The sequence below is a fragment of the Bufo bufo genome, chromosome 1 (assembly GCF_905171765.1).
Source record: "Bufo bufo chromosome 1, aBufBuf1.1, whole genome shotgun sequence".
Lineage (NCBI taxonomy): Eukaryota > Metazoa > Chordata > Amphibia > Anura > Bufonidae > Bufo > Bufo bufo.
Window position 1 is genome coordinate 214696169 of NC_053389.1, and position 72089 is coordinate 214768257.

Genomic DNA, 72089 nt, shown 5'->3' on the forward strand with positions numbered 1-72089 from the left:
TCAGGATTTTTGGCCGGAGCAAAAAGCGCAGCATGCTGCGGTATTTTCTCCGGCCAAAAAACATTCTGGTCCGGAACTGAAGACATCCTGATGCATCCTGAACGGATTTCTCTCCATTCAGAATGCATTAGGATAAAACTGATCAGGATTCTTCCGACATAGAGCCCCGACGACGGAACTCTATGCCGGAAGAAAAGAACGCAAGTGTGAAAGGGCCCCTATGGGGCGAATGCTGCCATTTTTACATCGCTAACGCTGATACATCGCCGGCTGCGATGCTGCACAGCGCAGCGATGTATCAGCGGGGAGGGGCTGGAGGCCGGCAACTCGCGGCAGGGCCCGTTGCAGTCACTGTACAGTCGTGGCCAAAAGTTTTGAGAATGACACAAATATTCGTTTTCACAAAGTTTTCTGCTAAACTGCTTTTAGATCTTTGTTTCAGTTGTTTCTGTGATGTAGTGAAATATAATTACACGCACTTCATACGTTTCAAAGGCTTTTATCGACAATTGCATGACATGTATGCAAAGAGTCAGTATTTGCAGTGTTGGCCCTTCTTTTTCAGGACCTCTGCAATTCGACTGGGCATGCTCTCAATCAACTTCTGGGCCAATTCCTGACTGATAGCAACCCATTTTTTCATAATCACTTCTTGGAGTTTGTCAGAATTAGTGGATTTTTGTTTGTCCACCCGCCTCTTGAGGATTGACCACAAGTTCTCAATGGGATTAAGATCTGGGGAGTTTCCAGGCCATGGACCCAAAATGTCAACGTTTTGGTCCCCGAGCCACTTAGTTATCACTTTTGCCTTATGGCATGGTGCTCCATCGTGCTGGAAAATGCATTGTTCTTCACCAAACTGTTGTTGGATTGTTGGAAGAAGTTTCTGTTGGAGGGTGTTTTGGTACCATTCTTTATTCATGGCTGTGTTTTTAGGCAAAATTGTGAGTGAGCCCACTCCCTTGGATGAGAAGCAACCCCACACATGAATGGTCTCAGGATGCTTTACTCTTGGCATGACACAGGACTGATGGTAGCGCTCACCTTTTCTTCTCCAGACAAGCCTTTTTCCAGATGCCCCAAACAATCGGAAAGAGGCTTCATCGGAGAATATGACTTTGCCCCAGTCCTCAGCAGTCCATTCACCAAACTTTCTGCAGAAGATCAATCTGTCCCTGATGTTTTTTTTGGAGAGAAGTGGCTTCTTTGCTGCCCTTCTTGACACCAGGCCATCTTCCAAAAGTCTTCGCCTCACTGTGCGTTCAGATGCGCTCACACCTGCCTGCTGCCATTCCTGAGCAAGCTCTGCACTGGTGGCACTCCGATCCCGCAGCTGAATCCTCTTTAGGAGACGATCCTGGCGCTTGCTGGACTTTCTTGGACGCCCTGAAGCCTTCTTAACAAGAATTGAACCTCTTTCCTTAAAGTTCTTGATGATCCTATAAATTGTTGATTGAGGTGCAATCTTAGTAGCCAAAATATCCTTGCCTGTGAAGCCATTTTTATGCAACGCAATGATGGCTGCACGCGTTTCTTTGCAGGTCACCATGGTTAACAATGGAAAAACAATGATTTCAAGCATCACCCTCCTTTTAACATGTCAAGTCTGCCATTTTACCCCAATCAGCCTGACATAATGATCTCCAGCCTTGTGCTCGTCAACATTCTCACCTGAGTTAACAAGATTACTGAAATGATCTCAGCAGGTCCTTTAATGACAGCAATGAAATGCAGTGGAAAGATTTTTTTGTGATTAAGTTAATTTTCATGGCAAAGAAGGACTATGCAATTCATCTGATCACTCTTCATAACATTCTGGAGTATATGCAAATTGCTATTATAAAAACTTAAGCAGCAACTTTTCCAATTTCCAATATTTATGTAATTCTCAAAACTTTTGGCCACGACTGTACTCTTACCACGGGCCCCGCCACTCACAGCAGTATACATATCTAAACAGTAATCCTTAACCTTGAGTAACTTTAACTTTAAAGCAGCGCTATCCTGTTTACTACCTTACAATCAAGCTCCGGTAACAGGCAGAGCGGGTGGCGGCGTAACGTCACTCACTTACGCCACGCGCCTGCTCCTCCCACTTTATTAATGAAGCAGGCGGAGCAGGCGTGTGACATAAATGAGTGACGTTAAGCCGCCGCCCGATCTGCCTGTTACCGGAGGCAGTGCGGATGCGGACAGCACATTCCGGCCCTATTGAAAATGAATGGGTCTGCACCTGTTCCGCAAAATTGCGGAACGGATGCGGACCCATTTTGCGGACGTGTGAATGGAGCCTTACACTGTGTTTTTTCCATACGTAACCTGTATTGTTCCGGAACCCTAAGGAACTGCTATTTAAGAAATTACATCTCAATGAACATTGAAAAGCCTTGCTTCATCCAAGCCAAACTGTATGACTCGTGCACCACCATGTGCGGAAGTGTTTTGCATCGTTCTGCTCAATTAAGGGTACATTCACACGTCAGTATTTTTTATTTCCAGATTTACATTCCGTTTTTCTGTGGATCTGTGTCTCCGCAAAAATCTTCAGTTTTTTACAAAAGTGAATCCGCATCCGTTCTGTGTTTCATCCAAAAAAAAAAAAGGAGGAATAGATGTTGCTAGGGTACCAAAAAAAAATTATGTTATAAAAGAGAGGACATGTGATAGTACAGACGCCATTTTATTGTGCTTTTGGTGTCGTTCAGAGCTGTGTGAGAAACCTTTGCATGGTTGGCATCGTTTTCTCCCTATATCTCAGCGATCATCATGGCAGACCTTATGGATAACGTACTATTTCGCTGGATTCTTTCTCTCCGATTCAGATGGCAGAAAGCGATGCTGGATGAAGAACCGCGGAGAAAGAGGAGACGGCATTATACAACGAGCTGTGACGTCAAATTCAAAAACTATTGCTGGATGTCCATGGAAGCATTTGATCACCTGCTGGTCTGTCTTCATCCTGACCTTACTTTCATGGACACCAGTATGAGGTGCAGCATCGCAGCAGAGCAAAGGTTGATAGTCACCTTGAGGGTAAGTGAATTTTATCTTTTTAATTAATAATATATATTGAATATTAACTTATGTAAATAAATATTAAAACATATATTTTCTTTTTTTCCTTGCAACTGAAAACTTATTTGCATCGCTGCAGTTTCTGCTTGGGATCTCAACTATCTCTGGGATTGTCTGTCACACCTGCAAAGTCATCTGGCAGCGACAGAGAAGCGGTGATACCCATCCCCCAAGGCAGAAGATTGGCTTCGTATCGCCGAGGGATTTCACCAATCTGCGCAGTTTCCTAACTGCATTGGGGCACTGGACGGAAAACACATCCGTGTAAAGAAGCCGCCACCCTCAGGGTCCCAGTACTTCAAATATGAGCAATATTTTTTCTGTAGTGCTGATTGCCTTGGCTGACAGTAACTACAGGTTTGTAATTGTGGATATCAGGGCCTACGGGAGCACTTCAGACGCCCGCATCTTTAGTGCTTCCAGAATGGGTCAACAGCTTCAGACAAACCAGCTTGCCCTGCCAGAGCCCAGTAGACTACCCGGATCTGCAGGTCCACCAGCTCCATTTGTGATCCTGGCAGATGAAGGATTCGCATTGTCACTCCACCTAATGCGGCCCTTCCCTAGACGCGATCTGGATGACCGGAAGCGCATCTTCAACTATTGATTGATTTGCGCCCGTCGGTATGTGGAGTGCGCTTTCGGAATACTGTCCACAAAGTGGAGAGTGTTCATGTCATCCATACAGATGAATCCGGACAATGCCACCCTGGTGATACAGGCCTATGTACTCCTACACAACTTCACCAGGATTCACAATGCCTCCACAGATGCAGAATTGGGCCTAAATATGACATCTTCTGTCATTTTAGACCTGAGCCGGCCTGGAACGGCTGGACTAGCTGTTCGGGAACTCTATGCCGACTACTTCTGCAGTCCTGAGGGGGCATTGTCGTGGCAGTTGGATGCCATCCGTGGAAGTCGTTGATTTCAGCTGGAATCTGGCTTAACATTTAAATTAAATTTTATTTTCTTAGCTTAGTTAGATCCCCTGTTGTTAGTTTAGATTAGGGACTCACAAGAGAATAGGGACCCTTGACGTGGGCTTGCGGGCTGAGGTATTTTGTAAAATCCAAATTTATTTTAAAATTTGGTGTAAATACCTTCTAATACCTAATTTCTAATTATGTCTTTAAAAAATTATATAATAATTTTTATATTTTAAATTTGTGTATGCCCTCACAGCTAAACACGAAAAATGTCCCATTTTTATTAATAAAAATGGTATATTTCTGCGTTCAGCTTTGAACAAGGACTACACCAGACATAATCAGGCCCGCAATCCACTAAGAATAAACTTCTACGCAGAAAAGGTAAGTATACAACATCATATTTTCATCCAGGCAGACCCAGTGATATGAGCATTTGGGGACATCACCAGCACAAATTGCTGTCCCCAATGCACGGAACAGATGCACAACATTCGTGTGCATCAGGCCTTTTTTATTATAATAATAATGACCTAAACAGATAATAGGTCATCAATATTAAATACAAACATACTTTTTTAAATTTCAAACTTTGTAAATATAAAATACAAACAACATATTAACAATATTAAAAAAAATATTACAAAAATTTTTCTTTTTTAAAGATTGTATAATTCCCTCATGAAAGGGCCAGAGGTATTAATGATAGGGGGATCAGGACGATTCAGACGGGAAGGAGGGGTACAAGATTAAGCATTTATAATATAATATAAAAATTACTAACGTTCTTATTTTCATTATTTGGTTAAGAAATTGCAGCTGTTGCGTGTACATATACTGTTTTTTTATTTTTTTTTATTCCACCATCACCGCTCCTCTGCTTAGCGTTAAGTTCCCTGCGGAACTGGTCCCGGCATGTGTACCAGTTTTTTTTTATTTGTTGTACTGAAAAGATAATAATAAAAAAATTTGATTAGAATTTATTATTATTAATGCAAATTTTCTAGGCAAAATTTGAATAAAAACTCTAAGGCTACTTTCACACTAGTGGCACGGACCTCCGGCAGGAACTCCGCCACCATTATAATCAATGGGAACAGAGCGGCAGTCCGGGGGCACACAGTCACTAGCGGCAGGGCAGATCCGGCAGGCTGTTCACCCGACGGAACAGCCTGCCGGAGATCCGTGCCGCTAGTGTGAAAGTAGCCTAAGTGAGATTTTGCTCACGTGCACACGATCAATGCTGTTCTGTGACATACATAAGAAATAATCCCAGCAAACGTACTTGCTCTTCAGAATGTGCTTTATTAACGGTTCACAGTGTGTGAACCGTTAATAAAGCACATTCTGAAGAGCAAGTACGTCTGCTGGGATTATTTCTTATGCATCTTATGGGGATTGCTCCTTTCCCGTGCAGACATTGAAAAGGTCGTGACAAACGGCCTGCTCACGGACCATGTGTCTCAAAGGGCATATGGTAGTGTGTATGAGGGCTGATACAAACATCCTTCTAGTTTTAGGGCTCATGCACATGGCCTTTGCACGGCTGTGGCCATATTGCGGGCCGCATACGGCACTCCCCAATGCACTGAAGGACTGCTCAACGGCCATTTCCATGAGCCCTAATAATCAATTCTGTGAAAGAGGCCTATTATCTATTCATATCTAAGAAATTTAGAAATATAGAATCAAAAATATGGTTATTAAGTTTTTTTTTTTACATGTTCATCTCTTGCTATGCAATAAGTTATGCATTGCAGAAAGGGAATTTATAATGTATGCTATGCAAGACATTTTCTGACTAGGCCTTTTGCACAAAATATATATATAAAATATATATAATTGACAATATTTACACAAAAGTGAGTTGGCATCAGTCACGAAGAAGCATAGAATATGTGCAAATGAGCATATAAAGTACTGTATCACTCAAAAGTACACTATCTATGCCGTTCCAGGACATACAGCCCACTCATGGACCATAAGGTGTCACGCACACATCTGTGGAGCACGGTCCGTGTAAACCCGGCCTGCCGTGCTGATGAGTGCAGGAGCGCACGGCATCATAGCAACCAATGACGCCGTGCACTCCTGCACTCAGGAGCACGGCAGGCTGGGTTTACACGGACCGTGCTACATGGATGTGTGTATGAAGCTATTTAAAATACACATACTTTTTAATAAAATTATATACTCACTAATCTTTTCTTTCTTTTGCACTGATGCTGAGGTCCATGCAGTGGCAAGTAATTCCTTCCCAACGTCTTCCCACGAGCGGTCTTTTCTACTGCGATCATGGTACACCTCAGCTCTGGTGTCCTATAGGGCTAGGCGCTCATGGATGAGCACTATGAGTTTCTCCACATCAAAAGATGCCATAATCATAATTTCTTTCTATTTCCTGCAGATCCGCAATTGCGGATGACATTTAGCACCTTTCCGCATGTCCATCGAACCAGGAAACTCCTGTGTCCCAGGCGGCAGCCTTGCTCACTGAGCTACCGGCTACTCAAGACAGCTCCACTCCTGAACCTAGTGAATAGTTTCCTAGTCTTGGATAATCTCTGCTCATTTTGCCTAATCAGTCACAGCTTGGAACTTCCTATATAAACAGGGGCGGATTGGCCATAGACCTTACAGGGAAATTTCCCGGTGGGCCGATGCCCAGGGGGCCGCCTGAGCTCTCCTCACAGCCAGCCAGTGGAATTTTTTGCTGATATATTTTATGCAGTATTTTTTGTTGGACTGTGGTATTTGGCTCTGTTGGGGTGGTATAATGTGTCACAATATGGTATTGCTGGCCCTGCCTTCCATCAATTTGGACCTGACTACAAAACGGGGCCACTTAGTATTTTTTCCAGGGCCACTTTCCGTTCCCAGTCCACCCCTGTATATAAAAGAGACCTTGCCACTCCCTGCTTGCCAGATTATTGTGCTTCCTGCTTCTATCTAGCTTCTGAGCGTCATCTTAAACTGCTGTGTTTACTTGTGTACTGAACTTGGATTGTTACCTGACCACGCTTCTGCCTAATTCTAAATTGTTGTCTTTACCTGTTACCAACCCGGACTGTTACTTGACACTGCTTGCTTCTGTTACTCCACTATTCCAGATTGTCTCAGCCATTGGACTCCTCAGGCTAGTTTCACACTAGCAGCAGCACGGCAAACATGCAAAGAGGCGACCAGACCCGGATTTCCGCCAGCACGGTGCACTAGCACGGATCCGGAAGGCTGTTTCCCGCCAGAAGGATGCCATTAGTGTTAAAGTAGCCTTACCTATCTTCCAGGCCTAGACGATTCCTCATTTCAGGTGAGCATTTGTGACATCATTCTTACAGTATGTTTCATAGATAACATTTTGTCAGGATGACATTGTTTTTTATATTAAGTTTTTTTTCTTATTTAAAATACCAAGAGAATTTCGGGTATCCAATTCCTTTTTAAACAGCAGGGGTCATTATGCCAGACCCAGGATGTGGGTATCAGGGGTCTGTCATGAGAGAAATTAGATTTTGCCCTGGGCATTGAGGATAGTGGCTGATTCTGTATGGACCATTCTTATATGTAATGTTATCATTTATATACACTGCTCAAAAAAATAAAGGGAACACAAAAATAACATCCTAGATCTGAGTTAATTAAATATTCTTCTGAAATACTTTGTTCTTTACATAGTTGAATGTGCTGACAACAAAATCACACAAAAATAAAAAAAATGGAAATCAAATTTTTCAACCCATGGAGGTCTGGATTTGGAGTCACACTCAAAATTAAAGTGGAAAAACACACTACAGGCTGATCCAACTTTGATGTAATGTCCTTAAAACAAGTCAAAATGAGGCTCAGTAGTGTGTGTGGCCTCCACGTGCCTGTATGACCTCCCTACAACGCCTGTGCATGCCCCTGATGAGGTGGCGGACTGTCTCCTTAGGGATCTCCTCCCAGACCTGGACTAAAGCATCTGCCAACTCCTGGACAGTCTGTGGTGCAACATGATGTTGGTGGATAGAGCGAGACATGATGTCCCAGATGTGCTCAATTGGATTCAGGTCTGGGGAACGGGCGGGCCAGTCCATAGCATCAATGCCTTCGTCTTGCAGGAACTGCTGACACACTCAAGCCACATGAGGTCTAGCATTGTCTTGCATTAGGAGGAACCCAGGGCCAACCGCACCAGCATATGGTCTCACAAGGGGTCTGAGGATCTCATCTCGGTACCTAATGGCAGTCAGGCTACCTCTGGCGAGCACATGGAGGGCTGTGCGGCCCTCCAAAGAAATGCCACCCCACACTATTACTGACCCAATGCCAAAACAGTCATGCTGGCATTGCTGGAGGATGTTGCAGGCAGCAGAACGTTCTCCACGGCGTCTCCAGACTCTGTCACGTCTGTCACATGTGCTCAGTGTGAACCTGCTTTCATCTGTGAAGAGCACAGGGCGCCAATGGCGAATTTGCCAATCTTGGTGTTCTTTGGCAAATGCCAAACGTCCTGCACGGTGTTGGGCTGTAAGCACAACCCCCACCTGTGGACGTCGGGCCCTCATATCACCCTCATGGAGTCTGTTTCTGACCGTTTGAGCAGACACATGCACATTTGTGGCCTGCTGGAGGTCATTTTGCAGGGCTCTGGCAGTGCTCCTCCTGTTCCTCCTTGCACAAAGGCGGAGGTAGCGGTCCTGCTGCTGGGTTGTTGCCCTCCTACGGCCTCCTCCACGTCTCCTGATGTACTGGCCTGTCTCCTGGTAGCGCCTCCATGCTCTGGACACTACGCTGACAGACACAGCAAACCTTCTTGCCATAGCTCGCATTGATGTGCCATCCTGGATAAGCTGCACTACCTGAGCCACTTGTGTGGGTTGTAGACTCCGTCTCATGCTACCACTAGAGTGAAAGCACCGCCAGCATTCAAAAGTGACCAAAACATCAGCCAGGAAGCATAGGAACTGAGAAGTGGTCTGGGTTACCACCTGCATAACCACTCCTTTATTGGGGGTGTCTTGCTAATTGCCTATAATTTCCACCTGTTGTCTATCCCATTTGCACAACAGCATGTGAAATTGATTGTCACTCAGTGTTGCTTCCTAAGTTGACAGTTTGATTTCACAGAAGTGTGATTGACTTGGAGTTACATTGTGTTGTTTAAGTGTTCCCTTTATTTTTTTGAGCAGTGTATATATATATATATATATATATATATATATATATATATATATATATATAAAAGCCTTTGTCCTGGTTGTCCTGAGCCTTTGTCCTGGTGACCAGTACTTTTACTTTGTGCCGGTCATTAATAAACCTTATATCTAAACTACTAAGAGGTCAAAAACACTTATTTATACCACATTCTTATTAGTAAGATAAGAACTGAGCTATAATGAGTGCTTATTATGTCAGAGAGCATAGATAATGAGCCTGTCAGCTCCCCAACTGACGGAAAAGAGAAAATCCAGAGGCTGCTCCTAGAGCATTTCTGGTATGTACAGAGAAAAGGGTTCAATATTTTTAATAAAGACCAATTGAAAAAATGATTTTAGCTCAAAATGAGTACAATTCAATAATATAAAAATGCCTCAAAAAATGACTTTAACTTTATAATTATCCAACATTTTAAGATATTTTTGTGTATCAGCTTTTATTATAGACTTTTCACAATTAGAGGATAAATCTTGGAAATCCTCTAAAGACCTAAAAGGCTCCAATTTCTGCTTAATATCCATACCAGCATTAAAGTATGTTGTGTGAAAAAAATGCCACGGCCTCTAGAAAACCCTATCCCCTAATATGCCATCACTCTAACCCTTGGGTATGCCACCACTCTCCTGTGTGTGCCAGCACTGCCCCTTGGGTATGTCACCACTCTGTCCCTGTGTGCCATCTCTGTCCCCTGTATGCCCATTGTGCAAAAAATACAGTGGGCTCTAGAAAACTCTTGGGTCATTTCTTTCATTTTTTCATGAAACATTCAAATGCAGAAACAATTGCAGGATGAAAATTCTCCTAGGGCAGAAGATGTGGACTCCCTTCAGCATGTTGCTTCATTGTTTTTGCAAAATATATATATATATATATATATATATATATATATATATAAATTTTTATTTTTTTGCTTCCCCCGCACACCACTTGTGGCTGACCTAGAGAACAAGGCACACCCACACCAGGAGCATCCACTACTCAATACCCTTCTACTGACGTAGTGTAACCCACAGTAGACCCACACTGACAGAACCCACTACTCAATACGATGGGGTGGAGAATAGGGGTATTAAGTAAAAAAACTGTTTGTTACTCATAGCAATCAATCAGAGCTCGGCTTTCATTTCTTAAGCTGATCTGGTAAAATGAAAGCTGGGTTGGGATGTTTTGCTATGGGTAACAAACGTTTTTTCTTTTAGATAGTTTTGATAAATCAGATCCATTAAATACAGTTTACCTGTAAAACAGCACATTCATTAGAATAGTATATGCAGGGAGATGAGAGGTAGGCTGAGAAGTGGTACCTCAGCAGTTACAGTTAGCACTATGTACTGTATGTCTGCTTCAAACTGCCACTGATTAGCTGAACTACTTACACTTTGTGACCGCTGCAGCCAATCAGAAAAGAAGTGAGTCGTGGGCAACATGACGTGTCTTTTATTTATTATTATAATTCTGATTTAAAGGAGACAATTCTTTTTACAAATAATAAATCCTGTAGCATTAAAGCCACAATTATCAATATCATCCAGATTATTATCTGCATTTAAAGATCACTTCTCAGCAGGCTCAACCCTATTTAACCAGGCATACTGCCTGACATGGTTGATCATGCTGTTTAAAGATTCCAGGCAAGGCTGCTTTTGTCCAAAAATGGTTGCGGGTGACATAACAGAGAAACAGACTTTTATTCTTTTTGAAAATGAGGGCTTCAAGGGCAGGGTCTAGCCCCTCGCTGCACCTCAGCTCCTCATCTTTCCAGTACTCGCCATGACTCTTGGTGCACTGAAACCCTCATTTGCATAACAAATAAAGTATTTTTTAATGATTTGGATGCACTGCGTACTGTTGTGGCTGTCTTTTAGCTGGGGTTTCCTGAATCCCGCAAACCCCTTTTGCATTTTACTTTCCATTTGTAAGATCTGAAAAAGCAGTCTCAGTGCAGCATTCACAGCTACTACAGGGACAAAACATGGCACATCATGAATTCTGCCCAATGTAAACATACCACAGGAAGGCATAATGGCAGTGATACAGTGCTTCAAAAAAGTATTTGCCCCCTTACAGATTTCTTTTGTTTTTGCACATTTGTCACAATTAAATGTTTCAGATTATCAAACTTGAATATCAGACAAAGGTAACCTGAGTAAATACTAAAAGCAGTTTTTACAACTTGGCCCTATGTATAAATAATCCCCCCCCCCCCATGAATTAATTGTGAATAACCACAGTTTTTGGAAACCTGAGTTCAATTTCACTAGCCACGACCCGGCCTGATTACTACTGGACCTGTAGAATCAAGAATTCACTTAAATAGAACCTGTCTGACCATATGAGGTAGGCTAAAATATCTCTAAAAGCAACACATCATACCCCAATCTGAATACATTCAAGAACACATAAAACAGAAAGTAATTGACATCTCTCACTTTGGAAAAGTTTACAAATCTATTTCTAAGGCTTTGGAACTCCAGCAAACCACAGTGAGAGCTATTATCCACAAATGGAGAAAACATAGAACAGTGATGGACCTTTCCAGGAGTGGCCGGCCTACCAAAATTACTCCAAGAGCGCATCAATCCAGGATCATCCAGGAGGTCACAAAAGAACCCAGAACAACATCTAAAGCGCTGCAGACTTCACTTGCCTCAGTTAAGGTCAGTGTTCATGCTTCAACAATAAGAAAAACAAGTCGAAAACCACTGCTGAACAAAATGAACACAAAGGCCGGTCTCAAATTTACAAAAAAAAAACATCTTGATAATCCCCAAGCCTTTTGGGAAAATATTCTTTGGACTGATGAGACAAAAGTGGAATATTTTGGAAGGTATGCATCCTGTTACATCTGGAGTAAAAATAACACAGGATTTCAGAAAAAGAAAATCATACCGACAGTGAAACATGGTGGTAGTGTAGTGGTCTGGGGCTGCTTTGCTGCTTTAGAACCTGGACGACTTGCTGTAATTGATGGAACCAAGAATTCTGCCCTCTACCAGAAGATCCTGAAGGAGAATGTCTAGCCATCAGTTTCTGGCCTTAAAGAAGACCTTTCACCAGAATAAAGCCTCTAAACTGACTATACAGACGTGTAGAGCGACGCCCAGGGATCCCCCTGCACTTACTGTTATCCCCGGGCGCCGCTCCATTCTCCGGTTATAGCCTCCGGTATCTTCATAGTTAGGCTCCACCCAGGGGATACTGCCGCGGTCTTCTTCTCCTACGCAGCGCTCAGCTCATAGCCAGGCCTCAAGCGTACTGCAGCAGGACATTGATCAGCAGCACACCTGCAAGTCCACTACTGAATGGCTGAAAAAAAACTAAATGGAGGTTTTGGAGTGGCCTAGTCAATGTCTGGACCTTAAACAGGCCGTTTATGCTCGAAATCCCTCCAATGTGGCTGAATAAAAATAATTCTGCAAAGAGTGGGCAAATAGTCCTCTACAGAGATGTGAAAGACTAACCGCCAGCTATCGCAAACGCTTGATTGCAGTTGAGAGGGCAAGTACTTTTTCACATAGGGCCAGGTTGGTTTGGATAGCTTTTTTCCCTTAATAAATGAAATCATCATATGAAAACTGCATTTTTTTTATTTACTTAGGTTATCTTTGTCTGATATTCAAATTTGTTTCATAATCTGAAACATTTAAGTGTGACAAATGTGCAAAAAGAAAATAAATCTTTAAGGGCACTGTATATGGAGTGACCTTCCCATTAGATAAATCAGGGTGGAGTAGTCATTGTACATGAAAAATAACACAATTACAAATGATTACATTAAAGCTCATCACGCTTAAGGAGGGTTTAGATAGGTCAATGGAGTGGCCGAATGTTGGGAAGGAAGCGTTTCTTCCTGACAGTTGGCTGCTCGCACAGTGAAAGAGACCAGAATTCATACAGAATCATTGTTTCTGGTCAGCAGATCGCTGTTTTGCATGTTCATCGGGTGATCAGCGGCACATTTAGATGGCCAGGTTATCGGGAATAAGGTTCGCAGGAATGGTCGTTCCCGATAATCTGGACGATTATTGGATCATCTAAATCCACCTTTATTCACAAGACAAGAAAACAATCAATATTCAAAAATCTACTTTGTAGACTTTTAGCGTTAAATTGAAAGACAGCTGATTAACAAGATGGTAATCACATCACTGGATCGTCAGCATATGAGACAGTTGATTGACTTTGCACTCCACCAATATAAGTGGTAACTTTAGTGCCAGTGCATTTAATTCAACACCTCCCAGGTCAGTGACCAGAAATGACTGGATGTTTGCTGCGTTGTGTGCAGTCAGTAAACGTTTGTTCTTCTGAATTGTTACCAGTTTGGTTAATGAAGGCTCCGGGGGACGGCAAGTAAAAAATAGTACATCACAGTAACAATGATTAAAATGTAATGCAGTCCTATCAAATATTCATATCCCTGGAAAGAATGGATAGAAAAATGTGTATTAAAGTTCATTATGTCTGGATTGATCCTTGGTTACACCTACAAGTCTTTTTCTGCAGTTTATCAGAGTGAACTCTTCTATAGCATGAGATGATGGAGTGGCCTTCTCGTCTGTAGCTCTATACTGTCAATGTATCTCAAGTGTCAATGTATCACAGATGGTAACGCCAAGGTTCCTTTGAAATCCGTGGTAGATGTATTGGTATATGGCTTACAGTTTCCATGTCCTGGGAATGGGGATTTTTTTTTTCAAGAGTAGAAAAAAACAGAAAATAAATATGAAATATCACATCCAATTTCAATTATATTTATATTACCTGACGTGCTCTATATATGATAGGAGCTATTTTGGTAACAGAGAAAGCAAGTACAGGGAAATGAAATTCCCTGAAACTATCATTTGCAGGACCTGTATAGATGTGGAGAGGCTGCTGTGATAGCCGTCTGTATATATGTTTTCATCTACTCATTGAGAAGATTCTGTTGATCTATGTGGTTTCTCTGCATCTGCCTTACCCTACTAGGCCTTATGCAAATGGCAAGCCCATGTACACAGAGACTGTATAGAGGCACATGGAGTTCTTGAAGTTCTATTTTATGGAGCCTTATGTACTCCATGTAGCACCAAATGGTACTTCCATAATGCAGTACACAAATGAACTATTATTTTCTCCTGAACTCCATATAGATCAATGAGGAAAACTCCATATAACATCAGATGAACACAGAAGTGGTCACATTGCTTTCTACAAACTTTGTATAAATCACTAGTACAGGTAAATAAAAGAAAATTTATATATATATGTTATCAGTGAAAATGCCCTTTTTTTCCTCTACCAGCCCCCCTTTCCTCATCTTTACCCTCTCCATAGACTTCTATAAGTAGAATGTCTGTGTGTGTCTCTCTGCACTTCCTTCCACCTCATCCCCCTCCCCTCTCCATAGACTTTTAGTCTGTGGAGAGGGGAGCTGGTGTGTCTAAAGATGGATTTAGCAGAGAATGTCAATGTAAGACAGGGAGAAAGAGACATTTTTCTCTGATATTCTATAGGATAGAGTTTATTATATTCACCTGTACTATTGATTTGTGCAAAGATTGTTGAAATGACAGTGTCTGTATGTAAGTATGGGTCTATATATTACCATGGGTGCAATAATCTGGATCTGTACAACATGAATGTGATTGTAGGCCTACTTCCAGCTATTTTCTAATATACAGGCCGCCATGAGGCAAGATGAGCATTTTGTCTCAGGCAGTGGCTGACCTACCTCTGAGAATGGCAGTTTATGGTTCGGCACGCAAGGCCTGCGAGGCAATAGAATGGTGCAGGAGGCCACAATGACATCATTGTGACCTCCTGCATTTGTCACCATGCCATTGTGCCACCTGAGATCCGGCACAGGCGGTCGTGATGATGAATGCGGCAACTCAGGCTGCAAGCTGGAAGAGCCCTGTGGTTTGCATCGCACATGGCACCAAGGAATGGTAGTCAGGTGAGTACCTTTTTTGTATATGTCTGCACTATTGGAGGCACTACAGGGGAAAATATAGGGGCCATTACAATACAGGGGTCAATAAAGGAGCCATTATAATACAGGAGACGATAAAGAGTCCATTATAATAAAGGAGACCATAAAGGAATGATTATAATACAGGGGGCAATAAAGGGTCCATTATAATAAAGAGTGCAATAAGGGGGGCATTATAAGACAGGGGACACTATCTGGGAAATTATAATACAGGGGACACAACGGGGGGGGGGGGGGGCATTATAATGCAGGTAGCATTATAACTACAGGGGGCACTGCAGGGGAGCATTATAAATACTGGGGGCACTAGTTAGGGCATAATGGGGTTTATATATACTAAGGCTACTGCAGAAGGCATCATAATTACTGGAGTATTTTAAATACCGTATTTATCGGCGTATAACACGCACCTTCATTTTAAGAGGGAAATTTCAGGAAAAAAATTTAAATTTCAAATAAAGAACTTTGAAGCAAAATAAGGGTAGCTCAGAACTTTTTGTTATTAATATTATTACCACTTATAAGGTAAATAATGTTAGCACTTTGTATAATTATTTTATAATTACCATATATTTTATCTGTTAATACCGTAAGTTGTTAATTCGTTAAGTTGTTACGCCGTACATAAAACCCCACTCCAGTTTACTTCACTAATTTACTTGTACCTGACGGGTACAAGTTCTCCTGCCTCAGACAGCAAACTCTCGCAGTGCAGAGCGTTACCGTGGTTACGCTCCGACGGCCGCGAGAATTAGACGTGAGGAAGGCGCGGGTTGCCTGGGCTTGCCGTTGCCTACTGATTGCCGTTACTCACACTCCACACGCTGCTACTGATCCACTCGCTGCTGTGCGGTATGTACATTATATCGGCGGTGTATATGGTGTATACGGTACTTGTTAATACTGTAAAAACATGGCTTCTTAACATTATATCGGCGTATAACACGCATACATCATTTGCCCCCTATTTTCAGGGGGAAAAAGTGCGTGTTATACGCCGATAAATACGGTATATTATAAAAAGGGTTGCCTTATAGAGGGGCCTTGTTACTTCTGGGGGCACTATAAATGGGCCTTATTTCTATTGGGGACACTATAGGGGGGCCTTATTTCTACTGAAGGTACTATTGTGGCATTATTACTACTAGGGGTAATGTGGGGGCATTATTATTAGACACAATATGGAGGGCATTGCTAAAAATGGGGGCGCTTTTGGGGAGAATTATCGTAATTGGAGGCACTATTACTAATGAGGGAACTCTAGGAGAGAAATATTGCTATTGGTTGGACTTCTGGGAGCACTATGGGAACTATCCGTGTGTCTCTGTTTTTTGTAAGTATAGTGTTTAGACGCATTGGTGGGCACAGTGGGCACATTATTGGGGGTGGCAACAGGATAACACTGTTAGGGCACCAGGAGGAGGTTGATGGAGAAATGAGGGAACTAAAATGGCTGTGTGGCAAACTCTGCAGAGACTAAATGTGGCTAAAATAATTTGTCGTAGCTATCTGGGCTGAATGGATAGGATAAGGAAAGAGAACAACTATACCAGAAGAGTCTTCACTGCAAATAAAAGATATGTAGCACTGTATGTAATGTCCATCTATGTATGTCTTTAGCAGTAGGCAGAGGAAAAGCTGAAATCGGCCCTGCTAATCCATGTGAGGAAGTCTTTTACAGATTTTAATATTTTCCCGCATTGGTGGGGGATAGGAAATAATGGCAGGGGCTTTGCTTACCACATAAGGGTACATCCACACATAACCTGAATTGTGCTATGTGCTTTTACAAAATACTGTCCTTGCAGATTTGCTATAATTTTTGATATTTTAGACACTTCAAATACTAACAAACTAAAGATAAACTTTTATAGCCTCATATTTTTAGTGGAAACTTACCCTAGGTTGCAGAGGTAGAGTGGGATACAGTCCAGTAAAATTACTGTACGGAGAAACTGGTTTGTCTACAAACAAAGAAAGAAACAAAACAAAAATGACAAATGTGCAATCCTGTAATTATCAATATAAAGTAGTGTATGGCTATGCAAAGAATTATCGGAGAAATGTTTGACAGATTCTAAAGTGAGACAGAGATCAGAGTAACGGAATTGATTTCCTCAGGCGCATTATATGGAGCCAAAACTTTCATTATTTTAAAAGGATTGTCTCACTTCAGCAAATGGTATTTATGATGTAGAGAAAGTTAATACAAGGCACTTACTCATGTATTGTGATTATCCATGTTGCCTGCTTTGCTAGCTTGATTTATTTTTCCATCACGTTATACACTGCTTGTTTCCAGGGTTTACGGCAGTGCAGATACAAGTGGCCGGGATGGAAACTGCCATGCATGTGTGCCTATCCCCACTCTCACAACCCTGGTCACTAGAGAGCCTGGCACTTTTTCCTACAATATACAAGCACGGCCATCGCTGCTGGATTTCCGGGTGGTCATATCCCCTGGAAACGAGCAGTGTATAATGTGATGGAAAAATTAATTAAGCCAGCAAAGGAGGCAATATGGACAATCATATGATAAATGCCTTTTGCTGAATTGAGGCAATCCCTTTAACAAATATTAAATCTCTGATCGGAGCAATTATCACCAGGCTGCCATTTGTCCTCTAACATAATTGTGTCATTTATGACAATTAGGCCTCATGCACACAACAGTGTTTTTTCACTGTCAGTGATTTGGCTTCAGTGGTCCGTGTCCGATTTTGCTTCAGTTGTGATTCCTTGTGTCTTCCTTTTTTTTTGTCTGACAGATGAAGAAAAAGGAAGGTTAATGAAAAGTGTAATTTTATTGCACCAAGGTCTTGTAGAAAAAAACGGACACGGATGACATGCCAGTTGTGCCAGTTTTTTTGACAGACCTATTGACTTGAATGGGTTCGTCCTCAGTTTTCCACTGACAAGAATAGGACAGGTTATATTTTTTTGACGGACTGGAATCACGGATCACGAACGCGGAGAAAAAACGGAGGACTATCAGTTTTTTTTCACAGCTCCATAGAAATGAATGGGACCTCCGCTAAACTGTGAAAAATGACAGAACGGACGCGGATGCATACAACGGTCGTGTGCATGAGGCCTAATAGTAATTAGTATTTATAATAATTATAACTATTTATTATTTATTTAATATGAACATATATCAAACCATAGATTGTTTTCAAAGTAGCCCCAATAGCATCTGATTTTGTATTGTAGTTATGTGCTGCAAACAAGTGCCAAAATGTCATACTTTGTGAATTACAGGATTACAGCAAATTTGAAAAATCTGTTATTTGTGGCTAGCAGCAGTTTTTGTTCTCTAATATATGTTATAAATGCATTAAATGAGTCTTCTCACACAGGATATTGATATGATGTGTGATCGATGGGGGTCTGACTGCTGGGCCTCCAACCGATCAAGAGACGTAGATCCCTGATTCCCCTGTATGACTGTAACAGTGGTGTATATGGATGACCACTGCTCTATTCTCTTCTATGGTACTGTCAAAGATAGCGCAAAATGCTATCCTCCATCAATCCCATTAGAGTGAATTCATACCTTTATAGTAGATATACACACATGGACATAATTCACCATAGAATTCTCCTGCTCGTTTCGATCAAAGTGTGATCTTACTTGTAGATACACTCACCTAAAGAATTATTAGGAACACCATACTTATACGGTGTTGGACCCCCTTTTGCCTTCAGAACTGCCTTAATTCTACGTGGCATTGATTCAACAAGGTGCTGATAGCATTCTTTAGAAATGTTGGCCCATATTGATAGGATAGCATCTTGCAGTTGATGGAGATTTGAGGGATGCACATCCAGGGCACGAAGCTCCCGTTCCACCACATCCCAAAGATGCTCTATTGGGTTGAGATCTGGTGACTGTGGAGGCCATTTTAGTACAGTGAACTCATTGTCATGTTCAAGAAACCAATTTGAAATGATTCGAGCTTTGTGAGATGGTGCATTATCCTGCTGGAAGTAGCCATCAGAGGATGGATACATGTTCTCATTCTGTTTACGCCAAATTCGGACTCTACCATTTGAATGTCTCAACAGAAATCGAGACTCATCAGACCAAGCAACATTTTTCCAGTGTTCAACAGTCCAATTTTGGTGAGCTCGTGCAAATTGTAGCCTCTTTTTCCTATTTGTAGTGGAGATGAGTGGTACCCGGTGGGGTCTTCTGCTGTTGTAGCCCATCCGCCTCAAGGTTGTGCGTGTTGTGGCTTCACAAATGCTTTGCTGCATACCTCGGTTGTAACGAGTGGTTATTTCAGTCAACGTTGCTCTTCTATCACCTTGAATCAGTCGGCCCATTCTCCTCTGACCTCTAGCATCCACAAGGCATTTTTGCCCACAGGACTGCCGCATACTGGATGTTTTTCCCTTTTCACACCATTCTTTGTAAACCCTAGAAATGGTTGTGCGTGAAAATCCCAGTAACTGAGCAGATTGTGAAATACTCAGACCGGCCCATCTGGCACCAACAACCATGCCACGCTCAAAATTGCTTAAATCACCTTTCTTTCCCATTCTGACATTCAGTTTGGAGTTCAGGAGATTGTCTTGACCAGGACCACACCCCTAAATGCATTGAAGCAACTGCCATGTGATTGGTTGACTAGATAATTGCATTAATGAGAAATAGAACAGGTGTTCCTAATAATTCTTTAGGTGAGTGTATATGCCATGAGTAATCTGTCACTTTGATCGAAACATGTAAGCTAATTCTATGGTGGATTATGTCCTTGTGTGTATATCTACTATAAAAGTTTATTTTTATCCATCCACGTAGAGTGCTGGGGATCTTTTGTCTCTGTACATGTGAAGGTCTCACTCGTTTCTCCAGGCATTGGTCAAGATAGACACTAATGGACAGGGTGAGCTGACTTTTGTTTCTTTGTGAATGGAGCAGTGGTCACCCGATTCACACATGGGGAATCGGGAACCCCAGTTCTTGTGATCGTTAGGGGTCGGGCTGTTGGGTCCTGATTTAAGTAGTGGAAAACCCCTCTATGCTTTGCTAGCCTATAAAATGACATCCTTCTAGAATAACTACAATTAACAGCAACAATTTTGTCAGCTTTTTATTGTTTAATGTCAATAGGTATGAAAATGCTTCCCTCTTGCCATCACAGTAATAAGGAAAAACTATAATTTTACCATGTTGCTTCTTTGTCAATTATGTATAATTACATTGTAGGAATATTTTTTTCTTTTGACCTCAAATAAGTATTAGACATTTTAAACCCTATGTGAAATATTTAGTAGACTGCAAAATAATTATGATATCTGAAAATGAGCAATTTGTAAATTACTGAATACATTAGGACAGTAATATGTGTAGTTTAATTAGTAGTTAATTTATTAACAGGTAGTAAATAATAATTTACTAGAAAGGATCATGAAAACCCACAGAAAGGGCATAGTGATTTATTTTCGTCATAGGAGCCCAGGTAATCGGAAACCATATGGAGGAAATAAAGCTAGTCATATGTCGTCCATGTTTATTCAGTAGTGGAGATGGAGGCAAGCCTGCAGAATAGAGGCCATGAATGCAGCATTTTGAAATCCCCCAAATCACTAATTTGTATGGACAGCTTATGTAGTGGCCCAGAGAGGCACTACCATTCCTAGACTCTGCTACTCTAATGTCTCTAATGGCTAACCAAGTATGTCATCTGTGTATTTATTTCCAGGTCCTTTGCTACTGTGCACTAATAGTATTGCTATTAAACTGTTATGTTCATGTAATGTGCCTGGTTCACCAACAGGTGACAGTGTATCTGGGAGAGAGAGATATTTAGACAGAATGGAACTTACCATTCCATTCTCCCCCTTTTGGGCAGAAGTGGGCTATTCCTGCTTCCTATTAAGGGAGGGGTTTCAGGAAGCTATAGTCAGTTGAGTTGTAGTTGTGGTCTAGCCGAGTCTAGTATTGGAAGGAGACAAGTCAAGATGGTGCAGTGAGGGGAATGGCTGCCCCTCCTGCAGCAGGAATCTCCCAATGGAAGCAGCTCATAGAGCACCATGACTCCTTACAGATACAGACAGAGTGTCATGAGGGAGTCAACAGCCAAAATCGCCCGCTCAAAAGGTACCAGAACAGTCATAAAGTCCAGCTACCAGACTAAAGCCGAGCTTAGCACAGCAGAGAGAGAAAGCATAATATCCAAGTTTGCCTGCCAGTTTACCCCAAAACCTGCTGGAGCCAAGAGAAAGACCAAGTATTGTCTGGATGCAAGTTTATCCAAGTAAAGCTGTTGAACTTTATAAAGTCTGGACTCAACTTATTTTCCACCTCCTACAACTCTCCCCTATATTGCTTCGGAGCCTAACCCTAGGGAACGATCGTATCCAGGTAGGAGCACCGTGACACACACAAAACTAATAAGGCCGCATCACCACTCTGCATTTTTAAGAACCTGGGACACGATCGGCCCTGGGGGGGGGGGATGTTACACTTATATTATAGAAATTTACGTAAGGATCACTGTCCATTCACACGTCCGTAAGTGTTTTGCGGATCCGCAAAACTCTGACACCGGCCATGTGCGTTCCCCATTTTGCGGACCGCACATTTAATAGAAATGCCTTTTCTTGTCCATGTCTGCGGACAAGAATAGGACATGTTCTATTTTTGCAGAACAGAAGTGCGGATGCGGACAGCACACTGTGCTGTCCACATCTTTTCTGGCCCCATTGAAAATTAATGGGTCCGGATCCGTTGCTGAATGGATCCGAATCCATTTTGTGGACGTGTGAATGGACCCTAACAGTGGGTGCACTGTGCAACAAAGTTGTAATGTAACTAAAGTCAAACCATATGGATGTAAATGGGCAACCTTGGTAGCATTAAAGGCTCCTCCGATCTTTGGCTAGCCTGTCAATGAATTTATTAGTGACGATCTGATCCCTGGAAACTCTTCTAATGAGTAAAACAAAAAAAGTGGATCATTCACTGATGCAATGGTATTATTTTCTGTACATTTTCCTGTTTAACCATTTTGACGCCACATGCAGTGCGATGAGTAAGGCTTTGTTTGGTTTTTAGAGCACATCTACCTTAAATTCTTTTGGATTGCCAATTAAAGGAATTTCCACTTTTATTATATGGATGACTTATCAGATCAGCAGGGCTCTGACAATCGGCTCCTCCATCGCTCACCTATTTGCAGTAGCCTTTGGCAAGTGAGTAGTAGTATGATGGCACAGCCTCTTCACACTAGATGGAGTTATCTGCTTTCTGCACTGTCCACTGTTTAGCTTCCTCTGATGGCTTCTGTTGCAAACAGCTTATAGGTGGGGTGGGGTGACATATGTCAGACCACACCAATCTGGAGGATAGTTCATACATATCTAAAGAGTGGAAAGCTCTTTTAATATGGCCTGAGATCCAATACATGTAATAGTGACTATACTATACAGATTTTGTTTTCTGTTTTCTTTTAATTTCTGTTTTGTGAACAGATATTCACCTGTCCTGACATGCCTGTTGTAGTAACTACTTGGGAAGCTTCAGATAGGTTTACCAGTTCGGGGAGGAAGGGGGAGTGTAATAATAACGGAATGGCACATGATAGAGTTATACAAACAGGGTTATACAAACAGATGCTCCAGAAGACACAAGGAGTTACTAAAACAGAGATGTCAGGAGAGGTTACAGGTCCTCTTTAAATCCATACTAAGTAAACTTACCTTGTTCATGCCAAGAGTTGACAGGCCCAGCTGCATCTAGATTATCCATAGAGAATGCTCTGTTTTCCAGGACTATGGACTGTGTGGCATCAGAAAGTCTCTTCATTATGTTAAGGGTATCATCTTCATATTTGTATCCAGATCTTGTCATTTCCATTAACTGTGGAATAATATAAAACATGACAAAAACCCATCCATTTGATGCCAAAGCAATGGCCAGTACTGGGTCATCCCATGATGAGTGGTCTAGCTTCTCATTTCCATAAAGGTACATTACAATCCATGCTACCCAGATGAGAAGTGATAAAAATGCTGTCAATACAATGTGTCTTCCATGACGTTTCCATTGTAAGTAGTGTCCACAAAGCACCGGGCAAGGGATTACCAACGATGCTACAATGAGGAACATGACATAGACTAAAGCTGTCACGAAATCTTGGTTGGTTATGTTACATGGCTCGGTATTTTGGAGTGTTTGACGCACATCAGTAATGAGGAGCCATTCCACGTTAATCACGGCTTCTACCAAGAAAAGTCCAATTGCAAGCAGAAACACCATGCAACCACCTGGACCTCTGTTCTGAAGAGCCAGGTAGTTGAGCCTGACCGAATGTGCTACCAGACATGCAAAGCACTGGGCAAATAAAACGCCAAACAAAAACCTTCGAACTATGCAGATTGTGGGACTGGGTGCAATGATAAATGCAAAAACTAAAGAAAATAAGCCCAAGACCCCGAATATAAACAGAAAGTTAAGGGCTAGGGTACCCTTGCGTGCATCCTGAGAGACTGAAGGGGCAAGTGCCACAAAAATAAATCCTAAGACTATTGTACATAGAATGCCTAACGAGGTCACTGCTTCAAGGACAATACCCCAGGCAGCTGTAAGATCACAAAGAGCAAAGTAAATAGATTTGACATCCTGACCACAGCCAGCCGGCCATGCTGAAGAGTTTGGTAGGTTTGGTGTCAGAGTTGAATTCTGAGCAAGTCCTCCCTTTATACAAGAGACCAAGCAGAAAACGAGCAGGTAATAAGGTGTATGCGCCATCTCCAAAAGTTTCTAAAAGAAGAAGAAAAGGAACATTTTAGTTCTATTTAGGTATGTATAACAAGGACATGGGTATATGTAGTCCGCTTGCCATTCTACCATCCCCCAAAACTCACCCATCCCTGACCTCTAAGGTTAATAGTAATTTTCTTCCTACAGATTCCTTCATTACAGACCACATCGCTACATGACAATATCTGATCAGTCAGGGACATGTAGGAGTCTCCTCATGCTACTTCACTTGCCGGCTGAAACTTCTCTATTCACAGCAACAAGTTTGTTCTTTTCAGTCAGTAGACTGATTTCGTGGCGACAATAGTTCATTTCGTAATATGTTTCTGAGGTAGAATTTCAAGGTGTATATACTGTAAATGTACATACAATTTATATTTCACGTAAAACATTTCCTGATAATCTTTTAACCAAGCCCCACCTGTGAGTTGTACAGTACAGCCTGTTATGGGTATATTGATATCAGACTACTGTTTTGCTAAACAGATTGTATATTAATGTGGCTTTTTTTTTTATACATTTTTATCCTTTTCAACCCTTTTTACTTCTGTAAAATTTGTATTCATTTCAATATGTTCCTTAGCCAAAGTACTATCTCATTAGCTATAGGGTACATTCACATGACTGTATCCGTTTTTACAGACTGCAAATTTCAGATCCGCAAAACACGGATACTGGCTGTGTGCGCTCTGCATTTTGTGGATCGGAACGTCCTGCCCTATGGTAGAACAGGACATGTTTTATCTTTTTTGCGGGGCGGCGGAAGACATGCCGATGGGTTTACATCCGATCCACATAGTTCGGATTGGGCCCTGGAAAAAAAAAAAGGTCTTTTGAATGGGCCTATACAGTGAGTACAAAATTCACAAAGGGAGACCTTTATAAAGACTGGCATTTTAGAGGCCGGTCTTAATCTGTGGTCCACTGGCATCAGTTGTGGTGCAATAATTAGGAGGTGCACCCCTCCTATTAAGTGTAGTACATCTTGAGGAATCCATGTAGCAGAACTGAAACCTACTCCAGCTAGGAGGTGGCTTAGATTGACGGTATCATTTACGCAGTTTTCTAAACTGTAATGTGTTGGTTCTCCTAGGGTCCACCTCCTCCTGCCCACCTTTTTAAAAAGTGGCAAGCGTAGTATAAAAAGGCGGCTTGCAAAACAATTTGAATATTTTGTGCAACTATTTCAATGCGGGGGCTTAATAAGTCTCCCTCACAATGTCCATAAGATTTGTATATTTATGTAAAAATATTGTTTATATTGTGCAAATCTGGTAAAAAAACATTTAAACTCCATGTATATGACTATATTTACTGATTTGTCTGCACTAAAAATCTATCTAAAAAAGCGGCACAAACTAATGCAATTTGGTGCATCTAGGGTTTCTACACTTTTTTCCATCAAGCTTGGCAAGTGGGTGGAGCTTAGCTGAAAGCGGATGGTGCTGCATGTGAAAGTGGGCGTGTCTAACTTGCGCTTTTTTGCACCAAAATGTTGGATTAATTCCAAGAAAAATCTGTTTCAAGGTAAGCCAACTAGAGAAAAATGTCTATCGCTGCCCCAGATTTATCACCCAGCCTGAACCACTGTGATAAATGTGGTGCAGGTCTAGACAGCCGGTGTAAGCTTACCACATCTTTAGGATTATTGGAGCCAGCTTGTCCTATTTTTTGTGATTTTGCTGATTTTCCCCCCAAATACTGTACAAACCAGATTTGTGATTTTCCTTAGAAACAGTTCTGAACAAACATGGAAATTTCCTTTGTGGGTATTTTCAGTGTAGATTTTCAGTGCAGGTTTCAGTCTCAACACAGGATTTTACATCTCCCTACTGCTTTCTAAAAAAGCAGTCCTATCTTCTTGGCTGTTATTATTTCACTTTCTCCTTCACTTCTTATGTTTCTCACAAAGCCTCTAAGAAGTGCCTCGGTACAGAATTCCTGTGCACTCCCACTCACTAGACCCATAAACTTGTAGGCAATTTCCTTATTTTTCTGTAGAAAACAAAATTGTACCAGGATATATTTCAAGTTATGAGTGACCACGCAATTTTTTTTTGTTATCATCGCTTTCCTAAAGCTATAACATTTTAGTTTTTTCATCAATGTACTTATATGAGGGCTTATTTTTTGCAGGAAAAGTAATAGTTTTTAATGCACCATTTTGGGTACATATAATCATTGATTAACCCATAAGATACAACTGGGTCTGAAATACCAGCGCCGTACAGCTACGGTGTGTTGATCGGGCAGGCACAGGAGCTACGCCCGCCCAATCAGCTGCAGGGGTCCAGCAGTCACTGATAGCCGGACCCCTGCTGTGAAAACACTGATGCCGGTGCATTAACCCTTGCACTGCCACGGTCAGCAGCATGTGCGGTATCCTCACGGGTCCCGGGTGTCCATCAGGTCCCCAAGCTGCTGTGACGGGGACCCGATGGCTTGGACGCCAGCCAGATGCCTTCTTTAGGCCCCTTTCACACGGGCGAATATTCCGCGCGGGTGCAATGCGTGAGTTGAACGCATTGCACCCGCACTGAATCCTGACCCATTCATTTCTATGGGGCTGTGCACACGAGCGGTGATTTTCACGCATCACTTGTGCGTTGCGTGAAAATTGCAGCATGCTCTATATTCTGCGTTTTTCACGCAACGCAGGCCCCATAGAAGTAAATGGGGCCGCGTGGAAATCGCAAGTATCCGCAAGCAAGACATTTTTTTTTAACCCCTCCAGCCCTATTGTACTATGCATTCTGTATTCAGAATGCTATTATTTTCCCTTATAACCATGTTATAAGGGAAAATAATAATGATCGGGTCCCCATCCCGATCGTCTCCTAGAAACCGTGCGTGAAAATCGCACCGCATCCGCACTTGCTTGCGGATGCTTGTGATTTTCACGCAGCCCCATTCACTTCTATGGGGCCTGCGTTGCGTGAAAAAACGCACAAAATAGAGCATGCTGCGATTTTCACGCAACGCACAAGTCATGCGTGAAAATCACCGGTCATGTGCACAGCCCCATTGGAGTGAATGGGTCTGGATTCAGTGCGGGTGCAATGCATTCAACTCCCGCATTGCACCCGTGCGGAAAACTCGCCCGTGTGAAAGGGGCCTTAAGATAAGAGTGGGTTCAAGAGATGGGACCTACACCTATTGGATCTTGTGGATATTCTGGATAGGCATAGGCACTACAACTACCAGTATGATTTTAACGCTTAAAGGACACAGCTAATTAGAACTTTAGAGGGACATTTCTATTAACAAAAAGTTATCACATAAAGAGCCTTGCAAAAGCATGCACCCTCTTTGGTGTTTTTTTATGTTTTGTTGCTTTACAACTTGGAATGAAAATGGGTTTGTGAGGGGTTTGTAAACTGTACTGGTGATTTATCCATCATGCCTACCACTTTGAAGTGCAAAATATTTTGTTTTACTTTGACACAACAATAATGATTAATCTTAATTCTAAATATGAATAATAAATAAATGTTTCTATATAAATAAATATTAATAATAACAAAAAATGATAAATTTTACAAAATAATAAATAAATAGATACATTTGTAAAAAATAATTACAGTAATAAAGACAAAAAAAAACTGCATTCACCCCATTGCTGCAATTATAGATGCAATCTCTTGAGAGATGTCTCTTTTACAGTAAATGCACCACACCGGGATCTGTTCACATGTCTTAGATCATCACAAGACCTCCTTCTCTCCTCTTAATACCTCTTCCCACAATCGCCTCCCGTGCATCCCCCATACTCTGGAACTCGCTACCCCAACATATGAGACTCTCACCTACAGTGAAATCCTTCAAAAGAAACCTGAAAACCCACCTCTTCAGACAAGCCTCCAACCAGTGAGCCTGCTGCTGCTAGACCACCATGACCAGCTTTACCCACTCCTACTGTGTCATTCCTCCATACCTTGTAGATCAAGGATGCTCAACCTGCGGCCCTCCAGCTGTTGCAAAACTACAACTCCCAGCATGCCCTAATAGCTGTAGACTGTCTAGGCATGCTAGGAATTGTCGTTTTGCAACAGCTGGAGGGCCGCAGGTTGGGCATCCCTGTAGATTGTAAGCCCTCGTGGGCAGGGTCCTCTCTCCTTCTGTACCAGTTTGTAACTCGTCTGTATTATGTATGTATACGCCTTTTCATATGTGCAGCGCCATAGAATGAATGGCGCTTTAAAAATAAATAAGAATAATAATAATGTCTGCAGTGGTGACATCCCATATGCCTCACATGGCACCCACCGGCCTCAGCGGGCCCATGCCTTGTAGATCCGAGGCTAGTGATGAGCTGCAGCAGTTACACGAGGTATACGGCACGTCACCACTATCGTCATGTGAACAGAGCAAGAACTCAGAACTGTTAGAACATTGTAATATTTTCAGTAATTGCTTCACCAGATAATGAATATTTGGGGTCATTTTGAAGGCTGTGTATTACCATGAACACAAGGTGACATGCTGAATGATTCCTGCTGGGAACAACAATGGATAAATATTTAATAAACCTCAGTGAAACTGATGTATTTACCAGGAAAGCACAACAAACTAATTAAATGGCAAAGTGATTACACAAATTAGCAAGGTTTCTTTATAAAGCCACGTGTGTCAGCGTCACGCCTTTCTCTGTTTGATGCATTACCATTCTGGTATCTGTTAGTTGTAAAGATATTGTTAATCAGGGGACAACAAGACTTTCTACAATGCTGATGTAATTACTGTATTTGGCATTGTAATTCCATGATGCTACAACAAACATTGGTTCATGCAGACTGAAACCAAGCTAAATGTCTCTTTCAGAGAATTGAAGTGAAACATTTAAGGCAATGAATAGAACAACGCAGGGGGCAATCAGATTTAAAAGACGCATTGTTGGAGTCAGGTGCACTTTTCTCCAAGGAGTTCCTGGTGGTCTCTGCAGTGACAAAGCAGAGGAATGCTTACAGCAAGAAATGCAGTCAATACGTGCCTTGTGTAGTGAAACTGATGAAGATTTACACGTCTGAAGAACACTCCAGTGAAACCGCTTTCAAAATGGGTACTTTTCTATACAAAAAAACACCATTGTAAATGTAGGGAAGGCGTCATCCAAACTCACAAATTAATATATATATATATTTTTTTTTTTGCAGTTTCCCAGATGTGTTCAAGCAATTTCTTATTAACAGCCGTTACATAGAGAAGTAACATACTTGGATCTCTATGTGAGATGCGGATGAGTCATCCTGAGTACTTGTGTAAGGCCTGAGGTGCCTTATCATATGTACCACTCAGGGTATGTTCACATGCAGCAGAAATGTCAGCTGTAGATTTGCGGCAGATCAGTGGCAAAAAACCTCATCCACATGGAATTTATTGCAGTCTATGGGAGAATTGATCAGATGATCACATGTTAAAGTCCCCTTGAGGGACTAAAATAAATATTTAAAAAATGTAAAAAAAAACTTTTAAAAATCAAAAAAAAAAGTAAATATATAAAAAATTAAATCACCCCACTTTACAAATAAAAATAAATAGTAAAAAGATCATTGTTATTGACGCATCCCAAAGTGCCCATACTATTAAAATATAAAAGTTTTTATTCTGCTGGTGTAAAATGACCAGCTCGCCATTTTTGGTAATTTCACCTGCAAAAAAAAAAAACTTATACACATCCCACAATGGTATCAATGAAAAATACAGATTGACAAAAAATCTGCAAAAATGAGCCCTCACACAGCTCCATAGACTTACGGTAAATATAAAAAGTTATAGGGGTCAGAATATGGCAATGCATTATTTTCAAAGTATTAAAACACAAGAAAAACTATAGAAATATGGTATGGCTGTAATCGTACTGACCTAGAGAATCAAGATAACATGTCATTTTTACTGCCTAGGGAATTCTGCAAAAAGGAAACCCCTAAGACTGTAGTGTAATTGCATTTCTTTTCCAATTCCACCCCTTTTTCCAGCTTTTCACTACATTGTATGCAATGGTAAATGCTGCCATTAGAAAGTACAACTTGTCCTGCTACAGACAAGCCCTCATATGACTATGTGAACGAAAAAAACAAAAAAGTTCTAGATCTGGCAAGGCATGGAGTAAAAAATGAATAAGAAGGCATACCTGCTTTCTAACAACATAGGATTTCCCATAAAAAGGTAATATACTTTTATACTATTATTTTACATCAAACTTGTGAGCAAATAATATGATGTAAACATTTTTTTCATTGCTTGTCTTTTTTTCTTTTCTTTCCTCCAGAAGACATCTTAGAGGCAGTTTCGAGAGTGCTTCAATCTGCACTCAGTATTACAGGAAACCCTTTGCAGCTGTTTTCGCTCCACCCCTCATTTCAAGCATCTATAAACTAAGACAATGCGGCCAGTGAGAGAAAACCACCCAAGCACAACAGTTTCTATGTTAACGGCAAGAGTAACAAACACAAACTGGATCCCATGCTGGGCAAGACTTGTCTTCCCACTCACTGCCAGTCAATTCTGACCAGACCATCCCATATGTGTCCACTGAACCATCACTGCTGCCAAGAGACAGCTCAATAAATGACCAGAATGCTCAATGTTAGGTTTCTTAGACTTGTGCTACATAATAATCCTCGTATCAACTAGCAGTATATTAATCACAGCAACGGTAATGCCAAGGTGGAGTCCAAGACGTAAGATGAGAGGATTTTCCACTTCCTAGCTGTACATATATATCTTGTTGTAAATATATATATATATATATATATATATATAATCTTGCTTTATATATCCAGGGGCAGATTGGGAACTTAAAGTTGCCCTGGAGAAAAACCTAAAAGTAGCTCCATGTTATAGGCAGGACTAAATTGATAGAAGTCAGGGCAACAAAGTAGACAGGGCCTGCAATACCATAGCGCAGCATAACGTACCGCCGCGGCAGAATCAAATACCACAGTGTGACACAAAATACTGCCGCCCTCTCCACAGTATTCAACTGTATCATCTCCACAGTATTCATCATGGCTACCATTACAGCTCCCGGATAGGACATTACCCAGAAACTCCAGACCACTGATTGGAAAATAAGGCAATACATGCGAGCAGTTTTGTTTTACCAGATCATGGCTGAACTATGAGAAAGCTAGGTGGACTGATTTACTAATGATTTTTAAGATTTTAGGCGAATCCTTTTTAAAGGGATCGTAATTCTAAAAACCTCTGAGATGCCGCTGAATGCCACAAAATAACTAATCAGTCTATGCTCCCATGTGGATCTGTATGGTGTCTAGCTGTGCCCATTTTTTCGGACCTATGCATGTGAATGAACCAGTCTTGGAGAAAAACGGATAAGAATGGTGCATGCTGCGAGTCTTTCTGCACAGTGCATGCAGAAAAACTGTCTCATGAATTGCGGCAGTTACTTAAATAGGTCCGTGTCATATGGGAACAGTCTGGATAGAACACAAACGGAAAAAGACTGACAACTGAATCATACTTAGGTTGATTTATGAAAGCTGTCTAAAAGAAAAACTGTCTTTGTTGCCCATGGCATCCAATCACAGCGCAGCTTTCATTTTGTATTCTGAAAGCTGCAATGTGATTTGTTGCTGTGGGCATCAAAGACAAAGCATTTATCAAATCTGCTATGCCAGGTTTTTGGCGTGAAAGTGTCACAAGTGCTGTCACATGCAGGGATAAGAGCAAAAGTTTTTGACTTTTTGAGAACTGCACCTTCCTGCACCACTTTCAAAAGTGGAGTAAAAAGTTATCCGGGATTTCAGAATTGAGGATTTAGAATTAATTCACTCATCCTAACTCATGTCCCAAAACACGGTGTCGTATATCTGGCACAGATTCTGTCACACTCCATGTTGTGGCAGAATCTGCGACTTCTTGCCCGCTCACGCCAGGTATAAAAAGGGGGCGTGGGCAGAGAAAGGGACCGGCAGGCCCGTGTCATTCATCATTTTCTATGCCTGTTTTAGGTGTAGAAAATGGTCTAAAATGTAAGACAGCAAGGAAGCTGCCTTACATTTAGAATCGGCACTGGATACGAGGCACCGGCCTCTACATATCTTGGGCGCAGGGGCTTATTAAGACCGGCGTCTAAAATACTGGCCTTAATAAATGTGCCCCTAAGAGTTCTGTGGATTTTTACACAGTCTTGCAAAGTTAGGAACTGTAAAGCAAACTAGAGATTGGTTTCCCTTTGCAGCATTTTCGTGCACATTTCTCCGGTTGTACTATGCAGGTTGGAGTCTTGGAAACACTGAATCTGCCATGTGGATGGTTTCATTAATGGAAAATCTAACTGTAATTTGCCAAATAGTGAAAAATGCTAAATCAGTAGTCTAGGTGAGTCCTCTGGCTTCACAAATCATTTTGTTTTTATAGCGTGGAGCTCATGTTAGGAACAGTCAGCTATTTGACGTTGTAAGATTTATTGCTCCCTCCTGGTGCAGGATTAGCATATTTGGATAATTTATGACAAACCTACCTGATAAAACACTCCTATATACCATGGCTGTATAATAGGAAATTAAGTAGCCGTGAGAAATATAATATTGAAACACGTCAACCACTAAAGATTATCACTTTAGCTTGTCAAATATAACATTTTGTTATAAAGCCATCTGGGAAATGAGAAAGGAAGAAGCGTCATCCTCAACTAGGCTAAGTCATGCACTACCTCCGAGTTCCGTCAGACTAATGAAGAAGCTATTAATACCTTCTGGACCTAGGAGGCTTGCCGCTAATTACAATGTTTAACAGTGTAGGGCTTTCAGGCACGGGATGCATGATAGCTCAAAATACAAGAAATGTTTAACAGGAAAACAAAGACGCCTTGGTACACTGGACAGAAATACCTTGGAAGAGTTCCGGATATTTGTCTGCTTCTTTTTCTTTTTTCATTGTGTGCCTTCCAAATATTACAACATTACTATTAAATGGGTTGTACAGGATTACAAGAAAAGGTCAATTTTTCTAGAAACAACACCACACTTGTCAGTACTATGTTTCTGGTATGGTATGTCAGTCCCAGTTCATGTGCCGATGTATTGGTGCAGTACCCCAGAACAGGGTACTTGCAAATTGTTGGTACTTGATTTTATTTTATTTAATCTGTTCATGCTCTGTGTTATGTTTTGTATGTATTCCAAAAGCTGTGTGTAGGTGACACTGTTTATTTAATGTTTTCTGACTCAGCAGAGGGAGCTAGCTTTCCCATCTGAGGGAGAAGCTTTCTAGTTAGGATTGCATCAGCCACATCAGCTTAGCTCTGCCTGCTGTTAAGGGCAGATGCCTGTTCAGCCCCAGGTGAAACATCATTCTTGTTGAGAGAACAATCGCTGAGGGAAAGAGGGAGAAGACATTCATAGACTGTCCAGGATCACAAGGCTGTGTGTACTAGAAATGTATTCGGTATTTATGGCAGATATAGATTTTTCTGCTTGTAAAATGGACACAGTTAACGGCACCTTTTCACGCTTATATAAAGGGTTGGCTGACCTTTTGTAGGATTTGCACCCCACCGTGGTAACTGAAAAAACTTATTTTTGAGAGTTTTGCATCCCTGTCACCATGTTGGAAAGGTTGCAAAGAGTTTAGAAGTAGCTCAGGGATTGCTACTCCTATTATCATCATTGGTGCTATTTGCCTATATACAGCTATTGGGAAGAGAATGCACTGTGATTTATTTTTCAACTGTGACTTGATGCTGTTGGATGTACTACAATTCCCATTCTCCACTTTAGTAAAGAGGGACTCCAGCACCATTCGCTGGCCACAGCACCTACATCTCCTGCCTTGCACCTGCACAACACCAAGGGCACCCCAACTACCATCAGACAGGAGCCCCAACATCAGGCTGTGGCCAGAGGGATGAACGTGTGCACCCTCCTATCACTGCCCTGGCCCTAGGGAGCACCGGTGTGAGGATTGCCACTTTTAATTATTATTATTGCAGACAAAGCCATTACCACTCCCATCCTCCGCTCCTCTGGGGCTTGCAGCACTGGTACCTCTGTTACTAGTACTCATGGGATCTCAGAAATCAGACCCCAATAATCATAATGTTATGGTGAATCCTTACGATATGCCATAACATTATAAGATGGGAGTGTCCCTTTAATTAAGGAAAAGAGAAAAAATAGGATGGATGGAGACTATTACAGAAATATGTGTACATAGCATTGAGAAAACTTGCAAATAGTAGGATTACATAGGTCAGTCTGGTGAAACACGTCATATGGTGACATATGTACAGTGACAGTTCTCAGTATTATGAGCAAGAATTCTTGTACATTTTACTTGTAAATCTACCCCATTGAATTATGCCTAGTGCAAGTCCTGTGTCACACACCACCCCTCAGGCCCTGCATTGGGCATAAGACTGTGCACACGTCTCCTGAGTGGTACCCTTTAAAAGAATCATTCCAGTTAAAGGGGTTTTCTGAGAGTTCAATATTGATAGCTTACCCTCAGGATAGGTCATCAATATCCGATCAGTGGGATTCTGACTCCCGACATCCCTTCTGATCAGCTGTTTGAAGAGTCCATGGTGCTCCGATGCGCACTGCGGCCTCTTCCTAAGTCAGTGACATTGCACTCATTGAAGAAGAGGACCGGCACTCGCAATGTAACTTCCATTGCGAGTGCCGGTCCTCTTCTTCATATTGTTCGCTGGGACGCCGACCTATGGACACGTGCACCGCAACCATTACAAGGCAGTGCTGCCCCTCATCTTCAATATATTGCACTCATTGGTCATGTGGCCTATTTGCAACTAAGATGCTTTCAAGTGAATGGGCCTGAGCTGGAATACCAAGCACAGCTGATATAAAACGTACGGCGGTGTGCACGGTATGCTGTGAGAAGGCTGCAGGATTCACCAGAACACCTCTTCAAACAGCTGATCAGTGGGGGTGGCGGAAGTCAGACCCCCACCGCTTAGATATTGAGGACCTATCCCAAAGATAGGCTATCAATACTGAAGTCCCAGAAAACTCCTTTAGCTGTGTAGGTAATATGAATTCAGAACAGGATAGCTTGCCCTGACCATGCCACCATGCTGGAAAGAATTATGCTATATTTTTCGTTAGAGAACCTTTACATTGCCCTTGTGCTTAGGGTATCAATGTGATGTACATTATATGGCGGTTGTATTTGTGCCAGATGCACTGACCACAGCCGTGATTCACGCTAATCTCTTGTATTAATCTGCTGGGTTCAGTACATGGATCTGCGTCACGTTTCTTTGAATTCCACCCTCTTATCACTTGGCTGGTTTTCACTTTTACCCTTGTGGTATCATTGACATTGTACATGAATGTTATTTTTTCCCCGGCTTGCCTATTCTTACTATTATCTCATCAGACATTCCAGGAACAGGATTTACAAGGCACATTAAGTTTGGGCTAGAATGACCAGCGATTTCTGTCCAGTTTCAGGTTATTTCCAGGGAGTGCACATCCTTGAACTAGTTCCATCTAACAGGAGAATAGAATTCTGCAGATGTTCCAGGGTCAGACCTGAACCATAAATCTTTACAGGATCGAAGTTTTCACTGGTTACCATAAAGCATTGTCCTTCCAGTCCTCCCACATAGAGAACTAATGAAATGTCAGACAGTAAAGGATCACTTCACAACACATAAGGAATGCTGGCTACTTCTGTTTTCTTCTCTGTGCCATAGAAAGTTCTACCACATTGCTTCCCAAACTTTTTCCTTCAATACCCAAAATCACTTATCAGAAAGTCCTTTTTTTACACCATGTGGGCATAAAAGCAGGACGCAAATGATATGTTCAATGCAATGTTTTTATTCTAAACATCTCTGAACATTTTAGCAACCACAAAAATTCTAATTATTCACCATAATTGGTAGTTTCATCGTTTTGTGTCTTTATACTATAAGAGATTTTGAATATATGTTACTGTGCGCAGTCAGTTTAACCAGTTCAAGGCTGGGCCATTGGTAGAAATCCGCATTGTCGTAAAGCAGCCATATACACAGTAAGGTGGCATTTATTTGACCGCGAATCTGCAAAAGACGAATACCAGCCTCGTGCATGCCACATCATGGTGCAGACCCATTAACTTTTATGGGTCCGTGGTCCGCATGTTGAGGTAAACTATAGGACATAATGCACTAACACAATAGACGCAAACACCATACATAGACTAAGCCCTCATTATGATATGATAAAATCTGAGACTCTCAGCCGATATATTTTGATCAAAAACACATCTGTGCCCGCCTACCAGTGCCAAAGTGGTCTCAGTCAGGCAGGTCCTACTCTAAACCTGTGCCGTTGGGCATCTGTATGTAGGCCATGTCCATGGATCTATTAAAGTCAGTGGGTCTGCACCGTGATGCAGCGTGCACACAACCGGTATCCATGTTTAGCGGATCCTTGGTTTGCGGATCACAAAACAATTACGATCGTGTGAATAACAATGACTGCAAAAACTTTCTACAATGACTACAATAACTATTATCTGTGAAAACAAACCACAAAGAAGATAAGATATTAACCTTTTGCCCGTCTCTACCAGTGTAACCTATATACACAAGCTAGGATGCAGGAGTTTTGCACAACTGCTTAAGGGTCCATTCACATGTCCGCATTATGGCTCCGCATCCATTCCGCAATTTTGCGGAACGGATGCGGACCCATTCATTATTAATGGGGCTGCAAAAGATGCGGACAGCGCACAGTGTGCTGTCCGCATCCGCACTTCCGTTCCGCGGCCCTGCAAAAAAATAGAACATGTCCTATTTTTGTCCGCATCCACGGACAAGTAAAGGTATTTCTATTATAGTGCCGGCCATGTGCGGTCCGCAAAATGCGGAACTCACATGGCCGGTGTCCATGTTCTTCAGATCCGCAATTTGCGGACCGCAAAACACTTGCGGACATGTGAATAGACCCTTAGGAATACAGCAAATCTAGACCCAGGTCATTAATATTGGCAGCTCTTTGTTTCCCTGGTTTTGGATTCAGGATTTGTTCTGGCACACGTCACTAATAACAAACTTTATCAGAAAACAAGCACACTTAGTTTACACAACGGTAAGTCAAACTTTTCCCAGGTAGCTACAAAATAACACGTAGAGCGGAAATAAAATAGTATCCAACACACACACCACTTGATAAAAAACAAATAATAGTACTGTAGCTTGTGTACTAGTGAACCAACATGACGCAACGTGTAGTATACTTCATGTAGGCAGTGTACACTTATACACAGTGCTTATATTCCATGGGCAATATATATGAACCTATGTTTAGGTATTTTTAACACAGTCATTACCAGCATATGAACCAAATAATAGCGTAAAAAAAGCATAAACTCAACATAGAGCCCCAATGCTTAACTACAACTATTCACTGTGGAAATGTTTTGGACATTATTTGTGATCTCATGGAGCTATGTAAATTTCGTATTTGCTGATTGGTCGTTGACAACCTTTCAGATAATTTTTTCTCCGTTTTAAATTTGGGTCTGTAAAATCGGAGATGTGATTGCTTTCTGAGGGCAAGTTCTCATCTGTTTTCATAGCTAAGGCCCCTTCTGTTATTACAGGAATCACAATGAAGTCTCAACTATCCATGCCAGTAGTGGAGAATCTTCACGTGTCTTTAAGAAAGCATAATTTTTTGTTTATCATTATATTGATCTATAGACCTATACTACTTATAGTCTTTATTATTCATTATGGTTTTCCAATTTGTACATAAAAATGTTGGCTGTATGTCATTTTTTGGATAACTTGCCCAGAAAAAAGAAACATTCTGGTTGTCAACCCAGCACTGAGTGAGAATACACACTATTACCTGCACCAAGGCAAACATGTACGGAATCCTTGACTTAGAATCTACATATGGCAGTTCACATTGATTAACCACTAACAGCTTATATAATTACGCAATTATCAGCAACGGTCAATGAACTTTTTTGAATTTTGTATTATCAAACTGTACAACTTTTTATTCTTACTTTTTATTAATACAAATTTTTGTTGATTGTAATAAACTATTTTGGTGCAAAAAAGATTACGGTTACAAATGTTAATTTCTGGTATATATGGGAAAACATGTTTTCTATGTTAAAGGAAATCTTTACGTAACAAAAAAAAAATTTGCAGACGTCCTACAGACTCTCTATGAAATCATTTTTTGATTTCACCATGCTTTCTAAGCAGCAGTCTGAATATGTTTGGGCTGGTGCTTAGCAACTCCAGATGCCACCATCAAGTGACATGTACCGATCCAGTATGTGGTAGTTTACTTTATACTACAACGTCTGTTTGCAGGTGTCTAGACGGGCATCCAACTGGGGACATCATGTACACAGAGTACTTCTGTATGTACTAGTCACCCAAGTGGTAACTAGTGTTGAGCGCGAATATTTGAATTGCGAATTATAATTGCGAATATCGCCACTTCGAGAATTTGCGAATATTTAGAATATAGTGCTATATATTCGTATTCGCGAATAGTGTTGAATATTCTAATCACTAATTTATCACGAATATATTACATTGCCGATTTTCGAAATCAAGTAAACAATGACTGGAGATCACGAATTCTCGAATTTGCGAATTTATGGCGAATATTCAGCCAAATATTTGCAAAATATTGCGAATTCGAATATTGCCTATGCCGCTTATCACTAGTGGCAACGACTTTTTAGAAATGACATAATCTGAAATGCCACTCTCATGCTATATCACTTTAAACAACCAGGTTAACTATTTTCTAACCATTAGAGGATACACTTTCAGACGTCCTTCCATTGAGCTCATCATCAGCTTTCCGATCACAAACATTGTGATAGCATAAAAAAGCCAAAACAAACATAAACAGCCTGGCCAACAGAAGAACAAAAGTTCCTACAACTTTACTACAGTTAATATTTACAACACAGAGAAGCCAATAACTTCTACTCCCTAGGGAATACAGCAAACAGATCACATCTAGAGCTAGTACAATGGATTTGAAAGGTTCCAGGATTGTTGTGGGTCAGACACAGAAGACATAGAGAAGACATCTTTATCTGTGTATTAGCGTAGATCAGCAGTTACACCCTTGTTACTCACCACATGCAAGTCTCTTTTTACGTAGTCGTCCTTCAGTCTGGAATTCTGCTATCAAGTGTTTGGATGAAGAGCAGACAAAGTATTAATCCCCCTCCTCCTTGTGGCCAGCCCTCTAACAAGTGAAGGGGGAGAGGACACACCCTCTAAGGAGAGAGAAAGAGGTGATCAGGGAAGGGGCTGAGAGGAGGGGCTTTAGCCAAAGTGAATTCTGTAGTGATTGATTCAACCTCACATCAGCATCCACCCATCCAGTGCCCCCCCTGCTCCTGCAAGGTATTCCTGCCATGTCTGGCACCCAGACTATACAGAATTCTTACTTTTTCTTTTCCAACTGCAGCATACAGAGGTTCCTATATTTGTTATGAATCTAGCATGTAATCTGCGTTGAAAAACTGCACATGGTCTGCAGTTACCCTTAGGCTTATTGCATAACGAACGTGTGCGCTCCGTGGCTGTATTGCGGATCCGCAATACACGGGCACCATTTCTGTGTGCATTCCGCATCACGGATGCAGACTATATTCACTTCAATGGGTCCGCAAATCCGGAGATGCGGAACGGAAGCACGGAACGGAACCTTATGGAAGCACTACGGAGTGCTTCCGTGGTGTTTCGTCCCGTACTTCCGTTCCGCAAAAAGATAGAACATGTCCTATCTTTTTGCGGAACGGCCGGATCGCGGACCCATTAAAGTGAATGGGTACGCGATCCTCTGCGGCTGCCCGACGGTGGGTGTTCGTGCATTACGTTCTTGTGCAAGAGGCCTTAAGCTGCAGAGCGGAGTTTTGGTCTAACTCCTTTTGATTTTTACAGTATAATGTGGACTGCACAGAAACCTATGTACATCATACACTATCAAATTATACAATTGTAAAAGGTTAAATAGCAACTTCAGCCAAGCTTTATTTGTGGTTTTGTAAAGATCAGAAAAACCGTTTTTAAAGGTAATCACAATGACTTTACTCTTAGAAGTGGCGCAAGCATGTGTGCCATATTTTATATAGCTTCACGCCGCCCTGCAAGCAGCAGAATTTGTCCGGTCGAATCCCAGCATTAATGCGAGAAACAGGCCAAATCTCTGCCGGTCCCATTATAGTCAATGGGCTCTGGCAGGGAAAGGTAGTATCTGGCTATGCTGGATATGATGAAAGATGTTAGCGCTAGTGTGAAACTAGCCTTGGGGATGACATTTAACCGTTTGAGGTGTGCTTCAAATTTATAAATGACAGGCAACATTTCCTACACAACATTCGCCTGTCATAAATTGTAGAGTACGTCCTTTAACAGATTTCATAAGTGAAGTGCATGCACCAAGCTCACATATATTATTCTACTAGTTTTGTAAATTTGGTGATGTCACATAAAAACTGTGTCATGTCTGCTGCCAGCAAAATTGTAGTGGTAACTCCTCAAAAGCTAAAGCAGATCTGTCACCTAAATATGCTGCCCTCATTAATTGGACTTGTGTGTCAATTTCCAGTATCTATGAGAGCACACCCTATGGTTGATGTACACACCTGTGATATATATGAGCTTTTCACACCTCAATATAATTTTTTCACATTGTTTTTATGTGTAAACTGCCCCTCAGATGTGAGTTTTAGGAGCAATGTTCATATGATCCATACAAAACAGGACACTTCCAAATATTGCTTCAATTCTTCCTTAAATCTTTCTTTAAATATCCCATATAACAACTGCATAAAATCTGCATGAGATAAAGTCCACGTATGAACGAAGTGCAAAGGTGCAAGACAAGTTCATATAGCCTGGGATTGGATTTTCTTAGTAGCTCTCTTTCTGTGCCTGGCAGGAATACCTGTGGCACCTTTGCCAAGTAGGGCACACTGGCTCCCTTCCACAGGCACGCCAGTATCTACTGCAATTTCAGAACCTCCGGCAACCCTTACCACATCAAACATATCTAATTCATAGAGCACATACATGTGAATACGTATGCCAACTTTCTCAGAGTCTGTGCCAACACATATTGCTTTAAATGGTAGCAAGTAGCCAAAAAGTTCAGTATAAATTGTGGTGATTCTCAACACGGTAATTGGTAGATGTGCTGCTTTCAGGATGAAATATGGGTCAAATAATATGCTTTCAATTTGAGGCTGAAAAGTCTGCTGGCCATGGTGGTCACTTCCCACCTTGTGTCAGGTAAGCTACCAGTTTGAAGTTTATAATCACTTGAAAATAGGGGGCTTCTCTGATAGTTGATCCTCACCTATGAGTGGGCGCATGTTTAAATGCTCCTTGGCTCATTCAGTAAGGGTTATGTTGCCACGTTGTTGTGATTGTGTGTACGACATGGAAAAAAAAGCCTCAGCTGCAGGCACCTCTACTTTAGCAACAGCCTGTTTCCACTGGCCACCCTTGCAGCTCGGAAGTCTTTTACCAGGTGTATGGGTTGTCACATTTCCAGCACCTTCACGTGGTGGACATAGTGGTCCGTCCATATTGGTTGATAGGGCAGCTTTTAGCTGAGCGATGTCCTCCTATCCAGTCCATCAGTGGCACATTCAGTTTGTCAAACATGTGCAATGGGCATGTTTAGCATGGCAGCACCATTGGTATCATCACAGATGGCTTTGGAATTTCTTTGAAGAGACTCATCCTGTTCATAATGCGAAGTGTATATCGGTGGCACAGGAACACATAGCAACATTGACATGCATTGTTACAGAACGTTCTTTACTTAACTGGGAGTGGTACAGGATCTGCTTATCAAATGATATGTTCAGTAATATATTTTCAGAATTCACAGTCAAGGTGAATGTGAGGCTTTTGGAGGAAAGATGGTGGCAGGTATAATTTGACGTTTTCACTGCCTCAATCAAATGGCAGAGGGCACGACAGTTGCAGAGAAAGCAGAGACTTTAGGAGTAATGGTAACGCCCCCTTTGCTCCTAGAGGCTAATTTTTTATGTTCTACAAACTTCTCATACAGTCTAGTTATTGGAGAATAGATAGGTTTACCTGGATGACAAACTACACACACACTACAGGGTAACATGTAGCAAGGACAGAACAACATCCACGGATTGTGTCCAAGATAGAACACACTGGTGGCTTGGGAACAAGGAGTGCTTGGTAATTTTTTTTTTATTTATCTTTCAAAAATGTTTTTTTTTCAAGGAGGAGCAGAACTAATTATGTAAATATGAAATGTCTGGAGCTGGGAACATACATGAGATAACTGTCGGCAGAACAATTTTTCAGTCTTCTGATTCTTCCATACAATGCATGTTCACAGGGGCGTAACTATAGGGGAAGCAGGGGAAGCGGCTGCTTTGGGGCCCTGACCCAGAAGGGGCCCATCCAGGAGAAGGAGGACTGCAAGATTTGGTCAGGGCCCCCTCAACAGTATTACACAATGAAATTATATACAGTGACAGTATAGACAGTGTAGAAAACGGATGGAACAGCTGCCGGGCCTGGTCTGAGAGAGCGATCTTTACTAGCCACAGGAATGGGGGCGGCATGAAAGGAAGGGGTTGCGAAAAAATTACTGGGGGAGGGGGCCCCATTCAAAAATTTGCTGTGGGGCCCAGTCATTTCTAGCTACGCCACTGCATGTTCAGCTCGGCCGATTATGCATATGTAGTGAAAGGGATATGGCTTCCTTGCCAATGTCAGATTCTCAAAATGATTCTATTTCCTATTCCTCCTGTGAAGCCATTTCCAGACACATCTGACAGCAGCTTATCTACTGAGAACTACGGGATTTAGGAATTGAAATCCAGCGTTCCTGATCTTTATCTCCCCATCAGCCATCTGTGAAGAATTAGGAGGCCCTATACCATGAAATGGTTGACTAAACCTGCTGAAATCAACAGGTACAGCGAGCATTAATCGAATGTGTATGGCCAGTCGTATATCTTCTAAGCATGTTTGTACACTTAAAATAAACAGCATAACCAGTATATAATGAAACTTAGAAATTAACAGAAGGCATGGCCAACAAAAGTAGGTACGGCCAGCAATACCATATACAGTCAGGTCCATAAATATTGGGACATCAACACAATTCTAAGATGTTTGGCTCTATACATCACCACAATGGATTTGAAATTAAACTAACTAGATGCACTTTAACTGCAGACTGTCAACTTTAATTTGAGGGTATTTACATCCAAATCAGGTGAACGGTGTAGGAATTACAACAGTTTGCATATGTGCCTCCTACTTGTTAAGGGACCAAAAGTAATGGGACAGAATAATAATCATAAATCAAACTTTCACTTTTTAATACTTGGTTGCAAATCCTTTGCAGTCAATTACAGCCTGAAGTCTGGAATGCATAGACATCACCAGACGCTGGGTTTCATCCCTGGTGATGCTCTGCCAGGCCTCTACTGCAACTGTCTTCAGTTCCTGCTTGTTCTTGGGGCATTTTCCCTTCAGTTTTGTCTTCAGCAAGTGAAATGCATGCTCAATCGGATTCAGGTCAGGTGATTGACTTGGCCATTGCATAACATGCCACTTCTTTCATTTAAAAAACTCTTTGGGTGCTTTTGCAGTATGCTTTGGGTCATTGTCCATCTGCACTGTGAAGCGCCGTCCAATGAGTTCTGAAGCATTTGGCTGAATATGAGCAGATAATATTGCCCGAAACACTTCTGAATTCATCCTGCTGCTTTTGTCAGCAGTCACATCATCAATAAATACAAGAGAACCAGTTCCATTGGCAGCCATACATGCCCACGCCATGACACTGCCACCACCATGCTTCACTGATTAGGTGGTATGCTTAGGATCATGAGCAGTTCCTTTCCTTCTCCATGCTCTTCTCTTCCCATCACTCTGGTACAAGTTGATCTTGGTCTCATCTGTCCATAGGATGTTGTTACAGAACTGTGAAGGTTTTTTTAGATGTCATTTGGCAAACTCTAATCTGGCCTTCCTGTTTTTGAGGTTTACATCTTGTGGTAACATCATGGTTTACATCTTGTGGTAAACACTCTGTATTCACTCTGGTGAAGTCTTCTCTTGATTGTTGACTTTGACACACATACACCTACCTCCTGGAGAGTGTTCTTGATCTGGCCAACTGTTGTGAAGGGTGTTTTCTTCACCAGGGAAAGAATTCTTCGGTCATCCACCACAGTTGTTTTCCCTGGTCTTCCCGGTCTTTTGGTGTTGCTGAGCTCACCGGTGCGTTCCTTCTATTGAAGAATGTTGCAAACAGTTCTTTTGGCCACGCTTAATGTTTTTGCTATCTCTCTGATGGGTTTGTTTTGTTTTTTCAGCCTAATGATGTCTTGCTTCACTGATAGTGACAGCTATTTAGATCTCATCTTGAGAGTTGACAGCAACAGATTCCAAATGCAAATAGCACACTTGAAATGAACTCTGGATCTTTTATTTGCTCATTGTAGTTGGGATAATGAGGGAATAACACACACCTGGCCATGGAACAGCTGAGAAGCCATCTTGTTTGTTTTATTTCAAATCCATTGTGGTGGTGTATAGAGCCAAAAATGTTACAATTGTGTCAATGTCCCAATATTTATGGACCTGACTGTAGCTGCACCAGGGGCATGCATAGAAATCATTGGGCCCCATAGCAACAATCTAAATTGGGCCCCCTAACTCTGCCCACTACCCACCCTGACCCATCCCAACACCTGCCCTGGCTCCCACACCCCCTTTGTATTCCTACTGACCCAGAGAATAAAGGGCACAGGTCAGTTTTGCTGCAAAGGGAACACCGTAAAAATCTGTAAAACGATGGAGAAATTGGTTTTCTTTTTCAATTCCACCCCATTTGAAATTTTTTGCCTGCTTCCCACTACATTGTAGGCCATATTAAAGTACAACTTGTACCACAAAAAATAAGCCCTCATATGGATATGTGAACGGAAAAATAAAAAGTTATGGCTCAAAGAAGATAGGGAAGAAAAATGAAAATGCAAAAATGAAAGAACCTGAATGTTAATGGTTAAAAGGGTTATCCAACCCCTATTATGCCGTCCAAAATGCAGCAGTTCTTCACCTTTATGGCCCCAGAATTTGCCACATGCCCCCTCCCCTCACAGCAATGAATTCCCCTCACTCACGACACCTGAGAGTGTTAAAAACCGGAAGTATGGGATTCCTCTTCAGGCACGCTTTTCCCCAGCAGAGATCGGGAAAAGCACCATGTTCTATAAATAAGCCACAGCCTGTACTAGGCTATCCCTAGTATATCCCAGTTTAGGCCACTAGGTAGCAGCACTGGACTGTGATATAGTGATTTCTATAGAGACTACTGGAACAATTTACATCTGATGATTGTCAGTTGTGGTCCACTTGGGGGACCTAACAAAAAGTAAAAAAAAATTTTTTAAAAAGTTATGAAAATATATATATATAAAAAATAATTTAAATCACCCCCATTCCCCAAAATCAAAAGAAACAAAAAAAGCATTATGGGCATCGCCACATGCGAAAACGCCCATACTATTAAAATATTTTTTTTAAAGTTAGCCTATATGGTGAATGGCGTAACAGAATTATTTTTAAAAAAAGGCTGATTTGCGTTTTTTTCATCACTTTATCTCCCAAGAAAATTAAATAAAAAGTGATCAAGTCATACACACCCCAAAATGGTATTGTCAAAAATGACAGATCATCCCATAAAAAATGAGCCCCCCTACATCTCCGTAGACAACTATAAAAAAGTTATGAGGGTCAGAATATTGCGATGAAAAGAAAAAAAAAAATTATGAAGTGAGTCCTGTGTATTTAAGTTTTATTTAGACTCTATTTTTCAAATGTTTTGGTGGGGATTTGAACTCACAACCATCTACGTTAAAGGCAAGTACCTTAACCAATAGGCTATAGAGCCTAATGCTAAGTCATTCCTGAAAAACCTCATAGAAGTTTCTCTTTTATGACACAAGAGAAATTTCTATGGGGTTTTTCAGTAATGACTTAGCACTGAGCTCTATAGCCCAGTGGTTAAGGTTCTTGTCTTTAATGTAATATTTAATGAAATATTTCAAAAATAGAGTCTAAATTAGACTTGTATACACAGGGTGTCCCCCAAGCATAGTGACCATGCTTGAGAATACCCCTTTTCAGTTCATAACACTGACTCCATATATGGAGTCAGAGCAGGGACTCCTAAGCTGGGAAATTCCCCACTCTGGGGCCCTGAGTGGGGCCCTGGGAAGCAAGCAGGGCCTGGAGCAGAAGAAAAGTGGGTAGGGCCTTCCTTGTGCTTTGGGCCCCCCTGTGCCATGGGCCCCATAGCAGATGTGTGGTCTGCCTATATTGCACAAAATAGCACCCCAGCAGAGCCAAATACCACAGTGTAGCTCAATATACTGCCCTAGCAGAAGAGCAGAGCAAAATAGATCCACCGAAGCAGCCCCTCTTTGGTGACTATATAGGGCAAAGTCAAAGATGGTCCCTAAGGATCTCCCAGGACCCTTTGCAGGTGCAACATCTGCATCTGTAACCACCACTGCTAGTGGACCCATGCCCCCTCCCCGCACTGAGCCACCACAAAGGGGAGCTTATAGGGGTTATTCTGGAAAAGATAATGATGATTTATGCTTGGGATAGGTCAGGGTTGCCACCTTTCCCAACAAAAAATACTGGCCAGGTTAAGGGGGTGTGGTTGTGGTTGTGGGGGTGTGGCTCAAAACAGGGTGTTAAGTCTCTGTCATAATGTGGCTCCCAATAATAATAGTGCCCCCAGTAAAAATAATGCCCCCCCCCCATTAGTGCCCCCCTTCTCTTCTTCTGCCAAGAAAAAAAAAACACTCACCACCTTTATTTGATCGCTGCTGACTGGATGTGCAGGACAGGACCTGCGCTCCAGCGTAATGATGTCCCGCAGGTCCTGCTCTGCACATCCAGTCAGCAGACAGATATTGCTGTGTGCATGAGGCCTAAGTCAAAAATATCTTTTCCCGAATAACCCCTTCAAGTCAGGGACTGAAATGAGTCGGGAGACAAAGATTCTGTAAATTATCCGGATAGTAGTGGTCAAGGATCTTGTTGACTTTTTTGGCCTATTTCTTGTCAGCCATTACCCTATTATCAAATGTAGTAGCCTATCATCACCATTATAACATATGGATAGGGCTGTGAGCAGTTCATGCAGACGGAATCTCACTTGTCATATACTGCTGTAGCCAGTGCAATATTTTTAATCCATCCCCTAATGTGAATAAAATAGTTCTACTTCTCTACAAAATGTTTTATGCGCAGTCTACCGTAGTACTATATCACTTAACACACAAGATACTCTTAAGTAAATAAATTGACCAAAAAATAATAAAAAAAAACTTTAATCAATGATAAAAGATCCATTTATTAAACATTTGAAAAACTCTACATTTTAGGCCACAGACCCAAATCACAGAGCGAAAACCGCCTGGTATGGTGCTGTCCGTTATAGCATCAAATTTATACCCAAAAACTAAGAATCAGGACAGCAATTGTAAAGCACAAAGTAATACATTTTATTAAACATATAGGGCGAGATTTATCATTAGCTCAGGTCAGAATAATGGAGTGAAAAAGTCCCAAAAAAAGTCCCAAACGCTAAAACTGCGCACAAATTTGCGACTTTTTTCTGCTCTGCACTATGCTCGCCAGTTTTCTGAAAGTGGGCGTGTTTTCTTATGTAAATTAATCTCTAGACAGATTTACTATTGGGACAATTTAAAAAGTCGCTAAAAAGTTGCAATTTCACTCCAGTGAGGACCATGCTTATCTTATGAGACTTTTTAATAGAACATGCGACTTTTTCATAAAAATGTGCGACTTTTTCGTAAAGATGTGCGACTTTTGTAAAGCTGCTTACTGACGGATAAACTGCTTACGTCAAACCACATTTATTACAGTCTTAAAGGGCCTATCATAAATCTGACTTGGCTAAAACTGACTTTAGCCATATGTGAAAGTGGAGTGAGCTGTCAGAGTAATGATAAATCTGGCCCATAGTTTTTAAAACATTTGTTGAGATCATACAAACCGGATTCCAAAAAAGTTGGGACACTATACAAATCGTGAATAAAAACTGAATGCAATGATGTGGAGGTGCCAACTTCTAATATTTTATTCAGAATAAAACATAAATCACGGAACAAAAGTTTAAACTGAGAAAATGTACCATTTTAAGGGAAAAATATGTTGAATCAGAATTTCATGCTGTCAACAAATCCCAAAAAAGTTGGGACAAGGCCATTTTCACCACTGTGTGGCATCTCCCCTTCTTCTTACAACACTCAACAGACGTCCGGGGACCGAGGAGACCAGTTTCTCAAGTTTAGAAATAGGAATGCTCTCCCATTCTTGTCTAATACAGGCCTCTAACTGTTCAATCGTCTTGGGCCTTCTTTGTTGCACCTTCCTCTTTATGATGCGCCAAATGTTCTCTATAGGTGAAAGATCTGGACTGCAGACTGGCCATTTCAGTACCCGGATCCTTCTCCTACGCAGCCATGATGTTGTGATTGATGCAGAATGTGGTCTGGCATTATCTTGTTGAAAAATGCAGGGTCTTCCCAGAAAGAGATGACTTCTGGATGGGAGCATATGTTGTTCTAGAACCTGAATATATTTTTTTGCATTGATGGTGCCTTTCCAGACATGCAAGCTGCCCATGCCACACGCACTCATGCAACCCCATACCATCAGAGATGCAGGCTTCTGAACTGAGCGTTGATAACAACTTGGGTTGTCCTTGTCCTCTTTGGTCCGGATGACATGGCGTCCCAGATTTCCAAAAAGAACTTCGAATCGTGACTCGTCTGACCACAGAACAGTCTTCCATTTTGCCACACTCCATTTTAAATGATCCCTGGCGCAGTGAAAACGCCTGAGCTTGTGGATCTTGCTTAGAAATGGCTTCTTCTTTGCACTGTAGAGTTTCAGCTGGCAACGGCGGATGGCACGGTGGATTGTGTTCACTGACAATGGTTTCTGGAAGTATTCCTGAGCCCATTCTGTGATTTCCTTTACAGTAGCATTCCTGTTTGTGGTGCAGTGTCGTTTAAGGGCCCGGAGATCACGGGCATCCAGTATGGTTTTACGGCCTTAACCCTTACGCACAGAGATTGTTCCAGATTCTCTGAATCTTCAGATGATGTTATGCACAGTTGATGATGATAGATGCAAAGTCTTTGCAATTTTTCGCTGGGTAACACCTTTCTGATATTGCTCCACTATCTTTCTGCGCAACATTGTGGGAATTGGTGATCCTCTACCCATCTAGGCTTCTGAGAGACACTGCCACTCTGAGAAGCTCTTTTTATACCCAATCATGTTGCCAATTGACCTAATTAGTGTTAATGGGTCTTCCAGCTCTTCGTTATGCTCAAATTTACTTTTTCCAGCCTCTTATTGCTACTTGTCCCAACTTTTTGGGGATTTGTTGACACTGTGAAAATTGGAATCAACGTATTTTTCCTTTAAAATGATTCATTTACTCGGATTAAACGTTTGATCTGTCATCTACGTTCTATTACAAATAAAATATTGACATTTGCCATCTCCACATCATTGCATTCAGTTTTTATTCACAATTTGTTTAGTGTCCCAACTTTTTTGGAATCCGGTTTGTATATATATATCAGCAGCATTAAATCACACAGGAATAATATCCACAGATCTGTCACTATTAATAAATGTGAATTACAATTACTCCCCCAAGCTGTGGATGTCAATAAGCCCCAGCCCTAGATCAATAAATAAAGTGCATAGTACCTCAGAATAAGTAAATACATATCGGAGAGAATGCAGTAAGGTATACAGACCAAGACAGTCCTGGATACCGACACATGTTTCGCGGTCGCTTTCTCAAGGGATAAGAGTGATGTGTATTCTCTAGCCATATATAGTCTGTCGATTAGGTCAATTAGCAACACATGGAGTCAAACAGCCACCCACATTGAAGATAGGAGGAGGAACAGGAAGTGTGGTGCGTTCCTGGAACGCACAACATCACTTCCGGTTCCTATAGTGTTCGGACACCATACAGGAGAGACAGTCACACAAACAGTAAATCCGACCAAAACAAGACAAGGCAGACACAGAGGGAGAACACCAGTCGAATGTAGGTTGAATATAAACATCCTGGGGTGGAGCGGATCCGAGGCACTCCACGGAAGGCCGCACCCGCCAGACCGGATATCCGGTATGCGGTCCACCGTTGAGCGCATCGCATCCGATCCACCCCCCACATCCTCCGCATCTCAGAGGCATATGCCGGCAGTCTCGCGAGACTGTCAGTACGCAATTACCACATGCGTTCCACTGTGGAACGCAAAGCCTCAACAATTGCCTGCATCGATCCGTGACCATTTGCATCCATTCACCGTTGGCACAGGAGGATAGATTATTAACATATCGCAGAGGTACTATACACCATCAATGAGGCACATATAGGTGTCAAATAAAGAAGCCAATACATGTATATCTAGCAGCCTGTTCTTAAAAGAAGGATTGTGTTAAGTAAATTATCATACACGGCTCAAAAAAATAAAGGGAACACTTAAACAACACAATGTAACTCCAAGTCAATCACACTTCTGTGAAATCAAACTGTCCACTTAGGAAGCAACACTGAGTGACAATCAATTTCACATGCTGTTGTGCAAATGGGATAGACAACAGGTGGAAATTATAGGCAATTAGCAAGACACCCCCAATAAAGGAGTGGTTCTGCAGGTGGTGACCACAGACCACTTCTCAGTTTCTATGCTTCCTGGCTGATGTTTTGTGATCAATAGTTTTTTATTCAAGTTTTTCAGGAAATCATTGACATACATTGACATTTATGAAGTATCAATATACATTTGTGTTGTATTTCTTTGAGCAGTTTAACAAAACATACATCTAAATAAAGAAAAGGGGAAGAGGGGGGGGGGAATGGGGGGAGGGAGGGGAGGGGTATGAGAGTGGGGAGAGGGGTGGGAAAAAAGACAAAAAACAGCACATCCGAGAACATACATGCTAGTAAATATATATTCAGTCAGGTACATACGTATCCGTTTGTTGTGTACAATTACATTTGTTCAGCAGCAAATATCACTGCTGTGCCTGGTGCGAGTTCGGTACCCTAATTCAGGTCAGGTCAATTGGAGTTTTGCTCTATATTCTTCCCATTTACTCCATGCTTTGTCAAACTTCAGAGAGGGTGGAAAGTTATATGATAAAATCTTTTCATATGAGTGGGTTTTATCTACTCTTTCAATTATTTCTCTAATTGTGGGGATTATTTGTGATTTCCAGTGTTTGGCTATGGATATCTTAGTTGACATAAGGAGATGCGTTACGCTCACTCGATAAGATGGCGGGAATCTTCCTATATCAATCAGAAGCAGTGCCATTAGTGGGGTTGGCATTGTTAAGATTCCAGTCATGTCGGAGATTATCATGAAGATCTGTTTCCACAGATTATCTAGAAGGGGGCACTGCCACAAGATATGAAGCAATGTGCCTCTACATGCACATCCTCTCCAGCAAAGGTGTGATGAGCCTGGGTATATTACGCTAAGTCTGTCCGGGGTGTAGTACCATCGCAAGGCTGTTTTCATATATGACTCATAGTGCAGAGTGCATCTAAAACATTTAGCAGCAAACTTAAGGGCATGTGTCCATTGGGCTTTTTCAATCGGTCGTTTTATTTCAAGTTCCCATGCTTTGAAAGGGGAGGTTTTCACAAATACCTCTTTATCACCCAGTGCGGTATATAGGGGCTTTATTCCTTTCTTTATCGGAATTGCTCGAGACCAGGTTGTAAAAATCTGGTGATCAGCCTTTACAACGAGTGGATCGTTAGAAGTCAAGAGGTGTCTAATGCGGAGGTATTTGTAAAAATCACGATTGGAAATATCATATATCTGGTGTATGTGTTCGAAACTACTTAGTTGGTCACCCACATATAATTCAGAAATCTTGTTTAGCCCTTTTTTCCTCCATGAGGATAGGTCAATATCTTCTATGCAAATCTCTAGGAATTCTATAGGGGTCCATTTACATATAGATTTTTCCCCAGTTGACCCTATTGAATGGTATTCTTTCCAATTTGTCAGGGAAGCTGAGACGCTGTGTGGTATATCTTTGGGTATTTTGAATGATGTGCATAAAGTAGCCAGGAGAAGGGCTTTTAGATTATGAGATGGGGATAAGGCGGTTTCTATAGCTACCCAGGGGTACGTTTGGGCATTTGTCCACCATTGTTTCAAATGTGAGACTTGGGTGGCAAGGTAGTAATGTTTGACATTGGGAAGACCTAGGCCTCCAGCTTTCCTATCTCTTACCAAAATGTTATAGGCTATACGGGGTTTACTTTTGTTCCAGACAAAGTTTTTTAAGGCCAAGTGTGCTTTGTGGAAGAAGACCTGTGGCAACATGATCGGAAGGTTCCTGAATAAATACAGTAATTTCGGAAGTAGAAGCATCTTGTATGAAGCAATCCTCCCCAGCCAGGACACCTCACATTTTGCCAATTGATCCATCTCCGCATCCAGATTCGCCATCAATGGAACGTAGTTAGCAGTATATAAAGACCCGATTTGTGTGGTGATATATATCCCTAAGTATTTTATCTTGTGGTCTTGCCAATCTAGTGGAAATTGCCGTTTCATTTGTTTCCGGGTTATCTCCGGGACTTGTAAAGGCAATACTTGAGACTTATCTAGGTTAAGTTTGTAGTAAGAGAGGTTGCCGAATTTTTCTATAATTTCCAGAGCCGCGGATAGGGAACTAGGGGGATCAGTAAGAGACAATATGATATCGTCTGCATACAGGGATATACGGTGATCTAATCCTCCTATATTCACCCCATGAATGTTTGGACTCTGTCTGATCGCCTGCGCTAAAGGCTCTATTGTAAGAATAAAGATGATGGGAGATAAGGGACATCCTTGCCTAGTTCCATTTGTTATGGCAAATTCATCAGACATAGTGCCATTGACAAGGACTCTCGCTGTAGGTTCTGTATATAATGCTTTTATCATGGAGATGATTTCCGTTGTGAAACCCATTTTACCTACTACCGAAAATGCAAAAGACCAGCTAACACGGTCAAATGCCTTTTCCGCGTCTAAGGCCACTAACGTTGATGGTAGTTTTCGTTTGTTCACAAAATCCAAAATGTTTACTATTCTTCTTGTATTATCAGAGCCACATCTACCCTGAACAAAGCCGACCTGATCAATAGTCACTAATTGTGGGATGATCGAGGTCAACCTATTTACTAAAAGTTTGGCGTAAAGTTTGGTGTCGGTGTTTAAGAGGGATATGGGCCGGAAATTTTGGGGATAAATGGGGTCTTTTCCCGGTTTAGGAAGGGTCACTATTGTGGCATTTAACATTTCTTTTGGGAGGTGACCTGTAGAACGAATATCTTCTAATGTGTTACGCAGATGGGGTATCAGCTCAGACATAAATATTTTATAGTATTGGGTAGATAATCCGTCTGGACCTGGGGCTTTGTGAGAGGGAAGCGTTTTAATAGTATTCTTTATTTCCTCGTCTGAGAAAGGTCTAGATATGGATCTTGTTTGTTCTTCAGACATACGAGGCAAAGAAACCGAATCTAGAAACCTATTAACCTCCTCTTGAGAGGGTGTATGGACATTGGAGGAAGCCAAGTTATATAGAGAGGAATAATAATCCTTGAATTTGTTGGCTATGCTTTTAGGGTCATATATTTTCGCTCCTGTTGTATCTTTTATCAGGAAAGGGATTTTGGATTTATATGTTCTAGCTTTTAGTCTGCGTGCTAGCAATTTGCTAGCTTTATTATCTTGCGAGTAATACTGAACCTTTAAAGATCTCATGCTTTTTTCATAACTGAGTAAAAGGCATTCATTTAGCTGGGTACGCAGCTGCCTTAATTTGTCTGTTAGGGAGGATGAGATATCTCTCTTATTAAGTGATTCAATGCGTCTGATCTCAGACATGAGATCCGTGAATCTTTTTTCCCTTTCTTTTTTAAAGCGGCTACCTAGTTTGATAAAGATGCCCCTGATGAATGCTTTATGAGCATTCCATAAGATAGCCGAGTCTTTCACAGATCCTGCATTTAGAGCAAAAAATTCCCGTAATTCTTTGGAGAACTCGGGTTGGTACCTTTTATGTGTCATGAGATATTCATTGTTCCTCCACTGGGGGGACACCGATGGTTCAAATTTTTCTTTGAGTGTTAGATTGATGGTGGCATGGTCCGTTTTGGTCACTTTTGAATGCTGGCGGTGCTTTCACTCTAGTGGTAGCATGAGACGGAGTCTACAACCCACACAAGTGGCTCAGGTAGTGCAGCTTATCCAGGATGGTACATCAATGCGAGCTGTGGCAAGAAGGTTTGCTGTGTCTGTCAGCGTAGTGTTCAGAGCATGGAGGCGCTACCAGGAGACAGGCCAGTACATCAGGAGATGTGGAGGAGGCCGTAGGAGGGCAACAACCCAGCAGCAGGAACGCTACCTCCGCCTTTGTGCAAGGAGGAACAGGAGGAGCACTGCCAGAGCCCTGCAAAATGACCTCCAGCAGGCCACAAATGTGCATGTGTCTGCTCAAACGGTCAGAAACAGACTCCATGAGGATGATATGAGGGCCCGATGTCCACAGGTGGGGGTTGTGCTTACAGCCCAACACCGTGCAGGACGTTTGGCATTTGCCAGAGAACACCAAGATTGGCAAATTCGCCACTGGCGCCCTGTGCTCTTCACAGATGAAAGCAGGTTCACACTGAGCACATGTGACAGACGTGACAGACGTGAGTCTTGAGACGCCGTGGAGAACGTTCTGCTGCCTGCAGCATCCTCCAGCACGACCGGTTTGGCATTGGGTCAGTAATGGTGTGGGGTGGCATTTCTTTGGAGGGCCGCACAGCCCTCCATGTGCTCGCCAGAGGTAGCCTGACTGCCATTAGGTACCGAGATGAGATCCTCAGACCCCTTGTGAGACCATATGCTGGTGCGGTTCGCCCTGGGTTCCTCCTAATGCAAGACAATGCTAGACCTCATGTGGCTGGAGTGTGTCAGCAGTTCCTGCAAGATGAAGGCATTGATGCTATGGACTGGCCCGCCCGTTCCCCAGACCTGAATCCAATTGAGCACATCTGGGACATCATGTCTCGCTCTATCCACCAACGTCACGTTGCACCACAGACTGTCCAGGAGTTGGCAGATGCTTTAGTCCAGGTCTGGGAGGAGATCCCTCAGGAGACCGTCCGCCACCTCATCAGGAGCATGCACAGGCATTGTAGGGAGGTCATACAGGCACGTGGAGGCCACACACACTACTGAGCCTCATTTTGACTTGTTTTAAGGACATTACATCAAAGTTGGATCAGCCTGTAGTGTGTTTTTCCACTTTAATTTTGAGTGTGACTCCAAATCCAGACCTCCATGGGTTGAAAAATTTGATTTCCATTTTTTTATTTTTGTGTGATTTTGTTGTCAGCACATTCAACTATGTTAAAGAACAAAGTATTTCAGAAGAATATTTTGCAGTGTACAATAAATATTTTGCAGTGTACAATAAACACTAATATATGTTAAAACACATTACATCAAATGCCACAATTACCCATTTTTCGGACCGACCCGATCAATCAGATTGAGAAAGTTCATCTTTGGTGTCGTTACATTAATGACGTCCTCATGATATGGCAGGGTAGCGTAGAGGATTTGAATACATTTATGTCATCTCTCAATGAGAATAATAGGAATATCCATCTTACGTACAAGACAGAGAGAGCCAAGATGGACTTTTTGGATGTGTCCCTACATGTGGATAATAATGGTTTTGTACACACAGACTTTTTTCGAAAACCCACCGCCGTGAACAGTCTCCTCCGTGCTGACTCTTATCACCCCAAAAAACTGCTGGATGGAATCCCCATTGGACAATATTTGAGATTGAGAAGAATATGCTCCAGAGATGATGACTTCGAAAAGCGGGCCGACGACCTGACTAAGAGATTTAAGGATCGCAGTTATAGCGATCGTTCGGTAAGGAAAGCATATTTACTTGCCAAACAATCTAAGAGAAAAAAACTACTGGAAGATCGTATTAGATACAAGGATGGGGGGAAAACAATGAGATACATTACATCATACAATTCTGGTCATGAGGAGGTTGTTTCAATACTTCAGAAACATTGGAATATATTACGGATTGACCATACTTTATGGGCTATTTACCTGAGCATCCCTCCCTGACTTTTAGACAGGAAAGAAATCTGAAGGACATGCTGGTTCATAGCAAATATGAAGGCAAGACTCCAGACAATTTATTTGGTTTTAGAGGCCCGAAATAGAGTGTACCGGGCAGAAAACATATGAAATCACGCATACAATATCATGCACAACGATGGGGGTGATATATGTAGCAAGCTGTCCGTGTAATCTCTCCTATGTAGGTATGACCTCAAGACAGTTGAGACGACGTACAAGGGAACATGTTCTTGGAATCATTGGGGCAAATGATTAAGATCTCTCAACCCTTAAAACCATCCCTCAGCACTTTAAGATTCATCACAACTGTAATGCCTCACTCCTCAAGGTAAGGGGGATAGATAGAGTTTTGATAGGTGGGAGGGGAGGAGACTGGAAGAAGGTTTTAGCCCAGAAAGAAGTAAAGTGTATCTTCAAATTAAATACTGTTATGCCATCTGGTCTGAATGAGGCCTTGAGTTTTTCGCCATACCTGGGATAGTCTGTCCCTATTTCTCGTGTTGATTATGTCCTCTGTAGGTCTAAGTGGTTGTTACCTTCTTGACCTTTTTAAATGTATTTTTATTGTCTATTTTTAATATTAATTTCTGTATCATTAGGTTATTTTTTTACAAATCACATGGACATCCATTCTGATTATCGGCCAAAAGCTTGGGCTGATGAAAGAGAATGAGAAAAACAAAAAGCACAGAGAGGAAGTTATATAAAAAGAGAAAGACAATAGAAGCAAGGATGGAGTTAAATGGAGAACATGTATACATAAAAAGAAGCCCCCCGGATTGTGAGAAGACCCGGCATAAACACACATTGTATTATCACAAAGGATTGTAGAGATATATATATATACATGTATTGGCTTCTTTATTTGACACCTATATGTGCCTCATTGATGGTGTATAGTACCTCTGCGATATGTTAATAATCTATCCTCCTGTGCCAACGGTGAATGGATGCAAATGGTCACGGATCGATGAAGGCGATTGTTGAGGCTTTGCGTTCCACAGCATGTGGTGATTGTGTACTGACAGTCTCGCGGGACTGCCGGCATATGCCTCTGAGATGCGGAGGATGTGGGGGGTGGATCGGATGCGATGCGCTCCACGGTGGACCGCATGCCGGATATCCGGTCTGGCGGGTGCGGCCTTCCGTGGAGTTCCTCGGATCCGCTCCACCCCAGGATGTTTATATTCGACCTACATTCGACTGGTGTTCTCCCTCTGTGTCTGCCTTGTCTTGTTTCGGTCGGATTTACTGTTTGTGTGACTGTCTCTCCTGTATGGTGTCCGAACACTATTGGAACCGGAAGTGATGTTGTGCGTTCCAGGAACGCACCACACTTCCTGTTCCTCCTCCTATCTTCAATGTGGGTGGCTGTTTGACTCCATGTGTTGCTAATTGACCTAATCGACAGACTATATATGGCTAGTGAATACACATCACTCTTATCCCTTGAGAAAGCGACCGCGAAACATGTGTCGGGATCCAGGACTGTCTTGGTCTGTATACCTTACTGCATTCTCTCCGATATGTATTTACTTATTCTGAGGTACTATGCACTTTATTTATTGATCTAGGGCTGGGGCTTATTGACATCCACAGCTTGGGGGAGTAATTGTAATTCACATTTATTAATAGTGACAGATCTGTGGATATTATTCCTGTGTGATTTAATGCTGCTGATATATATATGATCTCAACAAATGTTTTAAAAACTATATGTTTAATAAAATGTATTACTTTGTGCTATACAATTGCTGTCCTGATTCTTAGTTTTTGGGTATATATTTTAGGCCACAGTCAGAAGGCCATAATGGTTTAGCATTAGTTGATAGCTACAGGTAACACATCTAAGACCCTCATCCATCTACACAAGTGGGACACAATTTATCACTGAAAGTAACCCTAATCTAAAAAATAACTTTTATTTAGTCAATTAAAATATTACCCACACAAAATATATATCTAAAATATAAGAGGAGATATAACAGGTAGGAAATAATACCACTCTGTGGTCACTCATGGTTCCTGGATGATGATAAGTCGATTCAATCATTGTATTCCAGGTCCCTTAGTCATATAGATAATAATTGGGAGAAGGAGGGCCTTGAAGGGAGAATGGTAAGTGTCCTAACAAGCCTGATCCCCTGCCATGGCATCTGTCCCTTAAATCTCTATTCCTGCCCCCTCTTAAAACTATTACTGTTCTGACGAGTTTCCCCTGTATTCTTAACTATCCAGGTTCATCAGGGAACAAGGTAAGTATCTAGCACAATGGCTTGCATATATATAGTGCAAAGAATGGTCCAGGGTGCAGCCACGTATTGTGGACACCTCCGTGTGTTTAAATAACGCATGTACAATCCTTCTAATTTCCCCCACTAATAACTCACACTTTTTTAAATAGTGTTTTTCATTTAATATTTAATAAGGCCCAAAATCAGGTCCAATGGATCAACGCTAATTACCACATTCAGGGCAATGTTTTTGGCATCCCAATTGTGAATGCATCCTGTTGATCCTTGAATAAACAGCATAGTCTGGTTGACTACATGATTATTATGAACTAGTGACGTAATTATTCCTCTATACCCGAAAAGAGGGTTATCTTAATAGTTAACACCTGTGCTACATTACATCCAATTTATTTTCATTTTTCCCTTCTTGGAATCTAATTAGGGAATATTTAATGTGAATACTGTTTACCTGAAATAGCAATAAATTGTTAGCACGCCGAGAGTAGCACAGTTCTAACATACTTCCGTGTATACAACAATGTAGTCATGACGACCTGAGTCACGTGATCGCCACATGACGGTCCTGTGACACACACGTCATCCTTTACACGCCCTCACTAACACCATGTGTGGGAATACCCGACTCGTATTGGCTCATTAGTGCGCATGCACACACCAACCCGAGACACGCCAGGCAAGATTGGAGCTGTTTAAACACACGGAGGTGCCCACAATTCGTGGCTGCACCCTGGACCATTCTTTGCACTATATATATGCAAGCCATTGTGTTAGATACTTACCTTGTTCACTGATGAACCTGGATAGTTAAAAATACAGGGGAAACTCGTCGGAACAGTAATAGTTTTAAGAGGGGGCAGGAATAGAGATTTGAGGGACAGATGCCATGGCAGGGGATTAGGCTCGTTAGGACACTTACCATTCTCCCTTCAAGGCCCTCCCTAATTACACTGCCTGTCCAAAAATAAAGTCGCCACCCAAAAAAAAAAGGTCACACTCTCTAATATTTCGTTGGACCGCCTTTAGCTTTGATTACGGCACGCATTCACTGTGGCATTGTTTCGATAAGCTTCTGCAATGTCACAAGATTTATTTCCATCCAATATTGCATTATTTTTTCACCAAGATCTTGCATTGATGATGGTAGAGTCTGACTGCTGTGCAAAGCCTTCTCCAGCAAATCCCAAAGATTCTCAATGGGGTTAAGGTCTGGACTCTGTGGTGGCCAATCCATGTGTGAAAATGATGTATCATGCTACCTAAACCACTCTTTAACAATTTGAGCCCGATGAATCCTGGCTTTGTCATCTTGGAATATGTCCGTGCCATCAGGGAAGAAAAAATCCATTGATGGAATAACCTGGTCATTCAGTATGTTCGGGTAGTCAGCTGACCTCATAGCACTGCCCCCACAGGCTTGTACAGTAGGCACTAGGCATGATGGGTACATCACTTCATCTGCCTCTCTTCTTACCTGATGCGCCCATCACTCTGGACAGGATAAATCTTGACTCATTAGACCACATGACCTTCTTCCATTGCTCCAGAGTCCAATCTTTATGCTCCCTAGCAAATTGAAGCCTTTTTTTCTGGTTTGCCTCACTCATTAGTGGTTTTCTTACGGCTACACAGCTGTTCAGTCCCAATCCCTTGAGTTCCTTTCGCATTGTGCGTGTGGAAATGCTCTTACTTTCACTATTAAACATTGCCCTGAGTTCTACTGTTGTTTTTCTTCGATTTGATTTCATCAAACGTTTAGGTGATCGCCGATCACGATCATTCAGGATTTTTTTCCCCACCACATTTCTTCCTCGAATACGATGGGTCCCCACTATCCTTCCAGTTTTTAATAATGCGTTGGACAGTTCATAACCCAATTTTAGTAGTTTCTGCAATCTCCTTCGATGTTTTCTCTGCTTGATGCATGCCAATGATTTGACCCTTCTCAAACAGACTAACATCTTTTCCACGACCACGAGATGTCTCTTTCGACATGGTTGCTTAAGAAATGAGAAGCAACTCATTGCACCAGTTGGGGTTAAATAACTTATTGCCAGCTGAAAGATAATCGCCCAAGCAGTAATTATCCAATAGGAGGCTCAAAACTATTTGCTTAGTTAAATCCAGGTGGCGACTTTTTTTTTTTTGGACAGGCAGTGTATTATCTACACCAGGGATCAGCAACCTTCGGCACTCCAGCTGTTGTAAAACTACAATTCCCAGCATGCTCCATCCATTTGTATAAGAGTTTTTAGAAGAGCAGAGCAAGTATGCATGCTGGGAGTTGTAGTTTCACAACAGCTGGAGTGCCGGAGGTTGCTTACCCCTGATCTACACTATATGACTAAGAGAACCTGATTTTGGATTTACCACAGGGACCTGAATTTAAATGATTGAATCGACTCATCATCATCATCATCCAGGAACCGTGAGTGACCACAGAGTGGTATTATTTCCTGCCTGTTATATCTCCTCTTATATTTTAGATATATCATTTTGTGTGGGTAATATTTTAATTGATTAAATAAAAGTTATTTTTTAGATTAGGGTTACTTTCAGTGATAATATAGTTAATTCATGCCCTGACATCCTAGCTTAAACTTCCAGTGATTTACTGGGACACAATTTACCCCTACATCATGCCTGGGGATGCCCCCCAATAGATACAGACAGGGATAAGAAAACAGTTGTATATGTGTCTCTTACTATGATAGAAAAGCCTCATTCACACGTCCGTGTCCGTGCTCAAATCCGTGAGCAGGGGGTCAGTGATGCATCCGTGAAGCTGTGTGTCCGTTTTTTGCTGTCCGTGTTGCATCCGTGTTTCACTGACACTGAACAGCTGAAAAATAATTTTCAAAGAATCTCTTCTTAATAATCCGTAAAACACGGATGCAACACGAATGGCATCCGTGGTTTTCACGGACCCATAGACTATAATGGGCGTAATGGATCCGTGAACACCGACAAAATAGAGCATGCATCCGTGCTAAAAACATAGAGCCACGGACCGTGCTAAAACACTAATGTGTGAATACACACATTAAAATAGATAGAGACGTGTGCTGTCCGTGGAAAACAGGTACAGCACACTGACGTGTGAATGAGGCTTAACAGAAAGGGGTAAGGAGAATTCCTTGACTGTTACGGTATATAAGTGCAGATAAGTGCACAAACACCAGTCTGTCCATCCTGCACTGTATACAGTGGTCCCTAGAGACAGGTGGGGTAAAGTTATAGGGCCAGATGTATCATTCCTCTGACAGCTCACTCCACTTTAACATATGGCTAAAGTCAGTTTTAGCCAAGTCAGATTTATCATCGGCCCTTTAAGACTGTAATAAATGTGGTTTGACGGTAGCAGTTTATCCGTCAGTAAGCAGCTTTACAAAAGTCGCACATCTTTACGAAAAAGTCGCACATTTTTATGAAAAAGTCGCATGTTCTATTAAAAAGTCTCATAAGATAAGCATGGTCCTCACTGGAGTGAAATTGCGACTTTTTAAATAGTCCCAATAGTAAATCTGTCTAGAGATTAATTTACATAAGAAAACACGCCCACTTTCAGAAAATTGGCGAGTATAGTGCAGAGCAGAAAAAAGTTGCAAATTTGTGCGCAGTTTTACCGTTTGGGACTTTTTTTGGGACTTTTTCACTCCATTATTCTGACCTGAGCTAATGATAAATCTGGCCCAATATGTTTACCCTACTAATGTAGAAAAATGAGGGCCCTAGGAGTGTGACCAGCATCTATCAGACATGGAATTTTAAATGGATAAGCCATATATCTTCAGGGGCGGACTGGGGACTTAAAGGGATTGTTCCACGAAAAATATTCTACAGTTTTCAAACCAGCACCTGGATATAAATAATTTTGTAATTGAATGTAATTAAGCCACTGAGTTATTCAACAAAATATATCTGTATAGTGTAACCTGCTGTTAGTTTTTTTATATTTCTTTGTCTGGCTCACTGTGAAGGCCGCACATGCTCAGTTTCATTTTTTAACTGCCTCCTAAGCTGTGATAGGGAGAGAGCTCCAGCAGGAAAGACACGCCCCCTGAGCTGCAGAAGTAAAGACACTCCCCTTGAGCTGTCAGCTTGATATAATCTAGCAGAGCAATAAATGGGGAGATCTCTGGATGCATGTGAGGTACGGGGCTGGTTCTAGCTTTGTTAGAAAGAGATTGTCATGTACTTTGTGATGTCTGATTAGCCATGGGATAGCCCCTTTAAATTGGCCCTGGAAAAAATACTGAAAGTGGCCCCATGTTGTAGTTGGTTCCAAATTGACAGAAGGCAGGGGAACACAAGTAAGTGGGGCTAGCAATACCTTATTGTGGCACAAAATGTCGCCCCCAGCAGAGCCAAATATCTTAGTGCAACACAATAAACTGCCCCAGCAGCATCTAAGACCACAGATCAGCACAGAGTACCTCCTCGGAAGCTTCCCCTCTGTGATAGTTAGCGCCAGCTGCCATGTTCTGGCCTCCTACTCCAATTGCTTCAGGATGGCAATACAGTTGAATACAGGAATCAGGAGGTCACCTGCGGTTGCCGGCAAGGTACATACCAACATGATGCCCCCAGTGTTAATTAACTATGAGAGCAACAGATTACTTACCAGGCTGGTAGCTGTGAGGAGGGCTCAGGTGGCCCCTGGGCATCGGCCCACCAGGTAATTTTCCTGTAGAGTCTATGGCCAATCCACACTTGTATATGTTTTTAACAGGAAGATGACATACTGCTGCTGCCACACTGTGTGATAATACTATGTTGAGTAATAATCACCTTAAATATTCACATATTTCATATAAAATTCAGTATATAGCCCCCTTGTTTATCAGTTATTTTCCTCCCTTTCTTTTACTTTGTGTATGAAAAAATTAAGCACTTATTGCATTATTGTAATGCGGTTTTATACTTATATTGTATTAATATTCCGTGTCTCCAAAATACACAATAAAAATCATTGTTCTAAAATAAATTATGTATGATGGAAATTGTATTTAGTTTCCACGTCCAACAGGCACTGATTTGCTAAGAAATATTTTAGGTACGGCATGCAGATATAGGACCATATTTTCTTTTAGGTAAATCAGTGTTCTCCAAACAGTATGTCTGCAGTTGTATTAAAACTACAACTCCCAGCATTTTGTGACAGAAGACACTTGTCAGTACATGCAAGAAGAGCCACTGATCTGCTGCCCATAAACAATGATTGAGGTGACCACATGAAAGATCATTTCACCTGATGAACAAGCATTTTGCTCATTCATCGGGTGATCTGCAGCACCTTTACACTGGCCAATTATCTGGAACACCTCATATGTTACTACTATCATGAAGGGGACTGGATATGTGGTTCTCAGTAGAGGAGTTGGAGCTAGTGGAGACTTGTGATCTTGCTGTCCTGTCTTTGATTATTGCAGCTTCCCAGAGTCCTTAGTACTTCCATAGGCACCAACATCAATGGCAAAAACTTTCTACTGTGCATCAGGACCTTCTGTATTAAGGAGAATGTGTGTGTTGGACAACTCTTCCACTTGTGTCTGGACAACATTCTCTTGTACGTGGCAGGCCTTGGGGCTATTGTTAGGCCTCTGGCTGCCATGGCCAAGTATCTGTATCTTTTGATGACATTGCAGCAGGACTGATAATTCTACATAGACTCCTCCCCCCATAAAAACATGTGCCATGTTCAGTAATGTCTGTGAAATCTGTCAGAACTGATCATGGCACTGGGGTTTAACAACCAGAATTGAAGTTAACACCAGCCCTTGCCTTTGCAGCATGGTGTTAGCAGTATGGTACAGCAGGTGGTCCAGAGTCCATGCTGTACATTTTAAAGGCACCATGGGGGAGCTACATCCCTCCAGTGCGATAAATGAACTGTACAGAGAAAGAACAGCTTAAGATATAAATTATCTAAATAATATCTTACCACAAGATCAGCAGTCTTTCTTCAGAAGAGATGAACCTCTTCTTCATGATATTCTCTTCTGAAAGAAATAGTTTGAGTAGATCAAGTTAACGATCAAAAGCCGTCCGATATCAGACGGCAGAATGACATGAACTTCTCAGTCTTCTATATAATGTATGGTAACTGTAGAAACAAAAGAATCAAAAGTATCTTTCTTACGGGTTTTCTAGGACTTTTATTCTGATGACCTATCCTTAGGATACAGCAACAATATTTGAATGGCCACAGTCCAACTCCCGACATTCTCTGGTGCCAGATATAGGTTCTGGACTACATAGCACAATCTATTGAAGTGAATGGGAACATCCACTACTCAGTGCCTATTTCTGGCGCTGGAGTTACTGAAAAAAAGCTGATCAGCAGGGGCGCCGGGAGTCAGACCTCGCCTGATAGGCCATCCATATAAAAGTCCTGGAAAACCCCTTTAAGGGCTTTTTCACATCTGCGCTATTTCCGTTGTTCTGCTCTGTTATAGGAGCAGAAGAATGACAATAACGGAAGTGCCAGATTCGGCACATAACTGATTAGAACTGAGCCTAACAGATCCCATTGACTATAATGGGATCTATTAGGTTTTCATTCAGGAAAAGTTTTTGGGCTGAGAAAAAAGTCCTTCATGCAGAAATGCTCGTTCATCGGGTAATTGCATCTTTTGTGCAGCACAAAAGATCATCGTTTCCCAGTGGCAGATGGTGCTGTGTAAACATGATTTGCTGTCGGGAAAACAAGTCAGTATGGGGAAGAGCGATGGCTTTAGTGATCACTCCTCCCCATACTCTGAAGGAGCTGGAGGAGATCGGTGCATGTAAATACAGACAATCTGCTAGATTGTTGTCCTGTGTAAAAGGACAATTAGAAGAACATTCAAGTCTTTACATGGTAGTACAAAAACGGCAAAGGAAACAGATGCTAGAACTGATATTATAGTTTTTTTTTATTTATGTACAGAGGTACTAGAATCCCTCACCAAGGACTGCTAGAGGCATCAATCAAGAGTAGAGGGGAAGGTTTGTGAAGGGGTTATAAGCTGAGAGCCCAGGACACTTACTTGGTTGATGAACATCCATTGAAGTCTTGGCTTCTCAATAGCATATGGGGCATAAGTCATTAAAGCTTGATGTTCTCTGATATGATAGTTGTATGAATTCAGGACTGTGGGCGTTTAGACTTGTTGCCCTGTCACCTATGTGGCAATGTTACCAGCTTGGGAAGAGTTCAGGCTCCCTTTAAATGTACATATGCTAGGATATGTCATATGTGACAAAATACTTGATGATAGGGGTCTGACCACTGGGACCCTAAGGTGCATAGAATAAAGGGACCTTTTCATTCTCTTCTTACACAGCACTGCTCCCAGCTTAGTGTTTGGAAATAGTCAACAAGCTTGCCAACAGACGGGCCCTTTAACTGAGGTCCTGTAAAGCAGTAGGACAGTTTTCAAATTAGCACAAGCTCTGCACATAGATTTAGTGTGAAATACTGGGAGATCTCAGCTCTGAACCCTGTACAATTGTGAAAGGGGTTGCCCAGGATTAGAAAATACCAGTCCACAGGTTATATGTGGTATTGCAGCTCAGCTCCTTTTTGTTCAATGTTGTTGTGCTGTCATACCAGGCACATCCCATGGACAGGTGTGGCACTGTTTGTAGTAGAAAGCAGCCATGTCTTCCTAAACCTAGACATTTCTTTTAACCCGACCGGAGCATTTCCCCCTCTTTACTGACTAGCTGCATTTACGTTCTTTATTTAGAACATGTGTCTTTGAAAGCCATACATATTTTCTGTAATTTTTTTTTTAGATGTAAATAAGTTTTTATGTCCTCTTTTCACAGCAGTCGTTTTGATATTTAAGATATATGGGTTATAGTGGATGGGGCAGAGCTAGAAGCCGCAGTGTGGTGTGTAGTGATGTTTTTTTATTTATCTTTGCGTTTATTATTTTCTTTTTTTATTTTACTTTGTTCCCTCATAAAGTCAGATAAGACTTTACATTTAACTCCATGTAACTGATGTGGATATAGTAGCCCCATTTAAAGGGAGAGCATAATCCCCAGAAAGGTTGTACAGTGCTGTACAACTTCACTGCAGCGCTGATCTGGGTCTGCTAAGACCCAGCAGTTTGTGCAGACTCCCCGCCCCTGGTACTTCCTGATCTCTGTACATAGCGCTCTTTGAACTTTTCGTGTAATGTCTGATGGGGAAAGCAGGAACGGTGAAAAGCAGTTTTAAAACGTCTGTTCAGAGATATATGGTGACTTTCTGAATATTTGTAGTCAATGGGCGGTTGGCAAGCAGTTAATGCACTCAGTACCATAGTACAAGGTGGAACCTAAGATCAATAAAAGATAACTCTTGCACCATTTTATGGAGCTGTAGGGAGATGTAATACGGCCATGTGTATAAGCTCTCAGAAACATCCTCACATAAATAATCTCATCAGTGGTAATACCTTATCTATGTCACTGAAACAGTTGACATTCTCCATTGAAGTCATCATGTAACAGGAAGTGAACCGCCAGATTTCATCAGATTTATAACCCGACAGTATTGCTCAATGCTTACATTTTTAAGTACATTAAGCCCTGTAGATTGAGCAGTGACATACTTGCAATCATTGGTAAGTGACTCAGAGTTAGGCGAGAACTCATGGGAAATCATGGACTTGATGGTTTCATTCTAAACAAAGCAGATATATTTCACTTGCCTCACAGAGTGAAAACATGGCAATTTCACATCAATGAGGTGCTAATTCTGACTAATTTACTAATGTGCAAGCTTAGTATTACAGTATAACATTAGATTAACTGCTTTGTCGTTTAGGTGTCTTTTTGCTGAAAAGTTTTCTAATACAAGAAGTAAATCAGAACAAATATCTGTAAGTAAGAAGTGAATTTGAAGCGTATACATGTTAACTGAAGCCTAAAACCTTGACAAAGCTGTGCTTCCTGGGAACATTAAAGGCGTATTCCGGTTATATAAAGTTATCCCCTATCCACAGGATAGAGCATAACTATTAGATTGATGACTGTCCTACCAGTGGGACCTCCACTGATCATGAGAACAGGGACCCATACCCCATTGAACCCCCCCACCCCCACCCCTAAAATGCAGGGAACGGTCAGGCATCCGTGCAGTTGCTCCATTAAAATCTGTGGGAATTCTGGAGAAGGCCAAGCGTTCTACTATCTCTGGAACTCCCATAGATATGGGGCACATGCCTGATCAGCTGCTCAGTTAATTTTAGGGGCTCCTCGGGGTATGGACAAGTTTTTCTCGAGAAATTGTGATTTGTAATGTCACCATTTAATCGACCATATCATGTACTATAAAACAGGAAATACATTCTTTCTGGGGCGAAGCTGGAAGAAAAGCACTTCTACCATGGTTTTGGGGGTTTTGTTTTTATGGTGTTTACTGTGCACTAAAAATGGCATGGCAGTCTTATTCAGCAGGTCAGTACAATTACAGTGATGCCAAATTGATGTCGTTTTTAGTACTTTGCATTGCCATTTTCTGACACCCAGAATATTTTTATATTTCTATCTACAGAGCTGTTTAACGGGGCTTGTTTTTTGTGGGACGAGCTGTAGTTATTTCTTTTTGGAACTTTTCTGGGATACATATGACTTTTGGATCACTTTTTATTCAATTTTTTAGGAGGTGACTAAAAAACAGTAAATCAGCCATTTAGATTTTTTTCCCCTTACAGTGTTCACAGCACATTGAGATTATTCTTAGATTTTAATACTTTGAGCATTTTCAGATGCAGGAATACCAATTTTTTTAAAATTTTATACTAAAAAAAGTATGAAATGTTGATCTGTTTGTGGGTTTATTGGATTTGGTCCAAAGGTGAGGTCAATCCATGTCCTCATTTTTAGTTTTTTCTTACAGGGAAATTGTTAGTAGCCCATATACCCTGGCAGTTACACACTGTTTATTTTATTAACTGTCCCCAGTAACAGTGACCTTCACAGCGTCCCCTTAACTGTGACCTCCACAGCACCCCCTTAAAAATGATCTCCAAAGTGTTGTGCCACCTTAACAATGACTTTCATAGCACCACGCCCTGTTTACAGTGACCTATAACCGTGAAGAAAAATGGCTGAGTTGTTATGGAAACCTCCTGTGAAACTGTGTGTATGTTAAGATGGAAGGACCTGGAAGCTTCTGTTGGCTAATAAGGCTCATGTGACCAAGTGTATGTAGGATTTGAGTGAAGAATCTGCAAGCCTCTATTGGCTAATACATTTTTTGGGAATATCTCAAGAATGGTACGTCCTAGAGAGCTGAGACCTTTACAAAAACCTTCCCGGACACCTGATGTACCTTTGGATAACTATAGACAGATGGACAAACAGACATTGGTTTTTATAATTTGGATGGAAAGTTGGGGAAATGGATTATTTGAATTTTTATTTTTTGTGTTTTATTAATACTGTAATTTTTCGTGCCCTCAGGGGACTTGAATAAGGAATATTTTGATAGCTTGTACCAAATACTGCAGTAGAATACTATTTCGGTCTATGGATTTTTGACAGACTTCCTTGACAGGTAGAGCTTCATCTCTTAACAGTTTTCTCCCAGTTCTGCTACAGCTTTGAGAAAAGGCACTAACAGTTCGGCCCCAACAGAGCTCGGGCAGCATAGGTAGGCGGAGGCCTGCTTTAACCCCTCATATCTTGGGCCTAGTATAAAGCTAGAGGTATAGGTCTTGTTTGAAAGCTGACAGTCTAGGCTTTAAAACAAGACCAGATGCACAGCATGATCTCCACTACACCCAGAGATATAGCTGTTAGAATTGGTCGGGAGTGATAGCAGATGCAAGTGAAAGCAGGTTTCAGCTGTTTTCAATCCAGACCCGAGTTCTTACTTTTTAACCACTTCCAGACCGGGCCATTTACCCCCCTTCTGACCAGGCCTAATTTAGCAAATCTGACATGTGACACTTTATGTGGTAATAACTTCGGAGCGCTTTTACTTATCCAAGCCATTCAGATATTGTTTTCTCGTGACACATTGTACGTCATGTTAATGGTAAATTTGAGTCAATATTTACTTTATTTATAAAAAAAATCCACTATTTTCTAAATTTTAATCTCTTTGCTTTTAAGACAGATGGTGATGCCTCATAAAATATTCATTAACCCTTTCATGACCAAAGGTCATTGATGCCCCAGTGTCCAGGTCAAAATTTCCAAATCTGACATGCGTCACTTTATGTGGTAATAGTTTTGGAACGCTTTTACTTATCCAAGCCATTCTGAGATTGTTTTCTCGTGACACATTGTACTTCATGACAGTCATAAATTTGAGTCAATATATATCACCTTTATTTAGGAAAAAATCGCAAATTTACCAAAAATAAATAAAAATTCGCAATTTTCAACATTTCTATTTCTCTGCTTCTAAAACAGAAAGTGATACCTCATAAAATATTTATTACTTAACATTCCCCATATGTACACTTTATGTTGGCATCATTTTGGAAATGTTATTTTATTTTTTTAGGATGTTACAAGGCTTAGAAGTTTAGAAGCAATTCTTAAAATTTTTAAGAAAATTTCCAAAACCCACTTTTTAAGGACCAGTTTAGGTCTGAAGTCACTTTGTGGGGCTTACATAGTGGATACCCCCCATAAAGGACCCCATTGTAGAAACTACACCCCTCAAGTTCCTCAAAACAAATTTTACAAACTTTGTTAACCTTTTAGGTGTTCCACAAGAATTAAAGGAAAATTGAGATGAAATTTCTAAATTTCACTTTTTTGGTAGATTTTCCATTTTATTACATTTTTTTCTTTAACACATTGAGGGTTAACAGCCAAACAAAACTCAATATTTATTACTCTGATTCTGTGGTTTACAGAAACACCCCACATGTGGTCGTAAACTGATGTAAGGGCGCACGGCAGGGCGCAGAAGGAAAAGAACTCCCCATGGTTTTTGAAAGGCAGATTTTGCTGGACTGGTTTTTAGACACCATGTCCCATTTAAAGCCCCCCTGATGCACCCCTACAGTAGAAACTCCCAAAGAGTGACCCTATTTTGGAAACTAAGGGGATAAGGTGACAGTTTTATTGGTACTATAGGTGACAGTTTTATTGGTACTATTTTGGGGTACATATGATTTTTAATTGCTCTATATTACGTTTTTTGTGAGGCAAGGTAACAAAAAAATTGCTGTTTTGGCACCGTTTTGTCATCTTAAATTTTTTACAAGATTCATCCGACATGGGAAATCATGTGCTACTTTTATAGAGCAGGTTGTTACGGACGCAGTGATATCAAATATGTCTATTTTTTTTGTTTGTTTGTTTCAGTTTTACATAATAAGGCATTTTTGAAAAAGAATTTATGTTTTTGTGTGTCTATTTTCTGAACGCCATATGTTTATTTATTTTTCTACCGATCGTCTTGTGCAGGGGCTCGTTTTTTGCAGAAAGAGTTGAGGTTTTTATTGGTACCATTTTTGGGTACATATGATTTTTTGATCATTCATTATTACACTTTATGGGGCAAGGTGACCAAAAAATTGGCTGTTTTGGAACATTTTTTTTTTTACAGCGTTCATCTGAGGGGTTAGGTCATGTGACAGTTTTATAGAGCAGATTGTTACGGACGTGGCAATACCCAATATGTATGCTTTTTCTTATTTATTTAAGTTTTACACAATAATAACATTTCTGAAACCAAAAAAATTATGTTTTAGTGTCTCCATAGTCTGAGAGCCATAGCTTTTTTATTTTTTGGGAGATTGTCTTAACCCCTTAAGGACTCGGCCCTATTTCACCTTAAGGACTTGGCCATTTTTTGCAAATCTGACCACTGTCACTTTAAGTGCTGATAACTTTAAAACGCTTTGACTTACCCAGGCCGTTCTGAGATTGTTTTTTCGTCACATATTGTACTTCATGACACTGCTAAAATTGGGTCAAAAAAGTTAATTTTTTTGCATAAAAAAATACAATTTTTACCAGAAATTTTGAAAAATTTGCAAATTTCAAACTTTCAGTTTCTCTACTTCTGTAATACATAGTAATACCCCCAAAAATTGTGATGATTTTACATTCCCCATATGTCTACTTCATGTTTGTAGCATTTTGGGAATGATATTTTATTTTTTGGGGATGTTACAAGGCTTAGAAGTTTAGAAGCAAATTTTGAAATTTTCAGAAATCTTCAAAATCCCACTTTTTATGGACCAGTTCAGGTTTGAAGTCATATTGTGAGGCTTAGATAATAGAAACCTCCCAAAAATGACCCCATTCTAGAAACTACACCCCTCAAGGTATTCAAAACTGTTTTTTCAAACTTTATTAACCCTTTAGGTCTTCCACAAGAGTTAATGGCAGATGGAGAAACAATTTTGAAATTTATATTTTTTGGAAAATTTTCCAATATAATCAATTTTTTCCAGTAGTAAAACAAGGGTTAACTGCCTAACAAAACTCAAAATGGGTTGCCCCGATTCTGTAGTTTGCAGAAACACCCCATATGTGGTCGTAAACTACTGTTTGGCCGAACGGGAGCACATAGAAGGAGGGGAACACCATATGGGTTTTGGAAGGCAGATTTTGCAGGACTGGTTTTGTTTATACCATGTCCCATTTGA

At 41.4% G+C, this 72089-nt stretch overlaps 1 protein-coding gene across 1 annotated transcript; it reads right to left on the reverse strand.

Moving 5' to 3' along the window:
* Window positions 1-12702: 12702 nt before the first annotated feature.
* On the reverse strand, window positions 12703-39185 carry LOC121003228 (G-protein coupled receptor family C group 5 member C-like). Its single transcript, XM_040434900.1, has 4 exons — window positions 39048-39185; window positions 22891-23953; window positions 17080-17144; window positions 12703-13877 (listed from the first exon to the last, which is right to left on the reverse strand). Exons 2-4 carry the CDS (start codon window positions 23939-23941, stop codon window positions 13803-13805), a joined length of 1191 nt encoding a protein of 396 aa, XP_040290834.1. The 5' UTR covers window positions 23942-23953; window positions 39048-39185; the 3' UTR covers window positions 12703-13802.
* Between the last annotated feature and the right edge of the window lie 32904 nt (window positions 39186-72089).

Bases quoted from the DNA above. Each gene is read 5' to 3' on its own strand.
- LOC121003228 (XM_040434900.1), bottom strand. From the start codon at position 23,941: ATGGCGCATACACCTTATTACCTGCTCGTTTTCTGCTTGGTCTCTTGT. The intron at 17,145-22,890 runs GTAAGTTTACTT...CTTTGTTTGTAG, and splicing joins CAACTCTTGGCATGAACAAG to ACAAACCAGTTTCTCCGTAC. The intron at 13,878-17,079 runs GTAAGTTTCCAC...CCCCATTCCCAG, and splicing joins CTCTACCTCTGCAACCTAGG to GACATGGAAACTGTAAGCCA.